This window comes from Gymnoscopelus microlampas, assembly GCF_963454915.1.
Source record: "Gymnoscopelus microlampas genome assembly, chromosome: 3".
NCBI lineage: Eukaryota > Metazoa > Chordata > Actinopteri > Myctophiformes > Myctophidae > Gymnoscopelus > Gymnoscopelus microlampas.
In genome coordinates, this window is record NC_139940.1 from 57,913,715 (window position 1) to 57,977,126 (window position 63,412).

General features: G+C 40.0%; 2 protein-coding genes across 2 annotated transcripts; one reads left to right on the forward strand and one right to left on the reverse strand.

The window, feature by feature from the left end:
- Window positions 1-8,804: 8,804 nt before the first annotated feature.
- On the reverse strand, window positions 8,805-31,936 carry LOC311041944 (polyunsaturated fatty acid lipoxygenase ALOX15B-like; the record flags this gene model as incomplete). The annotated part of the gene is made up of 14 exons (XM_084052425.1): window positions 31,781-31,936; window positions 31,496-31,691; window positions 24,556-24,637; window positions 24,150-24,272; window positions 21,920-22,014; window positions 20,599-20,765; window positions 19,646-19,789; window positions 17,161-17,364; window positions 16,328-16,414; window positions 15,926-16,095; window positions 14,845-14,966; window positions 12,720-12,820; window positions 11,583-11,753; window positions 8,805-8,984 (listed from the first exon to the last, which is right to left on the reverse strand). The coding sequence occupies exons 4-14, from the start codon at window positions 24,236-24,238 to the stop codon at window positions 8,805-8,807; spliced, it is 1,530 nt and encodes a 509-aa protein (XP_083908551.1). The 5' UTR covers window positions 24,239-24,272; window positions 24,556-24,637; window positions 31,496-31,691; window positions 31,781-31,936.
- A 7,296-nt stretch (window positions 31,937-39,232) lies between these two features.
- LOC311042357 (arachidonate 12-lipoxygenase, 12R-type-like) lies at window positions 39,233-60,331 on the forward strand. Its single transcript, XM_084053043.1, has 15 exons — window positions 39,233-39,257; window positions 43,949-44,111; window positions 44,724-44,919; window positions 45,826-45,907; window positions 46,256-46,378; window positions 46,981-47,075; window positions 48,946-49,112; window positions 50,551-50,694; window positions 52,465-52,671; window positions 52,883-52,969; window positions 54,378-54,547; window positions 55,857-55,978; window positions 57,768-57,868; window positions 58,039-58,224; window positions 58,899-60,331. The coding sequence occupies exons 2-15, from the start codon at window positions 43,956-43,958 to the stop codon at window positions 59,076-59,078; spliced, it is 2,016 nt and encodes a 671-aa protein (XP_083909169.1). The 5' UTR covers window positions 39,233-39,257; window positions 43,949-43,955; the 3' UTR covers window positions 59,079-60,331.
- Window positions 60,332-63,412: the final 3,081 nt, after the last annotated feature.

Below are 63,412 nucleotides of genomic sequence, written 5' to 3' on the forward strand. Positions count from 1 at the left end.
GGAATTAATTATGTTGCGACGTGGAAAATTTGTAGTGAGCAATGTTGCCTAATGCTCACGTAAATTCAGCGCGCACGTTGTCGCTACTGTGTTGGCGCGACGTGGTGTGTAGCTGTTGTGTTTAGTTGAAATCAGTGCTGTGGGTATGGGTTCAGCGCCGAGGCGGAAGTCATTCCTCGTTTATATAAGTAGATATATAGAAATGGTTTAAAAGTGTTTAAGCAAATATAAAGGGAAGACTGGTACAAAAAAAAAAAAACATAAATCAAAAATCAAAGGGAAAGGAACAGCGGTCCTAAGGTGCCGCTTGTTCCACATGAACCTACAATCAATGACAAAAGCACATTGGTCAGTTCATAGTATACACATGGCACGATAGCATACACACATCAACACAACATAATAAAATGCACTAATGCCATCTACAAAATGTCACAGGTACATTACAATAGGCAAACCAATAAAAGGATTACCTTACCATATAGCTCTTAAGTTTATACACGCCTCAGTGGTTTCACACAGGCAAACCTCCCTCTCAACAGGTTACATACACACACACACCGCAAAACAGGCCCCCTGTCTCCACCTGTATCCGTTAGAGCAATGACATTATACATGTAAGTTAAACACAGTGTTACACAGAAACAAACTACCACACAGATATCAACCCTTATACTCACATTTCTTCAGTTTGAATACCTACATGCAGTGTTGGGAAAGTTCACTTAAAATATGAACTAGTTCAAAGTTCAGTTCACAAATTTTAAAATGAACTAGTTCAAAGTTCAGTTCATAATTCAAAATTTTGAACTAAAGTTCATGGTTCAAAAAATGAACTAGTTTAGTTCTTTTTCGTTCTTTTTTTTCAATATATATTAGTGCTGTCAGGCGATTAAAATTTTGAATCGCGATTAATCGCATGATTTGTGTAGTTAATCGCGCGATTAATCGCATATTAATCGCATATTAATCGCATATTAATCGCATATTTTTTATTGGCTCAAACTTGAATGATGAACTGAAAAGCAGTGCATTGTATTGTATATGGAGCAGGATGCATCCAAATATATTATTTATTATTATTACTATACTTTTATTATTTATCCAATACATTATAAAACCAATGTTATTTATTTAATTTTCTTATACATTATATCTTCTCTGTTGTACATACACAAAGCACCCTATATTTATTATTTCCAGTGGTGTAAAGTAACTAAGCACATTTATTCAAGTACTGTACTTAAGCACAATTTTGAGGTACTTTTACTTTTAGAGTATTAGCAGTTTTCAGTACTTACTTAATTCTACTCTACATCTCAGAGGCAAATATTGTACTTATTTTTAATTATTTCAAAACTTGAGTTACTAGTTACTTTGTGGATTTTACAAATACATGAATCACTTCAGCCCTATTTAAGTTTTGGCTATTGGAAAATAGCCGATCTACAACCTCACAACAGGTCACGGTGCAACACAGTGAGCTTGTAGATCTGCTATTTTCATTCATCTTGGGGGCGGGCTGGGGGCTTGTCAAAGTGAGTGTATGACACTGTTAACATCAAAAGCCAGGTGCAGAAGTCCACTTTTAATGCCAAAATAAAGTCGGGTCGGACGTCCAGACTACAATATGACGTTCATTCAGAGGTTCGGGGGCCGGGGCTACCGTCCTAAAGTCGGCTGTTAGGCTACGGTGCTACGACGCATCAGCCACGTTGTTGTTGTGACATGACCCCAAACTCATTTCGCCGTTCCGCGGTGTTTACTTATTAATTCAGCCCAGCTTCAAGTTAATTTTGTCGGCAGTGAAGCCAAGGAAACAACACAGATACTTTGGAAGAGACACAAGTCAACTTCCAAATGCTTGTGGCCGGGAAATGAGCTTCGCAGAGCGGATAAGGTGTCAGCTCTTCGCCCTGGCCGAGTGGCCGTAACTGTCTGTGCTGCTCGGACTCCGCGCTGCGTAGTGCGATATGAATGTTAGACACAGCCTTGCTTTTCTCTTTTTTGACTGATGGTGCGTTCAAGACGCCTCGGAAACACAGAATAGTATGAAATACAACATGACAAACCGATGTAACCATGGAAATTTGGGACACTCTTGAACGAAGTTGAACGAAGAGAGAACGCCGTTCACAAACGCCAGAATGAACGCGTTCACGATAACGTTCATCTATCGGCTATACAGTACGTTCAGTTCACGTTCGCCCAAAATATGAACGAGTTCATGAACGATCGTTCATTGGACACGTTCAGGCACAACACTGCCTACATGTAGCTGAAGCAGCCACACCCCAAACAATGGACCGGCACAACAGTACAGTGGCACAGACCGAGTTAACAGGTCAGCACTCAAACATCCCCCTCTCAACACGCTACCGGCAGTGTTGAGGACCCACATATTACCGACCTGTTAAACCCATTCTTAAGTTTGTGTGTGTTGGTTAAATTTCATCAAATCAAGTCGCACAGAAAAAAATCACTGTATGTATTTCATATAATTTAATATTCAACGATCAATACACAACCCTGGTGTTCTGTAAATGCAACTAATTCATATATTTTGGGATCTTTCAACTACCTTTGTCATATTTTCTTGGGTCTAAACTGGGTCAGTGCAATGAATGGAGGAATCTGATTTCACCTTCCCAGAGTAAAATTTATTTGGTAATAAACCCAATAATAAATATAGCTGCAAGCAGCGATAATACGGGGCCAGGGATTGCAGAGAGAAGAAAGAAAGAAGCAATGATAAGTAATATGCACAATAAGCCATAGAAACATAGAAGACTGAACTTGAGAGAAAGAAGACCATGCAATTAACAAATGAGCATTTTAAACCCATAACCCTAACCTCAGTAAAACTATGCCTTCCCCTAACCTCAAGAAATACTATGCGTAAGCCTACTAATAGGCCGTATTGTCTAGCCCCTTATCGTTCAGTTTCGTTCCCACCAAGTGGATTTAAATAATCTCTGCTTCTTAAAAATGATGTATTGGTAGTAAGTAAGAAAAAAAAGTACCGACATCTGATTCGGCGCAGTATTTTTATAATTAGAGTTTAAAAGTCGGTACTATTTTCTTAGCAGCGCAGTAATACATTCAAAGCGGTGGTGCGGTTTTTGACACGTGATTCCCGTTACAACCAATGGAGTCGCCTCTTCCGCCTCACCACTTCCTGCAACAACGGCCATAGCAACCGTAACGTCCGAAGAAAATACATCAAAACAAAGACAATATCCTTCAAAAGCACGTCAAAAGGACTCGAAACGATGCTATATGGATCTTATGTCTGTCCAGAAAGAAGAGGTTCAGGAATTTACACGGACAAGATGGGATACATGAACAACAAGCCATGGATACACGACGGTCGTCTGTCCCGACTGAACTTCAACCAGGTGTTTGCACTTTTCCATTTATGGCCCGTACATCTACATAAACGTTCAGATTTCAAATATAAAGTGCTTACCGCATGGCCATTGATGTTACAATTCTATATGGTCCCGCAGAAATACCCGTATATTCCGTATTGTTCAATAAAGAGTATTCTTAACCAATCGGTGGCCATTTTCTCATAGATTTATAATGTATCAGAATGCAATACACCTCCCATCCGATAGGGTCGCATGGTTGAAAGGATATGGTGAAAATGGCTACCGATCGGATTAACAGGCTTTTTACTGAACAATACGGAAGATACAGGTACTTCTCTGGGCCCGTACATAATTGTAACATCCATGGCCATGGGTAAACATTTTAAATATGAAATATGAACGTTTATGTAGATGTACGGGCCGTTAATGGAGAAAGTGCAAACACCTGGACTGGTTGAATGTTTCAGGGCTACTAGAACGTGCATCAACGTTACTTATAAACATCAACATTGTGTGGATGGGTTCTTACAAGCCTCCTGAGGACGCTGGGTTTCACGCAACATTCTACCAGCGCGTTTTATTTACAAAAATACATTAATGTGATTAATGTGAGAGGAAAACGGCAGAAGGATCAACTCTCTCAAACAGAAACGTCAGCAGGTGAGCCACATTTTAACATGAGACTGAAATTATTTATTGTGTTATCAGATAAAAGCATTGAAAATAGCAGATCTACAAGCTCACAACGCGTTGTGAGCTTGTAGATCTGCTATTTTCAATAGATTTATTTGGGGGGAGACACATTTTAACATGAGACTGAAATCATTTTTTATGTTATCACATGAAAAAAATCAATTGAAAATAGCATATCTACAAGCTCTCACATTTTAACATGAGACTGAAATTATTTATTGTGACTGAAAATATCTATAAGCTCACACGTGGCGTTGTGAAAGTAAAACTACTGTACCTCAAAATTCTACTTGAGTACAGTAGCCTACTTGAGTAAATGTACTTAGTTACTTTACACCACTGAAAGTACAGGTACTAAAAAAACATACAGTACTCAAGTGAATATCCACCACTGCATCTCACCAGTGCTGATAAAGCCCATAAGCTAATTGGCAATATGGCCAAGTAAGAGATTGTAAACAAACTGTCAAATATTGATTTGTCATTTTATGATTGTATGGGTGCTATCACTGTATTTTAAACATTTGTGTGTAATTTCAGTATTAGATAGCCTGCACCTTTGCTTTGACTCTAGCCGAGAGGAAGCCTTTATGACAAAGGTCATTAAATAGCTACATACCATCTCAGAGCTGGGCTATTAGGTGCAGACTATTTGTTTTTATATTTGGCAGCCTATAGGACATACCCACATACTGGCTGTTAGAGGGTTTCAACAACTTTGGATGCCCAAAAAGGAGGCAAAAAGGTTGGCAAAGTATTGTGCTGTAATTGGCAGCAGCCATATGGCGGAGAGGGTGTTACTTATCTTATACCCATAGAGTACATCATAGATATTCAACTGGCGGCCCGCGGGCCACGTGCGGCCCGCGAGGAGCTTCCTTGTGGCCCCTGGCCATATTCCCCAAAAAAAATAAAAAAAAATAAATACATTTTCATAATTATTATTTATTTTAACTTTGAATTATGTTATCAAAGTTAAAACAGTACAAATTATTTATCCTTCATTAGTTCTTTAAAGGCCATCTTTCATTGGAACTTAACTTAGAACCTTAAATAGAACCGAATTAGACCCGAAAAAAGGTTGATTTATATTGGTCAAATAGAACCGAATTAGACCCGAATTAGACCGAATTAGACCCGAAAAATTTCGCGCGAAATTGTTTGCATGCGCGCAAATTGTGTGCGCAAAATTTGCGCGCGCGTGCATTTGCGCGCACTGTGTGGCCCCGAACTCCAAATAATTTTGCAGTTGTGGCCCCCTGCCTAATCTAGTTGAATACCCCTGGAGTACATGTTTATTGTAATGTGAAGTCATATGCCAGGATTATGTGAATGTAACCTTACTGCACCTATAATGTGTGTGTGTGTGTGTGTGTGTGTGTGTGTGTGTGTGTGTGTGTGTGTGTGTGTGTGTGTGTGTGTGTGTGTGTGTGTGTGTGTGTGTGTGTGTGTGAACCACCCTTCGCTGACCGCTACAAGATCTTCTGTGAGAGTCATCCGCCATGGCTTATAGTTGACCAAGAGGTGCTGAAAATAAACCAGCTACGAAGGGTGTTCGTAAACACAGTGAAGAAGCATGAGGATCTTGATGCTTCAAACTACAGGTAACTCAAATACTATGTGTGTCTTTGACAGTACTGGGAAACAAAACAAAAACCTTTATGCTGAAAAGTATATTATAGATGTATTCCCTCACAAAAACGTCTATGAGAGTATATTTAAACTAAATTGGCGATCATTGTTAATACGTCTTTATTGATACACGTGTGCTCATCTTTCCCTAACATTTTATGTTGCAGGCAGGATAAATTGAAGCGGAGGTTGACCCCTGATTTCCCCCAGCTGGTTTTTCACTGCCCTACCAAGTGCAACATCTCTGAACATACATACATGTCCTTCCTACTGTAGGTATTTTAGGAAAAAGGTTTGGTGATGCAGGGCTGCAAGACATACTCATTGAGTCAAGTTGGTGCCCCAAATCCATCAATGGTGTGATCAGTGGTCATCCACAGGAGATGCAGTCTGCACTTTCATATTTTGTCATATTTGTATACTATTTAGCTGCCGTTGCACTGTCAACCAACATTTCTCTGTTCATACCTGTGAGTGACACAGAAGGCCTGATCTGGGGGGTGGGTGGGAGGGTTGATGTACAAATGACACATGCTGTGACACACTGTGGTATTTTAATAAATATTTCATACCATATGTTGTAATAATTTGGAGCTTTAGTGTTTTTATTTTACTGTAGTCCATTTTTGGCATTATTCCAATCTAGAGGGCTGATTTTCAGCCATTTTGGGCCAAGGAGTGCTGCTTTTTTTCTCCTACCTTTCAGTACACAGTAGGTTGTGACATTTTCTATGTATGAAATATAAGCTTTTAGCTAAATGTGCTATGTGTATGTTTCATTGTGCTGGGCACCAATCACTTCAGTAGAAGCGTTTTCTTTCTACATTTCATGATCAAAATTCAAACATGAGTACACTAAGGCACCAATACTTGTTTCAGATGTTAGGTATATGTATTTATGACATTTGAGAAAGATTTTGTGTTGCCAAAATCAGTTTTCAATATTTTACAAGCAAAAATAGCAGCAAAAGATTTTCGTTTTTTGGTTATTCACTTTAATATACATTTCTGGCTTGTGAAAAAATACTGCAGGATTTTGTGCGGAGATACTTTAACCCAAAGTCCACAAGGGTATTGTCTATGCAAAAATGCATTGAAAAAGTAGATCCAAGTCGTGGGAACGAAATTCATTTTCTAGGCACTTTTTGGTGGGTCACCACACGGCCTATAATGCCAAATCATGATCACCTCAACACATCGTCGGGGACGGGGATCAAACCAGTGACCTCCGGACTACAAGACTGCCTTTCTTCTCATTGAGCTAGAGATGTGATAGACCTGGCAGTTTCTGTTGATATGTATAACTCATGAGAGGGAATGACAGCAGGTGAGGTGGGTAGATCCAATCCATGGGAATAGGCCAGGTGGCCTGTTGCTGTTGCTCACTTTCTACAAGAACATAATTATGTCAGAAAATGGACAAACACATATTGTTAAGCATTTCATATTATATTTATCAATTGCACATGTATTCACTGATACAGTCATGTTGTGTGCAATGAAACTTTAACGATGCCTGCATCAAGAGAGGCTTGAACTGGCAACCTTGGTGTTGTGAGGCATTCGTTTAAGGGAGAAGCCATTGGACCAACAGACAAGATCTGTGAAAAAAAGAGATCACACAGATGATACAGTTTCACGCAAATAGCAAAAAAAATCCTCGGTTTAAGTGTTTTTCCGAACTGCTCAAAATTGCGGACAATCTAAGGGTGGTGCTTACTGGTCAACGTGATAGATGTGTTCCTCATTAGTCAAGGCACATGTGTAAGCAGGTTTAATGGCTGTCGGCCAAACGAGGCATGACTTTTGCCTGTTTAAAGTTTGCATTTTCAAAAAATCGCTATAGCGCCCCCCTTTGACCAATTGGAGTAAGATTGGTTTCAGTGATATTACCGCAAAGTTTCAAAGAAATGTGAGTTTGCATGTATGTGTTAGGGGCAGATGAATAATTGTCATAACACTGCAATATTCATTGGCTCATTAAAGCTTCATTTTTTCACTTAGAAAAAATCTGCTCCCTATTTTATGTTGGCATAGGTCCAAAGTTCATGTGTAAAAAGTTTTGTGCAAATTGCTCAAAAATCCCAGGATTCCATAGATTTGAACTGTTTTTCATATAATTCAAAATGGTGGGAGATCTAAAGGTCAGAGGTCAAAAGTCAGACTGTGAAAGTTGTTCAGCATGAGGAGACGCATATGTGTATTGAAGTTTCATGGCTGTAGGTCAAACAGGGCATGAGTTGTACCTGTTCAAAGTTGGCATTTTCAATTGAGTGCTATAGCGCCACCTTTTGACGAAAGATTGTGAGATTTATTTCTTGATAGTTTTTCATGACCATCTATCATATGGTCGAGTTTCGTAAAAAGCGCATGCACGGTTCAGCCAGAACTGCAAAAAGTATCCAACATTTATGACAGCACTCACCAAATAACTTTAAAAAGAAAAAAAAAGACAGAGACAGTGCCTTAGTTTCACCAATTTTTTTTTTGAAACTTACAACTTGTTTTGCTTTGATGTAATAAAAAAGAAACATGAACCTTGACATTAAAAATTACAAATTGAAAACAGCTTCAATTATGAATATCAACATCAACCTCAAAAGTTACTTTTCTTTGAAATTACAAATTAAACTGTTTTGAAATTACCATTGTTGGAAAGTAACTTAATGAAAATTGCCCTGAATTGCCCTCTATAACAAAAATAAAAATTAAAAACACCTTGAATATTTTACTTATTTCAGAAATAGTTAATCTTTTACTGAAGCGGGTCTATGCCCTTCTCAAGTTGATGATGTAATTTGTCCATGTGTTGTCTAGCCCTATGGAATGTATGTGCAAATACAAACCAACTTAATACTTCCTAAGGTTAATATGAGCATCAAATCAATATTTTAAATATGTTGTATTTGCACATACATTCCATGCCATTTCATGGAAGTTAAATTATCACTGAGGATTTTCACAGTGTAGATTGGGGTCCCACACATAAAGTATAACATATGTATCAAATGGGGGTCTGTGGCCTAATGCACATCTACCTGGGGGTCCACCCTTAGAATGAAAAAGGTTATTCCATAGTGAAGGAATTCCTCAGAATAAAGTGAATCAAACGGCCACACTATTCTCCATCAGCTGTGGGTCCATGTATGTGTAATGGACTTGCAGAGACTGGTTTCTCTTGTGGACAGCTGCACTGCGCTCTTTAAGGTCTTTTTTTAATTGGGCCATGAGCGTCAATGGAGTCTCCTCACTGAATTGCTGATCTGGATAATCGCCAAGAGGAACCTGAGGAAATAGAAACATTTATTATAATACAGGTACATAAACACATTTTCAGTCTGTGTATTCACAATAGTTACAATACATACATTTGCCCTCAGACGATTATAACTGCATTGGTGGGGTTATTTTGACTGTGATGTCATAATGTATAGCCTACGCTAGCATCCCTATCCTACAATCTGCCAAAATAGCCAATAGGAAATAGCTCACAAGTGACGCGCTGTGGGCTTGTACATCAGCTATTTTTGGTGAAGATATTCACAAACGTAACTTGCAAGGCGCACCTTTGCTCTGACCCGCACCAAACTTGGTACAAACACTGTTCAGGGGTCTGCCATGACAATAGTCACACCAGGCCCTTGAGTTCCATTACAGAAATGGCGCCCTGGCTGTCATGGTGGAGGAGTTATAGTGACCAGGATTACTACATGTTTTTGTGAGGGTATTAACTACCCGCAGGGCTTGAGTCTACAGCCATGCAATTTGACTGGAGACAGTCTCCAGCCATGTCTCCAGTCGGTCTCCAGACGTCAGGGGGGGCCCCCTTGTCTCCAGTCGCCCCCCTCATAGACCTCCATTCACTCTCCAGTCTCCAGAGGCCCCCACCTTCCTGAAAATGTCTCTTGTTTGCCTGTCCCCGCCCCCTTCACTCTCTCTGAGTTTCTCAACGGCAGCCATCTTTGTTTACATTTAGATGGACAGGAACACTCTATGCTTTTTAATTCATTATAGACCCCCACCACCAAACAATGATGGTCCCTTGGTGCTGGTTAGGACCCAATAACATTTCGATTTTATGTTTTATATGTTTTTGATGGCGTTAAGGCCTGGATTTGGACATCTCTTCCACAGCCTTTTATACACTCTTAGAGTTAGGATTTTAAAGTATAGATTGCTGTCCCAGAGGTAGAAAATGTTCAAATAGGGGTCCTTGAAATGAAAAGGTTTGAGAACCACTGTGATAGGGGATATGCATTCATATTATTGTCTCCGCCAGAGAGTATGTTTTGCACCCTGTCTGTCCGTCCGTCCGTGTGGGTGTCCGTCCGTCTGTCTGTGACCAGCTAATCTCCAGGACCGTTGGCATGATCGCAGCGAAACACATGGGCATGTTATAGCGCCACCAGGAGGCCGCTTTTTGCAAAACAATTTTTCTGACAGTACTCCTACAGATTTTGTCCAAACGTCACGTTAATCTGTACACAGTATATACAGTAGTCATTAAACAAAACGTGTCTTTCAGATTTTCACTATCATCAGTGTTTCCTTTTGTTTACACATGATTTTTTTCTATTGATATATTGCATTCATGTTCATGGGTATTTTCAGACATTTAACCACCTGTGAGGGGTTGTGAGCTTGTAGATTGGCTATTTTCAAATAGATGATGTATATAGGGTTTATAGTGGCTAGCTGATTTTTATACTATATAAAATCTGAGAATCACTATGCTATTGTATAGTGTGATTACAGCTTTACTAAAGGAAAGCTGTGTGGGTAAAGCCAGGTTATTCATATCTTTTCATACATTTTCATGCAAGTAAGGGCATGGTGTGAACATGGCAAAAAAACACTGGTAGTAGGTACTCCTGGTTTCTGCTGGGAACAGGGTTCGAGTCCCTGCAGCGCTGTGCTTACTGTTTCACCGTTGTCCTGTTATATGTTTACATAAAATGTTAGCACTCAATTCATAGACCTGAATGCACTTTTAATTATAGTACATCAAGCAGGTAGCCCTGTGATTACATCTTTATAGCACATGGTTGCATTACAGTGCAACCACAATGTGATTACGTTCTTATTCACAATGCAACGTTTTTGTACTCCAATGTCATGGTGTATTAGTCAGCACAGTGGATTAATATTTCGATCGATCTGGGATGTTAAAGTTGTGCAAAACTGTGGTAAATGAATTGCCTCTTCAGCTAGATCAAACAGCAGTCACTTATAACTGTTGAGACTCCTAGAACATTAAGACGTGTTGACATGGATAGCTTTGTGTCTAATAACATCTCTGTGTTAATGAATGGGGTATGAGCATTATGTCATACAGTGTAGATTGTAGATCGGACCATGTCGTACAGTACACGGTCTACAGACCATGTACTGTAGACCATGTCGGTCTACAGTACAACAAACTATTAAGATGTTTGTGATTACAACATGTACTGCTTGGTGTTATGTTTAAAGTAAAGTAGGCCTTGCACAAGCCCGGGATCGAACCCAGGACCTTTTGACCATGTCATGTGTAAATGACATGCAAATGGTCCAAACAGGGACACACCCTAATGCTAATCTGATCCCTCGCACATTGACTGGAGAAACCTCAGCCAATCGCTGGCCTCAAAGAATGCACTACGGTACGGCTCATCCCCACCCGCTGAGAGACACGGGGAGAACATGCAAACTCCACACAGAGTGGGCCCTTTCGCCAACCCCACCTAGGGTATGGGCACTGATGACGAGGAGGAGAAGACACGCCCCCAGCGCCCACAGCGTCCCCTTGCGGGAATCGAACCCAGGACCTTCAAGCTGTGAGGCGACCGACTGCGCCACCGTGCCCTCCGTAAGATGGCTTTTAATAAAGGAAGGGACACTTACAAAGTCACTGGGCTGTTTGCCGAGCAGCCACAGGGTGGCCATGCCATGGACCGTAGTGTGGATATCAGGAAGGGTTTGTAACATGCTGCTCTCACTTGAGCTCCCCTTAGTGGTGGGAGGAGGACATTGCAGCGTGACGGGAGCATTGGGCATCCAACCACCATAGTCAAACTATAAGAATAGAAATAGATGAAGATGTTACACATATGCATGTTTGTATGTCTGTCTGTCTGTCTGTCTGTCTGTCTGTCTGTATGTCTGTCTGTCTGTCAGCCAATAGGTACAGAGAGGGGGCGGGGCTGAAGCAATTTCAGCCTGTCCCTATTGGCCGTCTAAGTTTACCTAGTAGGTTTTGTAGGTGTTTTGATGCTGATAACCAGAGTTATGGCTGTTTAAAGCCCAGCCAATAGGAATTGTATATCGGCTATTTTCACTTCCTGTTTGGCGTCTAAGTTTGACGCTTCGCTACAGTCACACCGTTTTACGAAAACCCAAGCTTTTGATAAAATGTCATTGTTAACGTCTTTTGTGAACTCTGAGCGAATTTGAGGCGGATACGACAATCTGCCTAGGAGGAGTTTGTTAAAGTACAACCCTTCAAAATGGCGTGAAATGAACAAAAACGCCACTATAAATTCAAAACGGCCAACTTCCTGTTTGGTTTCGGTTATGGCTCCGGAGACTTTTTCATAAGTCGGGACATGATACAGGTGTGTACTGATTTTCATACATGTAGGTGAAACCGTATTGTGGGGCTTGAAGCACAAACTTTTGTAGGGGGTGCTATGGGGGGCATTAGGCCACGCCCCTTTTTCTGATGATTTAAATATGTACTTCTTCGACACAGGTGATGTGTGTGCAAAGTTGCGTAACTTTTGTAGCACGTATTGCCTCTCAAAAACGCGATTCATGATTCTCAGAGTAATAATAATCATTGCAGTTTCAATAGGGCTTCGCACTACTGTTCAGTGCTCGGGCCCTAAATTATGTAGCTTTTATGCAGAACTCAAACTTAATGTGGAGAGTCTGTCACGTCAGTCAGTGGCTCTATGACAGTCTGTCTGGTCAGTCAGTGGTTTTATAACAGTCTGTTTGGTCAGTCAGTGTTTCTATGACCGGGAATCTAAAAGGACATACCTGTCCAGAGTTGACAGCAGAATGCTGGGCAGAGCAAGTGAATATCACCATGGTGACAAACTTCACCAACTCACTCACTGAGCTGAAACAGTTGGGCACTCCTGAGTGTGGACAGAAAACATGAAAGAAAACAGTTGTTGGTCAAAGGAATCAAATCATTACATAATAATTATGGTAGAAGCATTGTGGTAACAGGAACATAATACAAACGTGCGTGCGTGCGTGCGTGCAGAACATGAAAAAATAAGGATATTTTGAAACAATAAATTCAGGGGGCTTATTTATCAACTGTCAGAGTAGGACTGCTGATCTAGAACCTTATCATTACTTTTAATGACATGTAAAACAGGTCACAGGTCAGCGCAACACTATGCAGACATCAGTCCAGGTCTAGGCTTTTATCCCAAGACTGGCCTTTATAGACAGACCTTTTATCTCAGTCATTCATTTTGATCATTCTGTTCTGCTGGTTACAGACAGAGTAGTGTGTGTGTGTGTGTGTGTGTGTGTGTGTGTGTGTGTGTGTGTGTGTGTGTGTGTGTGTGTGTGTGTGTGTGTGTGTGTGTGTGTGTGTACATCCCAGCAACCCTATGCAAATTACCCCCTGACAGAAAGTGTTTTAACTATTTTAACTGCGCATTTGTTGTTTGTGTACATTGATTTTATGATGTCATAGGTTTTCCCCCCTATGCCACTTTCCAACAGTTTGTACATCAGACCCTCATGCCAAATTGAATCGAATGCTTTTTTGAAGTCGACAAATGTTTTTGTTTATTTGGTTGTCAATTAGGGTGTTTAGAGTGTAAATGTGGTCTGTTGTGCGATATTTTGGTAGAAAGCCAATTTGTGATTTGCTCAGGACATTGCTTTCTGTGAGGAAGTTTAGAATTCTGTGGTTGAGGATCATGCAGAGGATCTTTCCGAGGTTGCTGTTTACACAGATCCCGCGGTAGTTATTTGGGTCATATTTGTCTCCACTTTTGTGGAGTGGCGTTATCAGCCCTTGATTCCATGTGCTGGGGAAGATCCCAGAGCTGAGCACGATATTTAGGAGTTTTAGTATGGCCATTTGGAATTTGAGGTTGGTGAATTTTATCATTTCATTTAGAATACCGTCTGCCCCACAGGCCTTCTTGGTTTTAAGTGTTTTTATTTTGTCTTGTAGTTGATTTGGGAATCTAGTGGATTCTGGTAGTCTTTTACGGCTGACTGACAAAGAGGCTAGAAAATCTCCATTTTGGATGGGTAGTTCGTCCTGTTTTAGCTTATTAAGTCTGTTCCAGTTTTCCCAGAAGCTGTTTGTCTGTATGGAATCTTCGATATCTTGCAGTTGGTTTCTAACATGTTGATCTCTTTTTTCTCTTACTGTATTTTTGTATTGTTTCAGTGTTTCCCCATATTGGAGACGTGTGTTGTGGTTGTCTGGGTCTCTGTGTTTTTGGTTTGATAGTTTCCTTAATTTTTTCCTGAGATTATTGCAGTCATTATCGTACCATTTGTCATTCTCAACATTTTTTCTGGCTTTCCTGTTTGATACTTTTAGGTTTGCTAGTGAGGCTGTTAGTTCAAATATATGATTGAGGCCTTCTACTGCCCTGTTTACACTTTCACTGTTTTCTTCAAAGGTTTTTTCTAGGAAATGATCCAGTTGTGATTGGACTTGTTTTTGCCTAATAGCATTTTGGAAAGCTTCTGCACTATGTTCATTCCTTCCACACGTTACGTCCTACCGGGGAAACTCCCCTCTGTCGGGTGATAAGACACAGTCTACTAACGCCTCATTGAAGGAAGCATGAACTCAGTACGGGGCTCTCCCCAGGCTGGCAGAGGGAGAGTAGCGCCCAGGAATACAAGTTTAGGCAATTGGCACTGGGTGAAATATTGGTTAACCAATCTCGGGATAAAAACACTTAGATTAAAAATGACCGGGTAAAAATGATCTTGTCAGACACAACCAGGAACATCAAAAGGGCAGTGACTAGGGCGCCAAAAACGGTGAGAGTGTTGAAGTGCAATGCTCAGGTGCTGGGAAGAGGAGCTCTGCACTGCTCATAGAAATGCATGGTAGACAGGCGCTGGCAGCTCAGAAAACTCTTTGTGTGCACTAAGGGCCCCCTAAGTGTACCTGTGCTTGCTTGGGAAAGGAATCCATGCTCAAAGATGTCCTGAATCCAATTCTGCAGCTCACTGTCTTTTTGGACCTCACCATCAGTCTTGTAATAGTAGCCGAGGATCCCCTCAACAAACCTGAACAACACAACACAACACAACACAACACAACACAACACAACACAACACAACACAACACAACACAACACAACACAACACAACACAACACAACACAACAATGACCTCAGCATCAGTCTTGTAATATCTTTTAACACAACACAAACGTACTGTTATATAGTCCCATTGCTTGATTCTGATTGGGTGAGTCCCACAGGCAAAGTAATTACTGCTGATTTTATTAGCTTGTTTACTCCGTGACATCATGTCCCATTACGGCGTCCCCCCCCACACACACACACACACACCTCACGCGTCGCGTCGGAGGATTACTGATGCATTAAGTACAATGGACCACATTGGAAAGAAGCCCCTCTTTTGTTATCCTTTAAGCATGACCTTTGACTGTACTGTTAATAATCTTGTTAATAAAGTATTCAATCAATAAAAGCTTAACCTTCAAATCAGAGGTCTTGCCTATTTGTATTTGGAGCCAATTAGAATTGCCTCCCGTTTAGTTAGATTAGAGTTAAAGGTAGGGTAAGTGATAAACTAAACAGAAAATACATTTTCAGGGTGGGTTGCCATTTTCAGCCAATCAATAGATAGTACCCATGTATCAGCCTAAATTTAGTTGTGTTCCACTTTCAATTTTGTCTGTTCATTTCTTTGTGCCATCACTTCCATATCCACTTGTTTATTCTGTATCCTGTATGAGATCTCTCTCATAATTGGTATTCCGACCTGAAAATGCATTTTCTGTTGATTAAAGAGCTGGAGAGACATGGAGACTCCTGTTACTGAACAAACACTATATATATATACTGTAGAGCTGTTTACCCTTATTTTAACAAATAAAAATCACTTATACCCTACCTTTAACATTTGACAACTTCTCACTCAGGGGGCTCTCCAGAGTGGCTTGATATTCATGGGACATAAAACATTTATAGTAAAGCAGAATCATCAGATGTTCCTACCTGTGAATGATGGCCCACAGTTTGAGCCCATCATCCCTGTAGTAGAATCCTGGCACAGAGTCCATGCCACGCTCCTTGATGTCATCAGGTATACACAGAGAGCTGTAGGTCAATGAGGACGTGGCTCTCTGCAGGATTGTCTTCATAGCGTCTCCACCTGAAGCCGTAAACTGGAAGACACATAATAGGAAAATAGGACAGCATTCGAACATTTGGCAAACTTAGCAGATCTACAAGTTCCCAACAACTTGATGATAGATCTACAATAGGCTGTAGAGGGAAGATGGGGAAAAGAGGATGGGACCAAATATAGACCCCTGGGGGACCCCTCTTAGCAAAGTATAGTAGGGTTTACCACATTAAGAACTGCAGGCCAAATCTACAAATGTCAGTGTTTCCTACCTGATTAAAAAATCCATTCTCAGAGATTAGGTATCCACGGGCCAGGCTGTTGATCTGCAGAGTGTAGCGGGTGTGAGGAATCAGGAGCTGAGGAGGAGGAGGAAAAAGAGAAATTGACAATATTGTAAATTAGTTCTTTTTTATTTCATATTTTTTATCCCTCGATTTTGTAAGCCTTTTTTCACCCGGTGCCAATTTGCTAAGTGATCCTGGGCACTACACTCCCCCCACCAGCCTAGGGAGGCCAGGGCCGAGCTCATGCCTCCTTAAATGCATGAGAGCCAACTGACCTTCTTGTCACCTGACAGGGGAGAGTTTCCCTGGTTGGACGTAGCGTGTGGAAGGAACACGTTATTCCAACCAGTTCCCTTCCCCTCCATCAGGCAACCCGGCTGACCAGGGGGAGACAGTATAGTGACCAGGATTACTACATGTTTTTGTGAGGGTATTAACTACCCTGGGAGACACGGGGAGAACATGCAAACTCCAGACAGAGTAGGCCCTTTCGCCAACCCCACCTAGGGTATGGGCTCTGGTGACGCGGAGGAGAAGACACGCCCCCAGCGCCCACAGCGTCCCCGGCGGGAATCGAACCCAGGACCGTCTAGATGTGAGGCGACAGCGCTACCGACTGCGCCACTGTGCCCCTCGAAATGAGTTCTTAAGTCATGATAACTGTATCATCTAGTTAATGTTATACCCATTATAATTGTATTGCTAATATGTGAATATGACATAAGTCAATGTGGTCATAATCTCAACTGGATTTGATAGTATTACCTGGTTGTGTCGCTGCACAAGAAAAACATTTGATTGAATTCTGATAGCTGTACCTTGTACAGAGGATGGACCATGGGGACATTCCTTAGCAGTGACAGAGCAAAGGTCTCTGCCATCAGGTGAGTGCGCAGCAGGTGAGCGTTGAGCTCGTGTTCACTGAAGTGGGCACTTCTTACATAGATCTTGGCCATCAGCCAGTCATGCTGGGAGTCAGTGGGCAAGAAGATAGGATTGTCCTCTGATGGCGTCTGCTTCAACTGTAAGGAACAACATGAGGCACTGTCAGAATTTACTACTAAATTAAATTAGATGAAATAGAGAGTATGCACAATGTCACGTTTCCAACGGGACACGCCCCCCTCATCTAGAATGAGTGGCAAAACATTGAGCAGAATCGAGCATTGGAGTTAGGAAGCGCTCGTTGGAAATCACTCAACGGTCCTGCGTACCACCTGTTTCTACATTGCACATAATGTAGGAGGCAGCAACACGTCGCGTTATTGAAAACGAGCTTTATTTTGTATTGACAGAAAGTAGCTCATAACATCTCTACGGTGGATTTTTGAGAAACATAAACTTTGCAGATAGAAAGAGGATAATTCAAGCTTTCCGTACAGCTGCAATGTTGGTGAGTATAACATCGTTTGATACAATCAGATAGGACTTTTCTGTTTGGATGTATGGGCTGTGAAGGCCAGAAGTAGTTTTTTGCCACTCAGTAAGCGTTCCCGCATAACTTCAGGGTACAATGATGTCACGAGCATGGGACCGTGGGGAACATAGAACCCGGGGAACATAGGGATGACCCCACACGAGCATAGCCTCTATTGAATTGAATTAAATTGCATTCGGCTCAAACCTTGATACACAAGCCATACTCAATTTACTGGCATCTGTGACATGCAGGGCTGCTACTTTGTGAGGAGTAAAAGCTCCTGTTTATTTTGTGATATTAATTCACATTAATTTAAACTGCTGTTTGTGAGTATCTCCACACAGAACACAAATATTATGCGGTGATGAAGTTACATAATTATTGTCAAAACAAGGTTGTTACTGTTTATTATTTTATTTTTTTTATTTAAATCTTTCTTTCTTCTTTCTTCTTCTTCTTTTTTTTTTATACCACACATACAAGCATCATCCTTCATGAATGAGGCATCACGAAATTATAGTTTGATGTTACAGTTTTTGCTGACACTTTTTTGGATTGTTTATTCGTCATACAGATACAGTCTACCATTATTTTTCAATGGAAGCCAGCGACATGAAAATTATAAAGCTACATATGACGTTTGTAGCTGCTACAAAATTACATTGACTGGATCTGTAGAGGCCGCAGCAGAGTAATTAAATAACGTTTTCTTTCCGGTGAAATATTTAACATTTTGGCCAAAAAGTATATTTTAGACTTAGAGTAGAGTTGGCTTTCAACTCCATAAAACCGTCTTTGTTTTGGTGAGTAGTGAAAGAGTATTTTTTTTAAAGTACTAAGATAAAAGTACTCAGTATGCACAATGTCCTATTTCACAATTTTCCAAATGTATATTAAATCTTTTGAAAATAGCAGATCTCCAAGCTCACAAGTTATTGCATCGCAACCATTGTGAGCTTGTAGATCTGCTATTTACAAATGGCCGAAATGTACGCACACGCACACACACACACACAAACGCTCTTCCCAAAACATGATTTACTATTCTGTCCCTATCGGTACATAACTCGGACGGCACTGAGTATAGGCTCAAGCGAACTTGAGCCATGAGAGGCACCACGAGTGAGCTAAAGCGAGCGAGTTGCCGTGCCGAACGTTGCCTCCGTCATGGTCCATATCTATACTTATCGGGGAAAAAATTATAATCCGCGGTGTTCGGTAAAAGACTGTCGTGGTGGAATTCGATCATGGAGAGTTTGGTTTGAGTGTCCAATGTTTAACAACACGCCACTGAGTCAATGGGTGGGAAAGGTGTTTTGCTCTATTAGAATTCGACACCTTGTTTCTTTGGTGTTTCGACCAAACGGGGCGTCCTGTTTCTTTGGTGTTTCGACCAGGCGGGCGTGGTTCTCACACAGCAAATGACGTAGGCGGAAGGGAAATGAAAGGGCGGGGCTTGCACCTAAACTCCTTTGAAAAACACTTGAATGCGGATCACTCAGATTGGAGTTTACACCGACCCGCGGCCAGTCGAACCAATCAGCTGCAGCTACGGGCCGGATCTTTGTGAGACCGGGTGTGACGCCATAGAGAAGCGTCTGTTCCATGTCACTATTCATCATGGCCACTACCACGAACAACAACACAACTACTATAGTTGCGCAGCTACTTTACGTCATGTAGACACGTCAATATGATTAGTTGGAGTTAGCACGCCTAGACGGTGATAGACAGACGGTTCCATCCAATCACCTGCCAAGTAGCTTAAAAAAAGGGACCGCCATTTTGCAGCTGTTGGGATACCGAGGTCCCAGATGGAAGTAGGTTGTGAGAAAAGTGTGAAGCAAGCTTCTTCCATCTGGCGGAGTCAGATTAGTTCTTACCTGAATGGCGATGGGCATCAGTTTGTGGTCAGGTGTTGAGTGCAGCAGCATCAGTGGAGCCATCAGGTGTTGCTGCTTTTCGTTGATGATGTTTGCTTCCACTCCATCCAAATCCTTGTAGTCACACAGGAAGATGTTGCCATTCTGTTGGAAACATTAACAATGTTAGTATTGCTTCACATTGCACTCATTCTGCCCTGTCACAAGTATTACATAATCACCTGATTGCCATTAGTTGAGCTAATTGCAATTATTTTTGCATAATCGTTGGAATTGTTTCCATTAAAAATAAATATGTTGAAGAATGTTCACAAATTTTCCAAAGCCAAAATCGCTGATCTACAAGCTCACGTGTCACGATACGCAGTTGTAGATCGATTTCTTCTTGCTATTTTCGTACATCTTTTGAAGTATACAATTATACCCTTTCACTGCCAAGGACGACTTTTACGACTTTTTTTCCCAAAGGCTCAGACTGCCAAAGACGACTTTTACGACTATTTTGTTTTCAGTGGCAAAAAAAGAATCACACCCAGTGTGAAGTGAGTGGTGCCTTTGACGAGTTCATTTCATTAAGCTATATATGAACAAAAGGGGTTCTCAAACTTTTTTATACTACAACCCCATATTATGAGGGATATGTTTTGCCATCCATATCCATAACAGTCAAACCGCCGGGGTCATTTGTTTATTTTTGGAACACAGTTCTTATCAGACTTATCTGGAATTCAGAATGGGCCCAGGTAGGATGTAAATTATGTCAGACTTCGGTACTCTATGTAATAGATGCAATAGTATTACACTATCCATCTTAACTCAATGCTGATACCTGGGTTGTTTGCATCTAAAAGACAACGGTGGATTCGGCCATACTCCCAAATACCTGTATTTGTGTCTCAAAGAATAAAGAATCACTTCACTATTTAAGAACAAAAAAACCCAAAACAAAGCACCTTCATTTCCTTTTTTAAGCTCCGCCCACCCTGGAGGCTCAGCATGTCATCGGTGACAGGGAAGTTGTCTGGCAGGGCTGAACAGCGGCGGATCAATATGGGGTTGACACCATTAAGGTACTGGTAGCCGAAGAAAGCATCCTCTGTCCATTGGCTCTGCACGTAGTCTGGAAGAGAGATGGAACTCTGTTTACTCTGCTTTCTGTTTAGTTTACTGTTCAGCCAAGCAGCATTCATTTTGCATTGTTTAGAACAAAGTTGACTTTTTTGTTTTCTTCACCATGTCTATGTGTCATTATCACTGTGCAAATACAACATTTTAAATGCTAAACACGTATCTATTCCATTTTACCAGCCTAACTATAAACTTAAATGAATGTAAACCATGCATAATAAATAAAATTGGTTTAACACTGAACCATCATAACTATGATTATTAGATGGCCAATAAGGACAGGCTGTAATTGCTGAAGCCCCACCCCCTCTGTATTCCTATTCCTATTGGTTGGGCTTTAAACAGCCATAATCCAGTTCCCAGCTAAATGCCCCAAATTTGATAGGTGCTCTTAGACGGCCAAGGTCTAGGACAGGTTGTAATTGCTGATGCCCCGACCCCCTCTGTGTTCCTGGGGTTTAAACAACCATAACTCCAGTTCCCATTATGCTAAATACCGAAACTTGGTGGGTGGTCCTTCCAATTTCCTCAAAAATGACCACGGAAGTGGTCATTTTTTAGTTTGCCGTCCTATTTCCGGTTTGTCGGATTGCCTAGAAACTAGAAACCCACACACTCTCTGAGGGGTGTGGAGTGCAGTGGTGTAACCCGAAAGTGGATCTGTTCACTTCCAGTTTTACCAGGAAGTGGTCGTAGACCCCTACCTCCCGAACACAAGGTCGCACAGGTATGACAGTGGACCTGGGTGCAGCAAGCGGATCGCTGCTTGGCAGCAGCGTTATAGCAGTGTTTAACACTTCAAATGGCGCAACATAGGACTAGGTATGAAGGCCATGTAGCAGCCTGAAAATCTAGTAGGGTTAAAGTGGTTAAACTGATTTTGATGCTATAACCATTTAAACCCTAGCATCCGTATCGTGGGGGAAATAGCAGATCGATAGACAAGCTCTTGTCGATCAGCTATTCAGTGAAAGCTTTCCCCAGAATAACAGAAAAGAGAAAATGCACTCGTATAGAGCCTTGAGGGACTCTACTCAACCATATGGGGTTTAAGTGGTTAACCTATTGTTAGTGACCCCCTGGAACCCCCCCAATGACCCCTGGGGGTCCCCAGACCACACTTTGAGAACCACTGGAATAGCCAACCTGCAATTTTAGTTGTTTTGACATTGGCAATGGCGTCAATGTTGTTCCAGTTGTCCTTGCGGTTGATCAGAGCTTTCAGTTCCAGCTCCGACAGACTGGGGAGTGAAACAAGCACAAAGTTTAAAATAGAGAAGAGGACTGCTTCAAAACAAAACAAAAACATAAGAGAACATTACAAATGCATTCAACATTAAACTGATAACTACTTCTGTGTCAACTGGCTAGGCCTTCAAGTGCCAAGATGTGAACTTTTCAATGGGTCCCTAGTTTGAGAGATTAACCATCACAGACAGACAGACAGACAGACAGACAGACAGACAGACAGACAGACAGACAGACAGACAGACAGACAGACAGACAGACAGACAGACAGACAGACAGACAGACAGACAGACAGACACACACACACACACACACACACACACACACACACACACACACACACACACACACACACACACACAGGCGGGATATTATGTGGTCAGATCCACATACCATTCACACATTACATTCTTCAATTCAACACTAGTGTCAAATAGCATATTTGTATAGGCTATTTTGTATACGTTATTTGCATTTACATTTATATTTAATATTTAGATGTAAATGGCATTCAGCATTTCTTTCAATATATACTTTATATTAAAGGGATATTTCACTATCAAACACGTTTGGCGAAATGTTAACATCTACTCAGGCTTTTGTGAGAACGTTTTATGGTATTTTTTGTTTTTATGGTATTTGATATTCATTTTATCAGACACCCCCCATCTTCCTATACAAACCCATACTAACTTAAAACTCCATTTTAACCATGAAAGATTCATCAAAAACACCCGTCCTTGTAGTCCAGGGCAAACTAGCGGTTCACATCAAAGTAATTGTAACAGTTTTTTTTTTCTTCGCAGACCATTTCTATGAAGTCACCAGTACAACATACTAAAAGTCCTAAGACATCCTACTGTAGTTTTGGTAATGTGTTTAATTGGTATCAATCCAAAAAGGCCAGCAATTATTGTCAAAAAAAATCATAAAATGATGATAACAAAACATACTTATTCACAGAGCATTTCTATGAAGTCACCAGAACAACAGAACAATGGCCACCAATTATTGTCAAAAAGCCATATAAAATGATGGTGAGTAACATTGTCTATTGTCTGAGATTTCAATTTACTTCCAATTACATTTTGAGGTGAAGAATTCAGATAAAATATCAAAAAAGATATGTTAGCCATTTTGTAACCAATATAACATAACTATAGGGTGTTATTACCAGATATTCTAGCAGCATTTCACATCAAAGTAATTGTAACAGAATGTTTTCACCATACAGTATTTCAATGAGGTGTCCAGAACAACATACTAAAAGTCCTAAGAAATCCTATCCTGCGGAAGTATGTTTAATTGGCATCAATCAAAGATGTCCAGCAATATTGTTAAAAAGCCATATAAAATGATATTGTGTAATGTATGGAGAAAAACATTATTTCACAATTAGGCTACTTGTATGAAAAGCTAGTTATAACTAGCCTGGGATCCAGCCTAATTCACTACGTTCAGCTGATTTGTTTTTCTCACTTCGCTTAGCAGTCTGGCCAGCCTCCTATTCGACTTTGTATTCTAATGACGTAGACTATTTTAATGATGTAGATTTTAATGAATGAAGAAAAAACTTCAATTACTTTGATGTTGAGGTCCCACATTTGCTAGTTTGCCTGGACTATTGGTTCTGGTGACTCATATTGCCCTCCTAATATGTGAGGGACCGTGTTTTTTTTCAATATTTTTTTCATTTATTTATCATTTAGTTTTTTTTATAAATGTATTTCTTTTTTAAATAATACAATAAAACTATAAATACAATGAATGAAAAAAGTCGTCGAAAAAAACATGGCCCTACAGTACATATTAGGAGGGCAGTATGAGTCACCACAACCAAGGATCGGTGTTTTCGATGAATCTATCATGGTTAAAATGGAGTTTGAAGTTACAGTTTGTGTAGGAAGGGGGCGTGTCTGATAAAAATGAATATCAAATATCAAAATACTGAATCAAGCAACTTAAAAACTGTCCGGGGTTCTCACAAAAGCCGAAGTAGATGTTAAAATGACCCCAAACATATTTGAAAGTGAAATATCCCTTTAACATGAAAAAAATCCATATACAATACTTGTAACGCAGTGTAAACAATGTCCTCTCATACAATAGTCAATAGTAAATTATTCACCTCTTAGCTGCAGTGAAGAGAAACTGTGTCTCCTTGGTGAAGGAGAAACGGACTTCTAATGGCATATGTAGAGGATCATCACATTTCATGCAGTGAGGAATGCCGTCTATATATACATGCCACCTATGGAGGGAGAGAGTCAACTGGCTTGGAACACCTTGGGTAATTTGACCAGACAAACTTGAAGCTATATATAGTCTTATATCAGTGATTCTTCATTTTTGATTTCCAAGACACCCCTGTTTGACATGTGTAGCCAGGCCATATGAACCGCTATTTGATACGTCTTTTGAATCTGTATTCATTACTCTGAGAGTGTACAGAGACCTGTAAGCGTCCATTTGGACCCCTGGAGGTCCACAGACCCAACATTGAGAACCAGTATGTCACATAACATCAGACTCACTGATAGACCTGCTTTCTCTGCTCCAGTTCTTCTTCTCTGCATTTTTTGGCCGAAGGTAGTTTGTCCTCAAAGGGTAACAAAGCTGAAAGGGGAAAAAAAGGAAATGTAGTGTTGGTAACAGGTTTAGAACTTTAACCCATTAAGACCTGAGGCCAATTCTAAAAATGTCTCCTAAATTTCTGAAAAACTTCTGTTTCAGTGGTTCTCAACCGTTTTCATGTCAAGGACCCCCCAAACGATAAGTATTTGGCTGTCGGCCCCCATCTCAAAATATTTTGTTCCAAGGACCCCATGCAGAAGCAAAGATTTGAGTTAAAAATATTCGCTATAAAAGTATAAAGATATACTGTATTGAAATACGTTTTTGACATTTTTGCACATAATCTTTTTTTTCAAAAATAACAGATCTACAAGCTCATAATGCGGCACAAAGACGTGACGTGCTATGGGCTTGCATATCTGCTATTTTTGAATAGCCAACCAATGTGCTATATATTATCATCAAAAACGGAATACCATTTTGTTAAGTGATAGTTTTGACGTAACCGGGAATTACACAATTAGTGTATTTAACATAAGTAGCATAATTTGTTCGCTGCGGTCGCTAGTCAGTTTGGACATACATTTACATTGACTGGTTCTGGAATCTGGATATCTGAGGCTGGACTTGGAACCAATTTGGATTGGATGCTAATTAGGCACCACCACACCAGAACATCAGAGAGTGGACCCAGACAGCAGACACACTACCGTGGCGTTATCTCCGGTCTCAAGGAAGTGATAAACAATCTTTTTCATAGCCTACTCGGATGTCGGTGTGTTGCTGAATACAGTGGATTAATAATGTTTTAAATCCATATGGGATGGGATGTTATAATTGTGTACAACTGCATATTGGGACATTGTTTATTAGGCAGGCTAACTGGCCAAGCCAGACAGTTAGGCTACTATTATATTCTATAATCTGTACAGTTATTTAACATGACAATACAACTATTTTGTAGTTAAAGGTCATGGTGATTTAGTAAATACATTACTCTATAAATCCATCTGAGATATGTAGTTTGTGACTGGGTAAAACTGGAGTTTTACTATTTATTTACCAGGGGGTGTATATTAATGTATTTTCCAATGCCTTGTCGTACATGTGAAGCTATGGACGTGTCATAAAACTAATGGGTGATAATGATGTTACGCTATTATATAACTGTTTAATCAGGCAGATCGTTTTATTTATAAAATAAAACCTGATGCTAAGTTGCATTACAGTAGGCCTATTGTACGTTCTACGTTTTTATTATCACATCAATGTTTGTATGATTCTCTCTGTATAATAAAGCTCTTGTTGAATAACTGGGCTGTTAACTTCTGTATTCATTTTATGCACGGATAAGTGTATTAAAGTTATGTTTTGTATGTAGCCTACTCTGTAACAGTGTGACGCTATATGGGCAGGGGTCATCACCATGGCAGCTTGTGATATATAATTGATAATCTCATCAGTACAGACAGTGCTTCAACCTCAAAAGGGCCACTTAGCGGCACAGGTGAGTGGGTGCGTATTATACCATTATGGCTAATATAGAGATTGCTGGCTTTTCAAAAGACAGTGTTACTTCAGGACAGAAGGAGATCGAGTTCACCCAGCTAAACCATTTGATTGGCAAGGTACGGTAGCTAGTGGATTCCATTAAGGTGATCAGGTATTCTCTGTTGATGAGAAAGTCCAAAACATGCACATGTAACAATGGAAAAAGACACACACTACAAGCTACACTTGATTTGTTTGACATAATAATTACATGTTATTACATGTCACGGAAACGTCAAGGATAAAATGCCAATGGAACACTGGAACAAGGAAACTTGAGAGACAAAAACATGATGTACATGATGATTGATTAATGAAGGGCATGACAGGATTCTAAAGTAATGCAATGTCACAATAGTTTAATGCGAAGGCACCTAACTTTGATCAGACGTGAGCTAACTTTTAGGTTGGAGGAGGTCCTAGGCTGTGGATGGAGGGTTACCATGGATTTTGATTGTGGAGTGTTATTGTTATTGTCATTATTGGACACTTTGAAACACTGTCTCTCAACTAACGACAACAAGCTTTACTTGTCCAGTTCTGCCCTCCTTTGCCTTGGTAGCAAATAGCTCCTTCTGAACCAGGGGTCATCAACATGTCATTTCAATGTAAAAACATATTCTAAAATACACAATTGAAACTTAAAATAATGTGTTTGAATAATTTTGGTGACTCATAAAGTGTGACATTCTCATTAATATGTTGCAGGAGATTTGTGGTATTGTATGTTGTACCCGTACATGATTGCATCATATGAGGCCAACAAGACAACAAGATTACCTGAAAATGTCAAAACATCCGTTCAATCCTTGAACTTGCACTATTAATGACTTTAGTTGATTTTTCACTATTTAAAATATAGTATTTATTCATTATTAATAATTATAGCTTGTAGATTGGCTTTTTTCTAACCGACAGTAACAATATCTAGCCTATATATGGATCTGTATTAGTGTATGAGTCAGTTTGAGCAGATTTCATTCTAATTGGCAACTATGACTGCCTATGAATTTCATGGGCCTGGGTAGGTCATCCTGGCATGGCGAAGATCTGCCCTGTTGTGCGCAGCAGCGCAACAGGTGAAGGCAATTAACTTAAAGAGTAGCTGCGCACCAAAAGGCTCAAACGATGTCAAACTGTCACATTCTATCTGCTGAAATAAACTTCCCATTTGGATCATTGTTCACACACGAAGAGAACATGGATATTGTTTGCAAAAGGATTATGTATTGTCCATCAGAGCGGTGAGATCACAGCTTCTCTCTACTTTTGTATGATCTTGATAGTGTTTGCTGTTTGCAGTTATTAATTTGTATTGCTATTGAAATTCGACGACATGTTTTTCTCTCTCTCTCTCTCTCTCTCTCTCTCTCTCTCTCTCTCTCTCTCTCTCTCTCTCTCTCTCTCTCTCTCTCTCCCCCCTCTCTCTTTCTGTGCGCTCTTCTCTTGCCGGTGGTTGTTTGGTGTTATAATAATTTATCCTACAAGCTAGTCAACGGTGATGTGAGTGACCACAGTGAAAAATGGTGCAGGAAAAGAGCAAAAACAGTAGGCATGTCATCTGTTGAGAAGGAGCACCGAGGCAAAGGACGGCAGAACTGGAAGTAAAGTTAATTTATGTCAGTTGAGAGAAAGAGTTTCAAATTGTCCAATAATAAATTCTTTCACCGAGTGTACTGGACCAAGGTCAGGTTAGCCAGGATTTATGCTGATGTTGACCCAACGTGCGATAGATGCCACCAGGCTCCAGCCAATCTTTTTCATATGTTTTGGACCTGTCCTTCCTTACACTCTTATTGGTCATCTATATTTGATACTATTTCTGATGTTTTACAGAGGCCCATAGATCCATCCCCTATTATCTCCCTTTTTGGCGTTCTCCCTGAGACCATTTCTCTGCCCAAATATCAATCAGACTTTGTTGCTTTTGTGACTTTGTTGGCGAGACGTCTTATTTTGACCCATTGGAAGAAAACATATTCACCCTCCCATTCCCGCTGGATTTGTGATATACTATACTTTTTAAAATTAGAAAAAATTAAATACACATTGCGTGGCTCTATCTCAAAATTCGATAAGGCATGGCAGCCTTTTCTATCGCACGTTGATAATCTTGCACTCGATCCCCCAACGGAACCTGAATGAGTCTGTAACCTGCATATATGGAAGTATCCAATCTGATATATGATGAACCCTTGGTGTGTGCCTGCTTATCACCTCACTGACATGTACAATTGCTTTCAATGACCTGTGCCTAACTCGATGTAGCGTTTATAGATCATGGACTGTTTTCTATATACATACATGTTTTTGGAGATTTTACGTTGTGTATTTGTTTTGTTGTCTGTTATTATTATTTTTTTTTCTTTGAATGTTGTCTGTTTTTTGTTTGTGTCCAATAATGCTAATAATAACCATAGTAACACTCCACAATCACAATCCATGTAAACCCTTGATCCACAGCCTCACCATCAGACCTCCTCCGTACCTCTGATCAAAGTTAGGCACCTTTGCACAAACGATTGTGACACTGCATTCCTTTCCATCCTGTCATGCCCTTCATTAATCACTCATGGTGTACTGTATATAATTATCTGTTTTGACTCTCAAATCATTTTTGCATCGTTCCATTCGGCACACCTTAGACTTTCTCATCAACATAGGTACCTGTTCACCTTAATGGAAACCACAACTATTAAAGTTGACATACAAAAAAAATAGTTTAGCTGGTAGAACTTAATCTCTTCCTGTCCTCAAGTATGGCCCTTTTGCTCCTGCAATGTAAGATGGAAGCATTGTCTGTACTGATAAGACCCAATTATTGAAATCCCAAACGGAATATATGGAATATACTTGGACCATGACACATTTAATGCCTGTCTCAGGACTGCCACCTGCCAGTATACAGTGGATAACTTCCCAGTCTCCACGTTTTCGAAAGTATAGCTACCAATTTAACCCTGACATCCTTGTGGGTACAGGTACATGAGTACAGGTCTCCGCCAGGTCAGGTACGTTATTGTGGCCTCCTGGTGGTGCTATAATAGGCCAATGTGAAAAGGGTGCCATTTCCTCTTAGGGCTTTCATGGCAATCGGATGCTAAATTCATGATTTGAGGCATTTTGTTCCAAAAATGTGTTTTGCTAAATTAGACCTGCTGGTGGCGCTATAACAGGCCTATGTGAAAAGGGTGGAATTTTGTCCTCGGCCTAGTGGGAATGTGCGTGTGCAATTTCACGGAAATGGCAAGCTGCGTTCATGATTTGAGGTATTATGTTCAAAACGGACCAATCCTACAAACTTTGGAAGCCAACCTTAGCCAATGAGGATGGAATCTGGAAATCGGACAGATTTGTGTTGATCACATGACTATAGAGATAGCCTACTGTGTACCGATTTGCATGACGTTTGGATAAAATCTGTAGGAGTACTATCAAAAAAAGGGTTTTGCACAAATTGGCCTCCTGGTGGCGCTATAACAGGCCCATGTGAAAACATTGGGGCAGAGGTTATGAATTGAGACAGGACCCACGGGCGGACGTACGGACGGACGGACGGACGGACAGGGTGCAAAACATACTCTCTCGCCATGGCTTTCGGCCTGGCGGAGACAATTACTGATCTACAAGCTCACGGGAACACAGAACAATGACATGTAACCGGCTAGGCCTACAGATGTGCCACTTCAAAACTTCACATGTCCTGCCATCGCCAAGACAGTACATTTTCAGGGGATTCCCAGGGCAATAAGAGGGACAAAGAAGGGCATTTAAAATGCTGAATTATTTTGATGATCACTGCTTTTATGATGCAAATTAATTTGAGCAACTGGTCAAATCACCTTTCGCCTCATAATGAGTCTGACACCTTGTTCAACACACATTCTTTTGTTCTCATGTATATGGATGTCTGTTGAAGGGAAAAACGGGGGTGTGTAGTGACAACTTCTTTTCAGGGGCAAAACAGTGCATTTTAAGGGCAGAAAAGGGAGGAAAAAAATGCATTTTCAGGCCACTTTCAGGGAAAGAACAGTAACGTGTGAAGTTTTGAAGTGGCACATCTGTATGTGATTCTGGCAATATTACCTTTTTTAAAGCACATTTTGCTATTTTCACAGAATTGAGGCAGCTATTAGCAATCATTTGTTTAGCTGTCTTGTTGTCAATTTTGTGTACATGGTACCATGTGCAATAGGCCTACTAAAAATCTCCTGCAACTCATGTAATCAGCATGTAACTTTACGAGTCACCAAAGTTATTAAACACATTTTTATATGTTTCTACATTATAATGAAGAAATATAGGCTATATCTATCAAAATAAAAAATGTGCCATGGACATAGACATGTCTTGCCACGGACATGTTTGTCCGTGTACGGACATATTGATGCAGGATGGCAAACAAACTATAATAATTTCATAGACCTGGTTGCTTATTTCTCGCCAAGGCTGGCAACACGGCTCACGTTCCAACATGCGCTCTGTGGCCGCACTGAGGCGATTTAACATGGGGCAGATGTTTCAATTCTAAGTCTAAGCTTGCTCTTCAGTAAAACCACATTTGATAGACATAAATATCACCTACATATTACTGATTAGAGAGAAGTTTATATTTTTGTAATCAGTTCATTATTTCCTGCATAATCGATGAATAAAACTGACGTGTAAAGTGAAGCATTGCATTGCAGATGCACAAATTGTCTTCTTTAAATAGACTATCATCTTATATATATACAATTGACACAAGGAATTGACACCCTCCCTTCTGCTGATTATAGTAAAATGAGTTACTATAGTAAAAGAATCACAGAGATTTGTTGACAATAATAGCCTAGTAGAGAGAGGTGCGCGCTTTGCGTCCTGTCTCCACAAAGCCATTGCAGTGTCTGTGTGCCCTTTGCGGGTGGTTTTAGAATCTGCTGTGCCCCCTCCCAAAGCCGTACCCATGTGTGTGTGCAGAATAGCAACGTTGGGGATATAGCAACAACACGCCCACGGGCACGCCTCCGCGCGCAAGTAACGGTGTCGGCATAATGGGTGACGGGTATAGCAGGTGCAGAATAACGTTTTGGGACAGCGCAGCTCCCTTATCCGTATTTAACAGGTTTAGGGTAGGGTTTAGTGTTTAGGGGCGACCACTGAATAGCGCCCTATATGCCCAAAGATCTATGTTTATATTTGTTACTGATCTATTGCTGCAACTTATAATATCAGCTGCTATTTTAACCTTATGTTTGTACAATCGATAATTCCACCCACTGTTTTTCACATTGAAACCTGTGATGTGAAAATAAAGTTCAAGTTGACGTTGAACAAATAATACCTCATTTTCACAACAACCTCACTAACCTTTGCCCTATCTGAACAGGTGTGTCTTTCTATCGGCGATCCACTGGTAGATGGGGAAGTGGTAAACGACTCCTTCTGGAGACGTGATTTCAATCTTGGAGAGGAACCAGTCATCCTTCACGAGGCCCTTCTTATCCAGCTCGATCAGCACCAGCTCACCAAGGGTCACAGGAGAATCCACTGAGAAGCTAGAGCTCTGAAAACACACATTGAGAAATATTTCCCAAAAATGACAGACTCCCCGTTGATTCTCCCTTGCTTAATTCAGACATAAGTCAGACTTACAGTGTCTCGGAGGAAGTCGAGAGGTCCCTTGAAGCTGGTGAGCTGGGTTTGCCCGCTCTCACCCTTCTTTCCCACCAGTTTGATGTAAACACTGTCCAAGGTGGACGCCAGAGAGAGGCTACCAGTGTACACTTTCACTTTGTATGCCAACATGTTCACACTGGGGAGCAGAAGGAGAGCATTAGAATTACCAATCTAATGTCACTCCATATATATCACACCACCACGGGTCTTGTCAAAGAGGAAATTGTACTGGGTGCTCAAAAACATAAATACATAATGAGGCAAAGACAGCAATTCAGAATTCCAAGTATGAGAGATTTTACTTGAGTAAAAGGAGCAAACATACACAACATATTGCAATGGAACATCCAGTTTGGCTCAGCTCATGTCAGGACAGACCCTCCCTTAAAGGAGAATTTTGGACTAAAGTTTTCTTACCTTTTCTATGATGTTATGATATCTTAGGATGAATGGTACAGTAGAAAAATGTCATAACTCCACCCCTGGTCCACCAGAGCTTAAAATGTACGCGGATAGGCCTTAGGTTAGATCACATATTTTAATAGCTTTTTTTCCTTTTTTTTTGGTGAGATCTGATGTTCATAGTGACAGAACACTATGCAACAACAAAAAAAAAAAAAAGACCTAAGTCTCGCTAGACGAGATTGAAATATATATATATATAATATATATATATATATATATATATATATATATATATATATATATATATATATATATATATATATATAAAAACCTAAGGCCTATCCGTGCACGTTTTAAGCTGTGGCGGACCAGGGGTGGAGTTATGAAATGTTCCTACTGTACCATTCATCCTAAGATATCATAACATCATAGAAAAGGTAATAAAACTTTAGTCCAAAATTCTCCTTTAAGTAGGCCTTCCACAACACACACCCACAGGGTGTGATGTATTACAAATTCTTTCAAGGCATTGATCTAGCTTCAATGGATACTTTCATAGTCATGAGCTCTTTGTTCAAGTTAGATTTGACACCTTCTTCATTAACACACGACACGAGAAGACGGTGAGAACATAGGATCACAGATAGTCTCAATACACATTGTTTGCGTTACTTAAATTCACACAAATGCTCACGTCTCTAAAATATAAACAGATTATAGAGTTCTTTTAGATTAACAATATTACATATTGCCTTGACAGTCTTCAACAGGGGGTCTGGGACTAGGGTTGCCAACATTGCCTCCCAGCAATACGGTACGGGTTGAATGCCAACCCCGCCCCCCAGACTGCCCGCCTGCCTGACCACCCGCCCGACCGATGGGGTGACAGGGGACGAACGGTGGAACAGGGTGGTTTGCAATTATTAGCGCAGTTATTTTGTCATAATTGTTTCCATGTTGGAAAATGTTCATACATTATAAAAAAATACCTTTTTTTGTACAGTAATTTCTTTGTATATTTCGGTCATATATCTTCCCTGTGCATTTTTTTTTATAACAAAGCCTAAAAGGCAAACCGAAATGTTTTTTTATTCATATGTTCTAACACAATTAAATTGTTAATTGCAATTATTGGTGTGACTCTTAATAGTCAACTTAAAATTTGTTATCGTGACAGCCCTATATAGACACACACACACACACACACACACACACACACACACACACACACACACACACACACACACACACACACACACACACACACACACACACACACACACACACACACACACAGCTCACCTGCCGCAGCCATGGGGGGGAGGAGATAGCTTATTCTTTCAGATGTTACTGTATGTTGCAGTATTTGAATCATTATAGGGGGCCTCAGCCGCACTGAGGCATCCCAGCCCAAACATTAACGTAACTAATAATTGGGCTGCGTGACCCGGAAATGACCGTAATATATATATATTTTTTGGGCCCAGCGGCCCACCGGGCATTTGCCCGGTACGCCAAATGGCCAGTCCGCCCCTGATGGTGATGCCCCCTGATTTTAGTCTTTATCTTAGTCCAACAAAACATTACGTATTTAGTTTAGTTTTAGTCAACAAAAACGGTTTACATTTTTGTCTAGTTCTAGTCAATGATAACTACTTTTATTCCATGCAAATTTAGCGTTTTGATTTGACCACACTGATCCCAGTATAGCCTGACAACACAACACCTGGTTATGATATGAACCAACCCACACTGATCCCAGTACACAGCCATCAACACCTGGTTATAGAACATGGGTCTTCAACAGGGGGTCCGGGACCCCTATGTGGTCCTTGGACCACATAGGGTCTAAGGGCCAAATGTTTGACTGAAAGTATAAGATGTTTGATTTTATACTTTGGCTATTCAAAAATAGCAGATATACAAGCTCATAGCATGTCCCTTTGTGCCTGCTATGAGCTTGTAGATCTGCTATTTTTGAAAAATCCTGAAAATGTGTGCACATCTTTGAATATTAAAACCAACATTTTTAACTCAAATCTTTAATTGCTTCTGGTCCCTGGAACTAAATAGTTTGCGATGGAGGGGGTCTGCAGCCATCTTGGGGGTCCTTGATATGAAACAGTTTGAGAACCGCTGATATAGCAACATACTTTTTTTTTTTTTCAGAAAGCTGTTAGGATTTAGAAGACACTTTTATAATTGCCGGTATTAACACGCACGCACGCACGCACGCACGCACGCACGCACGCACGCACACACACACACACACACACACACATTTCAGAAACACTGATCTGATGATCGGCAGCAGTCTTACCTTGGTTTGAACGGCTCCGAAATTTTTCCCCAGATCTCACTGATACCCTTCTGCATGATAAAGTAGATTATTATTTAGTTAACTATAAAAACAGGAACAGATTGTATGAGTGATAAAGAACTGGAAAAAGGTGCAGTGCTAATGTAACAAGGTGTAATTATCAGTTGGGTGCATGTATCTGCAAACACGCAAGTGACGTGAGTACAGTTCGCTTTTATACAGTGCTCTGGGAGGGACCAGGAACGTGTCACTCCTCCTCGCACCTTCTGATTCAACAGTGTTCCTTCTTGTTTTTCTGCGCGCTCTCTCCATTCATTAATTAATCTATTGTTATTGCTACTACTTGTATTTGCTTGTATCTCCCTCTCTCTCTCTCTCTCTCTCTCTCTCTCTCTCTCTCTCTCTCTCTCTCTCTCTCTCTCTCTCTCTCTCTCTCTCTCTCTCTACCATATATCTATCTACCCCTCTCTCTCAATTACAAGTTGAACTGAGTTACAAGGTTTCTGCCCGACAGCAATGATGCACTGTACACATGCAGTGTTACTTAAGGACAGGAGGAGATCAAGTTCTACAACTAAACTAGTGTTTTGTTTGGCAAGAAAGCTTCAATGTTTGTTGTACAAACATTGCAAGGGCATATTGCCCCTGCGTCCCTGCATCACAGGTTTACAGAAGTAAAGAAGTGGGTGAATTCAGTTTTCATGCATAGTTCCCATTAACTATGAAAAGATCGAAAATAGATCTATTCAGAAGGATCCATTTGCTACAAAAGAAAAGGAGGGCAGAATTGGAATGAAGTAAAGCTTGTTGAAAAATATTTTCACCATTGAGAGAAAGTGTTTCAAGTGTCCAAAAATAACAATATTTCACTGTAATAACACTCCACAATCATAAGCAGTGGAAACCCTTGATCCACAGCCTGCGGTCCACAATCACCATCAGACCTCCAGCTTATACATTTGCTCACCTCTGATCAAAGTTAGGAGCCCTTGCATGAACCTAGTTGTGACACTGCATTCTTTCAATCCTGTCATGCCCTTTATCCTTATCTAATCACTCATCATGTACGTACAGTATGATGGTTTTGACTCTGACCTTAATTTCTTTTTCCATTGTTCCACATATCTTACATCACAACTATGCAAGGTGTAAGACTTCCTCATCATGATAGAAGATTTCTCATCAATATATCACCGTAATGGAAAGAAACCACGATCGAAGCTACGATTGTTATGGTAGGACTGGTAGAACTTGATCTGCACCTGACCTCAAGTAACACTGTCCTCTGATAACCATATGACCTGCACCCAAATGGCCCTTTGCTCATGTAATGTGTGATGGAAGCACTAACTGTACTGATAAGAACCAATTATTGAAATCCCAAATACGGAATAGATCACATTTAATATCTGTCTTAGCCTCCTGGCAGTCTTAAGGTTTTCTTCAGAATAGGTAACCTCTTTAATTCCCGCATCCTCATTTTGGGCATGTCATTATAGGCTGAGTAAATAAATAAATAATTAGAAACATTTCTGAATTGTTTTGAAAATACCAGATCTACAATCTCTCAACATGTCATGATGAAATGTGTTGTGAGCTTGTAGATTGGCTTTTAATTAATTGGCTTATATTTCTTTGTTATTCAGTGGTTAATGCAGATACTATCATTGTAAAATATCTAGCACATTGGCATAGACAATATGGTACATTAGGAGTTCATTATGTATTTCTGGTAAAAAAAACAATATTGATCACTTATTTTGTATGTATGTGGCAAAAATAGTATATCAATGAAAATGTCCATCACAAGCTTGCATGGTGATGACCCTTGACCCGAACATATTGCTGGCTTACTAACAACATACATGCATGCACACTGATCAACGTGTTTGTGCACTACGACAGAGTAACCTAAAAAAAGTGTGCTCCACGGAGCGCAGATCCCCACCAGGCCGGGTTGCCTAGCCTTTCATCACATGACTCCGATCCAGAGATACTATGTACCAATGTGTGTGACTTTTGAACAATATTTGAAAGAAGGACTAGCAAAAAGGAAGAACACGTGAAATGGGGAAAATCTAGCCTGGCACAAATGGTCAGGGCCTATATTTGGATCATAATCCAAGGCATCCAGAGATTTTGATTGTATGACCTACGGTTCAAGAGTTATTGATGCCTTTGTCTGTTTTTATTGACTTTTCATGCCATGTAGCACTTTGAAATTTGTGTCAAATATAAAGTGCATTACAAATCAAATGTATTATTATTATTACCCTTATTATTATTATTATTATTATTATTATTATTATTATTATTATTATTATTATTATTATTATTATTACTATTATTATTATTACCCTTATTATTATTATTACCCTTATAAAACATGTATTAAGAATTATAGGCCAACACCTAAAGCAGGCTGTTATAGTGCCACCATGAGGCCGATTTGAAAGAACTGGTGCAGAGGTTCTTCCTTGGCCTACTGAGAATGTGCATACAGTTTCATGCTGATCAGTCCAACGGTGCCGGAGATTAGCTGTTTACAGACGGACATAACAATGTGTCCTTGCATAGATTGACTTTTCAAAGTTAAAAAATGGAATGAGTCTTTCCCAACAAAACATGGACGAACCTGGACCAGTGAGCCAATGAATGGGGTTTGATCAATTCCTATCATGACTAGTTAGATCTGGCCCAGAATATCACCTTATTTCAACTAACATACGTTTCCACTGAAATCTCCTAAACAGGGGATAACTAAATTGTTGTAATGGTAAAATCACTTTTAAAACCCTGGCCTGTTCTTATTCAAAGTTGGATTATTTGCCAGCTTTTGTGTGACACAATAAAATAATTTGCACAAGCTGATTTCATTGGAAGATTTTGTGGACATCATTTGTCAACTAGTATATCACAGCAGATATGGATATGGGGATGATCTTTGATCTTGATGTCATTTACAGGACGTCATCACCATGACAATCAATGTATGACACCTTTTTACGGCAGTTTGGGTGATTAAAAAGTAGTTTACAATGTCTTTCAGTGACGTTCAGGACTAGGCCAAATCATGGCCGATATGCATCACTAGGACATTGTATGGACTGCTTTTTAGTGACCTAAAACAGCCTGATATACGGCCAGTTTGCAGTTTGGGTGATTATAAAGTTGTTTAGATGACGTCCTGGAAATTACGTCAAAATCAAGACGTCATGATGACGCCATGATGACTCTATGATGGCGTTCTCCGGTGACGTTCAGTACTAGGCCAGATCACAGCCGATATGGGGATGATCTTGACGTCATCACCAGGACATCGTGTGGGCGGCTTTTCAGTGACCTATAATGGTGGCTAGAGAAAGTCCATTTCCCAGCATGCACTTGGGCACCAAGGACTGTGTATTATTGTTCATATTTTTGTAATTATTTGAATATGGGAATGAGTATAGGGGTTATGTTATGGGTCATTGTGTTTAGTGTTTTGTTTTGGTGTTATTTGGTGATTCATGTTTTTTTATGTACATTTGTAAGTAAAACCATGATTTTAAATGTCTGTGATTGTGTGAGTGTTGCCGCTGTGGGCGCTGGGGGGCGTGTTCTCTCCGTGTCATCAGTGCCCATACCCTAGGTGGGTTTGGCGAAAGGGCCTTTCTGTGTGGAGTTTGCATGTTCTCCCCGTGTGCCCTAGGGGTAGGTACCCTCACACAAAACATGCAGGAACTGGTTGGACAACCCGATCTCACACAACACGGTTAAATAGCACGGATTGACATTCCGTACATAGACGACTAGAAAACCCGAAAACCCGTACATAGCCGCCTCGTATCCCTTGTATTGATTTTTGTACTTTTTGGACCATGTCGGAGGTGCGCAGTCTCAAGCGAACTGGAGCACCACTGAGCGAGCTAAATCGAGTGAGTTGCTGTGCCGAACGTTGCGACATTCACTTGAACCTACTCAGTGCCGTCCGAGTTATGTACCGATAGGCACAGAATGGTAAATCATGTTGTGGGGGACTGCTCTGCTTCCGGTTAACCCATGTTATTTCACCATGGGATTCGCGGCTCCTATGCACAGCTTTTCTGGTTTTCTAGTAGTCTATTTACGGAATTGTCAATCTATGCTATTTCACCGTGTTCTGTGAGACCAGGCTGGGTTAGAACAACGTGTTCCTTCCACCTGCTACGTCCTACCGGGGAAACTCCCCCCTGTCAGGTGATTACTCTCCTCATGCATTGAAGGAAGCGTGAGCTCAGTTAGGGGCTCTCCCCAGGCTGGAAGAAGGAGATTAGCACCCAGGATTACAGTTTAGGCAAATGGCACTGGGTGAAAAAATGGGTTACAAAATCGTGGGATAAAAAACAAAACATTTAAAAGAAAAGGGCATGCCGCATTACAATTGTGTACAAAAGTGTTTTGACATTGGCATGGCAGGCATACTTAATTAGCCTCAGTATATATGGGGCTGAAGTGGTTAATGTATGTTTTGTAATAATAATCTAAATCTACAAAGTAACTAGTAAGTTCAGTTTTCCAGTAAAGTAAAAATTCCTCAAAACTGCACTCAAGTACAGTACTTGAGTAAATGTACTTAGTTACTTTCCAACACTGGCTGCCAGGAGGAGTGACACGTCCCTGGCCCCTCCCAGAGCTCTGTATAAAAGTGAACAGATGGAAGGGTGTCAGTAAGATCTGGAAAAACCTTTCTGAGTCGTTCAAACCAAGGTAAGACTGCTGCCGCTCATCAGATCAGTGTTTCTGAAATGTGTGTGTGTGTGTGTGTGTGTGTGTGTGTGTGTGTGTGTGTGTGTGTGTGTGTGTGTGTGTGTGTGTGTGTGTGTGTGTGTGTGTGTGTGTGTGTGTGTGTGTGTTAAGACTGCCAATTCTAAAATTGTCTTGTAAATCCTAACAGTTTTCTGGAAAAAAAAAAAAAAAAAAACGTATATTGCTATATTGGTGCTCAAACCTTTTCACGTCAAGAACCCCCAAAATGGCTGTATCCCCCTCCATCTCACAATATTTTGTTCCAGGGACCACCAGAAGCAAAGATTTGAGTTAAAAACGCTGTAAAAAAATATATATTGAAAGATGTGCACACATTTTCACAATCTTTTCAAAAATAGCAGATCTACAAGCTCATAGCACGGCACACAGTGACATGCTATGAGCTTGTATATCTGCTATTTTTGAATAGCCAAAGTATAACATAATGGTTAAAGTGGTTAAAATCTAAAATGACACAGGATTGAATGGGTTAATGATAAAACAATGACACCATTATGTGAACCTACCGGTCTATAAAGTGTTAAACCAAATTAAAACAATAAACTTGACAAGCACAACTGTTACTGATTAGAAAGCAATAATAATTTGTCACATTATTTGCACATTATATTGACATCAAAACTCTTGTTTGTAATGTTATATTTGTCAAAAGGTCGGTTATCATGCAGACGACAAAGTTTGAGAATCACTGCAGTATATTAATAAGTAATCTCAAATCGTGTCTAAACACTCTAATATCTAATATGTTCAATAGTGACCTATCCACAGTCAATTGGGATGCCGTCATAAATGAACATGTAACCCAAGCTGCATATAACATCTTCCATGTTATCTATTTCAAAGTTTTTTTTTGAAGAGGCCTTCCCATTACAAAGAAAAACAAAGAAAGTTGGGAAACAGAATAACGCCTGGTTAACGACCGGCCTCAAACGATCAATCATAAAAAAACATAAACTCTATCGTGATTACCTCACAAATCCTTCTCCTTTAATTCTTAAGTGATATACAATCTATAGAAATAAATTAAATCACCTGCTGAGGTCAGCAAAACGTAAGTGTTATGATGATAAATTCTCCGAATCACAGAATGAATTTGCAGACTGAATTTAAAATGGCAGACAAAATTACTTCTAATCCCTCCAAAATAGCTAATGAATTTAATATTTTTTTCGTTAATATTGGTCCTTCTCTAGTGGACAGAATACCAAATACCCCGCTGTCTATCTCTGGTATAAAATGTCCCTCTCATCCCTTTGTATTTGATCCTATCACGGAGAATGAGTTTACTGAAATTATTAATAAACTTAAATCATGTGCATCTGGCCAGGATGAACTCAAATCACGTATTCTGAAGAAATGCCTTCCATATATCTCCAAACCACACCTTCATATTTGAAATCGCTCTCTTGCGACGGGTGTATTTCCTGAACAATTTAAATTGGCCAAAGTAATCCCTCTTTTTAAAGCAGATGACCCGGCATCATTTTCCAATTATAGACCCATATCCATTCTCCCATGCTTTTCCAAAGTACTAGAAAGACATATTTTAACGATAACAATATGCTTTATACCCACCAGTATGGTTTCAGAGAAAAATATTCTACTGCAATGGCTCACCCAATTAATCGATAATGTCTCCTTAGCTCGTGACAACAAAGAAATGACACTTGGCGTATTTGGTCAATCACAACATTTTATTACATAAACTCTCACTTTATGGCTTAAATGCGATAGCCTTGTCTTGGTTTCAGAGCTACTTATCAGCAAGACATCAATTTGTAATGTGGAATAACATCTCTTCTGATTGCAAGTTGATTTCCTGTGGAGTCCCCCAAGGATCAATACTTGGACCCCTATTGTTCCTCATTTATATAAATGATTTATATTTAACTTCTCCAAATATGTTTTTTATTCTATTCGCGATTCGGATGACTCCAATATTTTTTTTATCCGGTAAAGATGAACAGAAATTAATAGTGAAAATGAACCAAGAGTTCAGAAAGGTAGACACCTGGTTCAAGGCTAACAAATTATCCTTGAATGTAAAGAAAAGTGCATACATGATGTTTATGCCTCATAATCATCCAGTATTAAGTACTCTTCCCAATATACAAATAGATAATAATATCCTAGATAGAGTTACTGTTACTACATTTCTAGGAGTAATTATAGATGAAAAACTCACCTGGAAAAAGTATAGCACTCATTTCTAATAAAATAGGTAAGGATATTGGAGTCATCAGAAGAATACGCCACTCCTTTGTTTCAGTCTTTTAGAATTCTTCCCATCTTTGATTTAAATAATCTTCAAATATGCATTTTCTTGTTTCAATCTATTCACAAATTACTCCCAATCTGTTTTCAAAATAGATTTCAGTTTAATAATGAAATTCATAGCCATAACACTAGGTCAGCTGGTGATCTTCATTCCACTTTTTTCAGAACATCAACTGCCCAATTTTCCATAAAATTTAGAGGACCCCACTTCTGGAATTGTTTGCCACCTCATATTAGAGACTGTACTAGCCTCAGCTCTTTCAAGAGACACACACACACAGCTATTATTATCCAACTTAAGTAGCACCTCTTAACCACTCTGCTGTAGGGTGTGTGTGTGTGTGTGTGTGTGTGTGTGTGTGTGTGCGTGCGTGCGTGCGTGCGTGCGTGCGTGCGTGCGTGCGTGCGTGCGTGCGTGCGTGCGTGCGTGCGTGCGTGCGTGCGTGTATAATATACAGGTATGTGTATGTATACATATATATATATATATATATATATATATATATATATATATATATATATATATATATATATATATGTATAGTCATATTCCCATTTATTAAGGATATTTTGACATTTCTATATATTTGTTCTATTGTTATTATTATTGTTGTTTTAGATATATTCTAGTATATATCTATATATTCTAAGCTTTGAAGATAGCTTTTAGGAAGGCCACTCGACAAGCCCAGCTGGGTTTTTTTTGGCCTCTCCGGCATGTAATTTTTTATGATTTCCTTTTCATATAAATGTTTGGTTTTTCCATTTTTGTTTTGTTTTTTATCAAATGTATTTTTTTAATGTGCAAATAAACTAAACTAAACTAAAACTAAAATATCGTCACCTTGCTAAACTAATGGCCTAAGTAATTTTTTGAGGAAAATTATATTTTTGCCAAAATAGGCCTTTTGTTTGGCCTAAGTCACATGTTTATAAATAATACATAATTTGTCACATGCAAATTATTTACTTTTTTTTTTTTTTTGGGCCTATAAGTCAGATTTAATCCTATTTAAATCTCTTATGTTACATAACTGACAGACAGTGTTATTTCTATTTAAATAGTCATAATTTGTTATAAACATTTTGGGTGAAATGATTAAGAAATATCATATAGTTTTGTTTTGGATCAGTTTTTTTATTTTTCCTGAAAAACTTTAAAAAGTTTAGCAAGGCGACAATATCCGATCTATTCAGCCACTTTGAATACTTACATTTATTTTATTTTCGACTGCACACCAATCTCATGTATTAGTTATCACAAAAATACAGTTCATGATAAAACAATGTAATGAAATCTGTTTCTCTGTCTTGATTGCATTAGAATTACAGAGATATGGCTGTGACCTATAGGTTGTAATGCGATTTTGGAATTGGTGTTTGTGCCCCCCATTCAGCAGCAGCACTATCATCAGTATTGTGCAATTTGTTTTAGTTTTGTTTGTTTACTGATTATCTTTGCTAATAATATGTTTTACTATTTTAAGACAAATGTGGGATCCCCCTGTAGTTCTTTCTGAGGACACCCTCCTAGGGGTCCCGGATAGGGTTGCCAACAGTCCCGTATTAGCCGGGACGCCCCGTATTTTGACCAAAAGAGACTTCACTTATCCCGGGTAAAGGGAAGATGCAGAGTTTCCGGCAGTCCATTTCAGTCTCTGCGCCCCCGCACCGCTGAGCCAAAATTGTCTCGTGAAAATGATGCAATGTTGCAATGCACGCGCATGGCTCAGGAATGTTTTTAATAAATACAAATAGCTGCTCACATTACAGTAAAGGCATCTATTATATTTATTTTTGTCATTTCCAATATCTCTGCTGTCCAGCAGGAACCAGCATAACTCCCAAATGTTATTTTTTCAGGAAATGAAAACCAAAAAAAATGGAGTTAGGAGGTTTTGTTCATCATTGATAAGAACAGCTGAATGGACCTCCAAGTTCACAATGAGGTTGGAGGTCAAAAGGGGGTGGAGCCTGGAGTCAGCTAAACCAGCTAACTCCACCCCCCTTTGCTGGAGTTAGCTGGTTTAGCAGAAAGTTTGAGGATCCAATGGAGTTAGCACTTTTTAAAACTTTTCATTGGTTCAATATTTGTTTTACCAACACACAGACGTAAAGGGTGTTCAATAGCACTGATTTATGGAAAAAAAATGCAAAAGCGGAAAAATGGAGTTAGCTGGTTCCTGCCGGACAGCAACAATATATTATGTAGCCTTTAGGATCGTTCGACCCGTCCCGTATTGCTGGGAGGCAATGTTGGCGACCCTAGTCCTGGACCCCCTGTTGAAGACCCGTGGTGGTTTGATATAATTGGATTGACATTACATTGGTAATTCTCTCCTTCTGCTCCCCAGTGTGAACATGGCCACGAAATACAAAGTGAAAGTGCACACTGCAAATATCTCCATGGCGTCCACCATGAACAGTGTTTACATCAAACTGGTGGGAAGGGAGGGTGAGAGCGGGCGCACCCAGCTCACCAGCATCAAGGGACCTCTCGACTTCCTCCAAGGCACTGTAAGTCTGACTTATGTCTGAATGAAACAAGGGAGAATCAACTGCCTTTTTTGAGAAACATTTCTCAATGTGTTTTCCAGTGGTGTAAAGCAACTAAGTGCATTTACTGGAGTACTGTACTTAAGTACAATTTTGAGATATTTATACTTTAGTGGATTATTGCCAACTTTCAATACTTTTACTTCTACTCCACTACATCTACATCTCTGAGGAAAATATTGTACTTTTACTCCACTACAATTATTAGACAACTTTAGTTAATAGTTACTTTGCAGATATCCATTATTGTATTATAAAACATACATTAACCACTTTAGCTCTATTTTATACCTAGACTATTTGAACATAGCCGATCTACAAGCTCACAACGCGTCACATCACGTCACGTCACATAGCTTGTAGATTATTTTTGCCTATTTTCAAACATTTTAGTACTTTTACTTTTGGTACTTGAAGTATATTTTGAAGCCAATACCTTTGTACTTTTACTCAAGTAACATTTTGAACACAGGCCTTTTACTCGTAACAGAGTACTGTATTTCTACATTGAGGTATTGATACTTTTACTCAAGTAAAACATGTGAGTACTTTTTCCAACACTGGTGTTTTCAGACCTCTACCTTCTCAGTGAAATGTCCTGTGACCCTTGGTGAGCTGGTGCTGATAGAGCTGGATAAGAAGGGCGTCATGGGGAAGGACTGGTTCCCCTCCAAGATTGAAATCACGTCTCCAGAAGGAGACGTTTACCACTTCCCCATCTACCAGTGGCTCACCGATGGAAAGACACACCTGTTCAGAGAGGGCAAAGGTTAGTGAGTGACTGTTCTGAAAATCACATCACAGGTTTAAATGTGTAAAACAGCCGGTGAAATTATTGGTGGCACAAACTACATCATTTATAGTTTTCAGGAAAGGGAGGAATAATAGAAATAGAAGACAGAACAAGAAAACCGGTCAAATATTCCTAATATGAGTGCAATGAGGCAGTTAAAATAGCAGCTAATAGTATACATGCAGCTGATATATATGTGACAGATATTTTACCAGGAAACCCGAAACTCTGCCCGAAAAAGACTTAGCAAACGGTAGGCACACTTAAAATGTCTTAGACATGTTGTTTCTAGTTTTTATTTAGCTTCAACAAAATTAAATAACCCATTCAAACCGGGAAAGCATCTGTGTCCTCTTAGATTTTTGTATATATAGCACATTGGTTGGCTATTCAAAAATAGCAAATATACAAGCTCATAGCAGGTCACTTTTAACCTGACTCTGCCAGACGGGGGCGGTATTGAGTAACCAGGTTCCTCAAATAAGCTGTGAAACAAATATGTGAAGCAAGCTTCTTGGATCTGGCAGCGTCAGGTTAGGTCACTTTGTGCCACGCCATGAGCTTGTAGATCTGTTATTTTTTTAAACAAGATGATGTACAAAAGTGTGTGCAAGTCTTTCAATATATCTACTGTATATACTTTTCTTCTGGGGGTCCTTGGAACAAAATGTTTTGAGATGGGGGCCGGTGGCCAAATACATATCATTTTGGGGGTCCTTGACATGAAAAAGGTTGAGAACCACTGACATAGCAACCTAAGTTTTTCATAAAACTGCATTTGGGAGACTCGGCCTCAGGTCTTAATGGGTTAAGGTTATAAACCTGTTACCAACACTAAATATCAGATTTTAATCTCCTCTTAACTTTTACATTTTCTTTCAGCTTTGAGATGCTTTGAGGACGAACTACCTTTGGCCAAAAAATGCAGAGAAGAAGAACTGAAGAAGAGAGAGCAGAACTATCAGTGAGTCAGTGAGATGTTATGTGACATACTTGTTCTCAACGTTGGGTCTGTGGACCCCCAGGGGTCCAAATGGATGCTTGCAGGTCTGTAACTCTGAGAGTGTACAAATGGAACCAAACGGACCCTTACAGGTCCATAACTCTTAAGAGTGTACAATTTGTACACTCTCAGAGTTAAATGAACACAGATTAAAAATACATCAAATCCTGAATGTCAAACTGGGGTGTCCTGGAAATGAAAAAAGGTTGAGAATCACTCATATAAGACTATATACAAGCTTCAAGTTTGTCTGGTCAAATTACCCAAGTTCTTCCAAGCCAGTTGACTGTGTTCTGTCTCCCTCCATAGGTGGGATATATATATGGAAGGCATTCCTCACTGCATGAAGAGTGATAATCCTCTAGATATGCCTTTAGAAGTCCGTTTCTCCTTCACCAAGAGCACACAGTTTCTCTTCACTGCAGCTAAGAGGTGAATCGTTTACTATTGACTATGAGGGGACATTGTTAACGTTTCATGTTTTGGGTCATCTTAAAACCTACTTCGGCTTATTCAGTATTTAGATATTTGATATTCATTTCATCAGACCCTTCCTATACAAACTCCATTTTAACCATGATTCATCGAAAACACCCATCATTGGTTCTGGTGACTCATACTGCCCTCCTAATACGTGAGGGGACGTGTTTTTTCGAATACTTTTATAATTGTAATTCTTTTATTTTTACATTTTCCCCAAAAAAAGTATAACAAATAAATGAAAAAAGTAATTGAAAAACGTGAGGGCAGTATGAGTCATCAGAATCAAGGACGGGTGTTTACGATGAATCTACGATGGTTAAAATGGAGTTTGAAGTTTCAATGGGTGCCTGCGTGCGTACGTGCGTGCGTGCGTGCGTGCGTGCGTGCGTGCGTGCGTGCGTGCGTGCGTGCCGCGTGTGCACACATATATTTGGCCATGGTTAATCTCACAAGACAGGGACCCATTGAAAACTTGTTTTTCCTTTATTTTTTATTTTAGTTTTGAAGCAGTCCTCCTCTATTTTAAACGTTGTGCTTGTTTCACTCCCCAGTCTGTCGGAGCTGAAACTGAAAGGTCATATCGGCTCCAAGGACAACTGGAACAACATCGACGCCATTGCCAAAGTCAAAACAACTGATATTTCAGGTTGGCTATTCCAGTGGTTCTCAAAGTGTGGTCTGAGAACCCCCAGGGGTCCTTGAGGAGGTTCCAGGGGGTCACTAGCAATAGGTTAACCACTTAAACCCCATATGGTTGAGCAGAGTCCCTCGGGGCTCTATATCAATGTATTTACTGTTTCCTGGTATTCTGGGGAAAGATTTCACTGAATAGCTGATCGACAAGAGCTTGTCGATCTGCTATTTTCTGCGAAAGCTTTCCCCATAATATGGATGCTATAGGTTTAAGTGGCTGATATAGTATCAAAATCAGTAATCAGTATTCAGTAACCACTTTAACCTTACTAGATTTTCAAACCTAGTCCTATGTTGTGCTGATATCAGCAATGATCACCAATTTTGGCCTTTTGAAGTGTTAAACACTGCTACAACACTGCTGCCGAGCAGCGATGCACTTGCTGCACTCAGGTCCACTGTCATACCTGTGCAACCTTGTGTTTGGGAGGTAGGGACCACTTCCTGGTAAGAAAGGAAGTGAACAGATCCACTTCCGGGTTGCACCATTGATCTCGACACCCCTCAGAGAGTGTGTGGGTGAAGTTTCAAGACACAGAAATAGCAAGGGAAAACCGGAGGTGGTCATTTTCGATTAAATTGGAAGTCTGGAGTAGTTTGGAGTATTTAGCATAATTGGAACTGTAGTTATGGCTCTTTAAAGCCCAGCCAATTGGACCACAGAGGGGGTGGGGCTTAAGCAATTACAGCCTGTCCCTATTGGCCGTCTAAGAGCACCTACCAAGTTTGGGGCGTTAAGCATGCTGGGAGCTGGAGTTATGGCTGTTTAAACCCCAGCCAATAGGAACACTGAGGGGGCGGAGCAATGGTGACCCAGGTGCCACAGGACGGGGTGAGGGAAGCGAGAGATCTTGCCATGGGAGAGCGCCCCCTAGTGCGCGGACACAGAAGACATTTCTTGATACACTCGGGCCCAGGGCCGACCGATCTTTCCGTCGGGCTAGCTTTGGAGTCAGGGCTAGCGTAGGCTTACCGAGCTACAGTGTGAGCTAGCTGTCTGTCGAGTTAGCTTCCTTTGTAGCTAGCAGGACGCAACACGGGGAGTCAGGGCTAGCCTAGGGTGAGTCAGGGCTAGCCTAGGTCTTAACCGAGCTGCAGTGTGAGCTAGCCGTTCGTCGAGCCAGCTTTGGTAGCCAGCGGGGCGTAACACTTGGAGTAAAGACTATCTTGGGGCTAACCGAGTTACAGTGTGAGCTTGCCAAACAGCTATTGCACGTTTAGTCACCTGTTAGCTTTCCGTGCTAACTAGGCTAAGCATGTCTGTAAAAGCCAACGGTTAGTGATCGAAGCTAACTGGTAATAGTAATCCCCACTGGAAGCAAGCTTTGAGGCTGCTGGCTCGGGAGTATTGCGGGAAAAGACTGTGTACTTACGGTAGGAAGTCAGAATAACCAAATTGTTAGTGTCTCGCAGTCCAGAACTCCGTCCTGGCCTGGTGAAACCATAAGCTAATAATTTTTCGGCAAAACTGAGGAAATTAGTTCTGCGTTCTCAGATGAGAAGAGGAAACGAAGGAACGAGTATTGATCCGGCCCCGGACTACATAGGCGGAGGGCGGGACCTCTTGTCAAAGTTACATTTATTAATAATGGAGATAGCATGTACTGAATGATCATAATCATAGTTGTGATGGTTCAGTGTATGACAGAGCTTGTGTGACTGGTTAGATAATTGATCAGTGTAAAACCAATTAAATGTATTATGCAAAGACATGGTGAAGAAAACTAAAAAGTCAACTTTGTTCTAAACAATACAAAATGGATGCTGCTTGGCTGAACAGTAACGTAAACAGAAGGCAGAGTTAACAGGCATCTGTCTTCCAGACTACGTGCAGAGCCAATGGAAAGAGGATGCTTTCTTCGGCTACCAGTACCTTAATGGTGTCAACCCCATGCTGATCCGCTGCTGTTCAGCCCTGCCAGACAACTTCCCTGTCACCAATGACATGCTGAGCCTCCATGGTGGGCGGAGCTTAGAAACGGAAATGAAGGTGCTTTATTTATTTCTTTATTTTTTAAATAGTGAAGTGATACTTTATTCTTTGAGACACAAATACAGGTATTTGGGGGTGTGGCCAAATCCACCGTTATCTTTTAGGTGCAAACAACCCAGGTAGCAGAGTTAGTAAGATGGATCGTATACAGGGATATATCGTTTTAACCTAGTGTAATAATATGGTTACGTAGTAGTGTAGGGACCTGCTACCACCACGTCTAATGAAAAATTAAGACAGGATGTCCAACTATTTGTTTTTCAAACTCCCAAATCCATGTAAGAAGTACCTTTGTTTGCACCTCCAACTCATGCACATACTGTGTGACCTCACTGCCTGTGGTTAATACATGACTGTAATTTATTATGACAGTCATGGATTAACTTCAACATAGTGTTTGCACGTTCTCCCTTTTTGGGCCGTACATCTGAACATAAACATTCAGATTTCAAATATAAATTGCTCCTCAGAAGTACCCGTATTATCTGTATTGTTCAATAAAAAGCATTTTAATCCGATCGGAGGCCATTTTCTCCATATTTCCCCATATGCTTTCAACTACGCAACCCTATCTGTTGGGAGGTGTATTTCACTCTGATACATTATAACTGTAGGATAAAATGGCCACCAATCGGATTAAAATGCTTTTTATTGAACAATACGGAAGATGAGGGTACTTCTGAAGGCCTGTACATAACATCCGTGGCTAAGGAGTAAGCACTTTATATTTGAAATCTGAACGTTTACGTAGATGTACAGGCCAAAAAGGGAGAAAGTGCAAATATGCACTATGTTGAAGTTCATCCATGACGGTCATGACAGATGACCGTCTTGGATCCATGGTTCCATCCATCCATGGATGGATCCATGATCGATCCATATATTCTGCTATATCATGGATACTGTCACAACATCCCTTAGTACTGTTTAATGCACAGTGTCAGCTGCCGTCTGTCACCATCATGAAATTATAGTTGGCGATTAAATGTCAAACAAATCATGTTGAAAAATACATCAATTTTTGCCTTACAGAGAAAAATGGGGAAGAACATATGACAAATAAGATGACTGTCAATGACCAGTACCAATAATCAAAATAAATAATATATACTATGGCTAAAACAGGCCATATCCTTAATAATTTTAAACTTTAAAAAATGCAGGAAAATAGCAAGAAATTGACTATCTAAGCTCAAAACGCTGCGTATTGCAACACGTGAGCATGGAGATGAGGTAGTTAGGCTATTTCTGGAAGAGTAATTTGTGTACATTCTTCAACATATTTGAATTTCTTTTTAATGGAAACACTTCCAACGATTATGCAAAAAGAATTGCAATTAGCTCAACTAATTGCAATCAGGTGATTATTTAATACTTGTGACAGGGCTATATGAGATATGTGAAGCAATAATAACATTGTTAATGTTTCCAACAGAATGGCAACATCTTCCTGTGTGACTATAAGCGTTTGGATGGAGTGGAAGCAAACATCATCAACGATAAGCAGCAACACCTGATGGCTCCACTGGTGCTGCTGCACTCAACGCCTGACCACAAACTGATGCCCATCGCCATTCAGGTGAGAACAAGCTTCCAGACTGAAACATTCAACCAAAAGACTCCATTCACAGCAGCCGTTCTGGAAAGAAATTGGGCCTCTTCTTTACTTCCTTAATAATTAGTTGGTGTTACCAATGATACTAATGAAGGCTCTGTTCCAGTGTAGCACAGTGGTTCTATTTCCCCCCCTTTTTTTTCAAGGACCCCCATAACTCTGAGACCCTTACGGGTCTATTTGGTTCCATTTGTACATTCTCAGAGTTACCATGAGGGTCTACCATGAGGGTCCCTGGACCCCAATTCGCAAAAATGCGCATTTTAGAGATACATTGTTCCCAACATGTTGGAATTGGAAGTCTTATGCTTAAGGTTGTACGCCACTGAGCTAACTGGTATTGTAGGGTTTGGGGAGTTATTTAAGGCGTTCCGCTCATGTGAGAGGCAGTCTGTGCGTCACAGAAGGGGTTGTTGCCAAGTTACAGCGATTGGGTGGGAAAGCGTTGTTTGCCTGTGAGACTAATGCTGTGTTTACACTGCCAGATACAAAAGATACAAAGATAAAATATTTGTAGCTTTGTATCTTTGTAGCAGCTACAAACGTCGGATATAGCTTTGAATCTTCATGTCGCTGCAGCTTCCATTGAAAAATAACGGTAGATTGTTCTGTATGACGAATAAACAATCTAAAAAGTGTCAGCAAAAACTGTCACATCAAACTATTAATTTGGGGATGCCTCATTCATCCAGGGTGATGCTTGTATTTGTGGTAAAAAAAAATAGAAAAAGAATCAAAGAAAAACAGTAACAACCTTGTTTTGACAATAATTATGTAACTTCATCACCAAATGTTATTGTCTCCGCCAGGCCGTAAGGCATGGCGAGAGAGTATGTTTTACCCTCCGTCCGTGTGTCCGTCCGTGTGTCCGTCCGTCCGTGTGTCCGTGTGTTACCACCAAATCTCCGGCACCGTTGGCCCGGTCGCTGCGAAACTGTGCACACACACTCCCTGGATGCCAATTCAGAACCTCTGCCTCAAATTTTTCACATGGGCCTGTTATAGCGCCACCAGGAGGCCGATTTGTGCAAAACCCATTTTTTCACATTATTCCTACAGTTTTTAACCAAACGTCATGCAAATCGGTACACAGTATCTCTATAGTCATGTGATCAACCCTGATCTGTCCGATTTCCCATATTCCATCCTTATTGGTTAAGGTTGCCATCCAAAGTTTGCAGGATTGGTCCGTTTTGAACAAACTGCCTCAAACCATGAACGCAGCGTGCGATTTCCGTGAAATTTCACACGCACATTCCCACTAGGCCGAGGAAGAAATGCCACCCTTTTCACATTGGCCTGTTATAGCGCCACCAGCAGGTCTAATTTAGCAAAACACATTTTTGGAACAAAATGCTTCAAATCATGAATGCAGTGTCCGATTGCCGTGAACGACCTAAGAATAAATGGCACCTTTTTCACATTGGCCTATTATAGCGCCACCAGGAGGCCACAATAACGTATCTGACCTGGCGGAGACCTGTGCTCCGAGGAGCACTTTATCTAGTTTGTGTTCTGAGTTACTCACAAACAGCAGTTTAAATTGATGTGAATTGATAACACCAAATAAACAGGAGCTTTACTCCTCACATACACAAAGTAGCAGCCCTACATGTCACAGATGCCAGGACAATGATATGGCTTGTGTATCAAGGATTTGAGCCAAATATAATTTAATTAATCTAATTTAATTTAGTAGTAAATTGTGACAGTGCCTCATGTTGTTCCTTACAGTTGAAGCAGACGCCATCAGAAGAGTACAACCCTATCTTCTTGCCTACTGGCTCCCAGCATGACTGGCTGATGGCCAAGATCTATGTAAGAAGTGCCGATTTCAGTGAACACCAGCTCAACGCTCACCTGCTGCGAACTCACCTGATGGCAGAGACCTTTGCTCTGTCACTGCTAAGGAATGTCCCCATGGTCCATCCTCTGTACAAGGTACAGCTATCAGAATTCAATCAAATGTTTTTCTTGTGCAGCGACACAACCAGGTAATACTATCAAATCCAGTTGAGATTATGATCACATTGACTTATGTCATATTCACATAGCAATACAATTAAAATGGGTATAACATTGACTAGAGGATACCATCTTTTAAGAACTAATTTCCAATACTGTCAATCTCTTTTTTTTTCCTCCTCCTCAGCTCCTGATTCCTCACACCCGCTACACTCTGCAGATCAACAACCTGGCCCGTGGATTCCTGATCTCTGAGAATGGATTTTTTAATCAGGTAGGAAACACTGATTAACAGTTTGTCAAATACAAAAAAAAATACATTCAATCTCTTTCACTCTTAACCAATAGAGCACCAACATCTCTTTCCCCCTGGGTCACTGCGTTATTTTTTCTCTTGAAAATCTCATAGGGTAATCCTAGATCGCGTCATATAACAACTGTGTTCCGTTTACTCGTGGATATGAAGGATCAACGGACGGTGAAAGGGAAACAGAGGGGGGTTTTCTCTGCGGCTGCATGTGGGGGCCTGGGCCCTGGTCACGCCATAGCAGCTCATGAGGATCCCGCCCCCTGTATGAATTGCTTCATCCTACCAGCTGAGGCTAGGAAGTGCCTGTTGTTTAGAGGCAAAAAAACTGCCGTTTCCACTCCAGCCCAACAGACTAAACGTCCCAGGGTGGCAGAGCTGGTGTCTATCGCGCCACCTCTTTACCTACCCTGCCTGGTGTAGACAGGTCTGTAGAGATGGATTTTTTTTATTTCCAAGTTTCTTCTGTGAGAAGACTACTTACGAGTGTTGGCAGCATAATTTATCCACTGCAGTGTGCAGTTTGGAGAGCTGGCATTGAGTCGCCCCTCTCGGGGTTGCTGTCGCGGCTCGTTTGTAGGTAAAACAAACAAAATCCTTCTGAATCAGACACAGTCGTCTGACGCACTGACACTATCTCAGGTTTGTCTTAGACGACAAAACCTTCGAGCACTGTGTCCTCCCATTTGGCATTAATCTGGGGATCTGTTAGGTGACACGGCGGGGCACGCGGTCCCAAACAAGGGCAACACAAACATTACCCAGTTGCCGAAGGGTGCTCATAGGGTTTGTCCCTCGCACAGTAGGCCTAGCCTCGCGTAGCCAGACTATATCACTGCGTGGATATGAGTCTGGTGCTTCTATGAGGACGTTATTTTTTCCAAGGGGGCGGGATCAAAACAATGGCTCTGGACACAATTGGTTAGACCTACAACCAACTACCAATCACAGTCTCCAATATTTTAATACTGGGCCCTGATTGGTCACCCCAGACTTCTGGAGCAGGAAATGGATTCATAACGGAGCGGTGCCAGACCAAAATCGCAGAGGGAAATTTGTATTTTGCACTGGCAGATTCGTCTGGTCCCAGGCTACGGTAGGCCAGCAGTTTGGTGGAGAGTTTTGTTCTCTTCACTCAGAGAACAAAGGTTACAATGTAACCGAACGGTCTTAATGGGTTAAAGCCTACTATACTTTGCTGACAGGGGTCTCCCAGGGGGTCTATGCTTGGTCCCATCCTTTTTCCCCTCTTCCCTCTACAGCCTATCTACGAGTTGCACAACTAGATCTATCATTAAGATGTTGGGAACTTGTAGATCTGCCAAATGTTCGAATGCTGTCCTATTTTCCAATTATAAGTGTGATTTTCTTCTAGTTTGTAGCTTCAGGTGGAGAGGCTTTGAAGACAATCCTGCAGAGAGCCACGGCCTCATTGACCTACAGCTCTCTGTGTCTACCTGATGACATCAAGGAGCGTGGCATGGACTCTGTACCAGGATTCTACTACAGGGATGATGGGCTCAAACTGTGGGCCATCATTCACAGGTAGGAACATCTGATGATTTGCTAATGTTCCATGAATATTAAGCCACTCTGGAGATCTGAGTGAGAAATTGTCTGATGTTAAAGGAAGGGTATAAGTGATTTGTATTTGTTAAAATAAGGATCAAATAGCTGTACAGTATATTCAGATATAACTCATTCGGGACCGTGTATGTTCCCCGGGTTCTATGTTCCCCGCTTTCCTAACCCTAACCCTAACCCTAACCCTAACCCTCACCCTAACTGTAACCCTAACCCTAACCTTAGTGGGGGAACATGGAACCCGGGGAACATAGGGATGACCCCACTCATTCTGGATGAGGGGAGAATTCAATTTTAAAACATGAAACAGACATACCACCATGAAAGGTTTTTGCGTATCGATGACAGGTGTAAATATATGGAACAGTTTGAGTGAGGTACTAAAGCAATGTCCAAACATCAATCTTTTTAAAGCAATGTGAAAGGGTTTGGTTTTAACAAGTTACAGGGAGGAAGGGAATGGATAGCAGGATTATTTGCTGTATTTGTATGTATTGTTTATAGTATGTACTATACATAGAATGGAGGGTAGTATTGTAGTATTTTGTATTTTGTATTTAGGATATGGATGTACATGTGTATATATTTAAATATATAGGCTATATATGTTTATATAGGATATATTTTTGATATATCATCGAAGAGTATATATATATTTTCATAAGTAGTATAATGTAAGGCACAGAATTCAGCGAGTAAGTAATTATTTAACTCAAAGGTATAAAAGGGGTGGGAGTTTATACATTTTTTACTTCTTCTCACTCCTTTTCGGATATGTTTTGATTACTTTACGTTTTCCTTTTGTTTCTTTTTTGCTATCTTTTAATCTGATATTCATCTCATTGTTGTGATTTCGACAGTGCAAAAAAAAAAAGATATTCAGTTTTTTTTTTTACATATTTGAAATAAACAAAGTAATACATAATACATACAATACAATACAATACTTGAAGCAGAACATATTAGGCTGAAGCTCAGTAGCATCAACGGGTATACAGAGACAGGAGGGGTGGGGGGCAGAGGATGCTGATTGCCCCCCCTCCCCCCTCAAACTGTTTACTGTACACATTTTTAGTTTTTATTATTTTTAAACGGTTTATATGATGTTCTGCATAGTAGTGTATATCTGCCTGTCATTTAATGTCACTAAGGACGGCAACTTCCTATTTCCACTTCCATCCTATTTAGTTGACCTTTTTGTGTTGTGTTGTGTTGTGTTGTGTTGTGTTGTGTTGTGTTGTGTTGTGTTGTGTTGTGTTGTGTTGTGCAGGTTTGTTGAGGGGATCCTCGGCTACTATTACAAGACTGATGGTGAGGTCCAACAAGACAGTGAGCTGCAGAAGTGGATCCAGGACATCTTTGAGCATGGATTCCTTTCCCAAGCAAGCACAGGTACGCTTAGGGGCCGTGCACACAAAGCGTTTTCTGTCTGCCTTGCATTTCTATGGGCGGTGCAGCCTTCCATTTAATGAATAAAAATAGCTGCCCATATTACATTATACAGTAAACGCATCTGCTATTATATTTATTTTTGTCATTTCCAATATATTACAGCCTATTGGATTATTTCCCCATTCTCCATAATTGAGGGGCCATAGTGGAGGTGTAAGCAGCATTTAACTTCAAGTCATGATACAAAGGTCCCCTTAAGTAAACAAATTGAGTACTTTTTTACACTACTGATTATTTCTCTCTCTCTCACACACACGCACACACTCACACTCACTCTCACACCACAGAAATGTTGTAAATGAGCAATTAATTCGATAAAAATATTAACGCTGTTAATTCGGTCATGCGTCAATAACGCGTCAACCTTCACAGCACTAATATATATATATATATATATTAGTGCTGTCAGTATATATAGTCACACATTACTGTGTGTATTACGCTACTGTCACCTTGCGTGATCTTTTATTCAAAATCATGCCAAGCTGTTTGTAGATGTCTCATCATCTTTCAACACTATTCAACCCCACCTGTTTGTGGATGAACTACTTTGGTGTTGACTCTAGTTGTGTTGATTGGATCCTCTCCAATCAAAGACATTGAGGCTGAATGGGAGCATGTTGAATTGAATTGAATATTTGATTAGGCAGAAATGTAAAAACAGCACAAGTACAGTTAATAACATTTTGTCTAAAAGGTCCGTCCAAAAAAAGTCCTTGTGGGCTTGTTTCCATTGAGGTCCTTGGTATTTAAGTTATTTTCATTCAAATGAAATTTGATTGAATTTGCACTAATAATGACTTTGGTGGATTTTTCACTATTTAAAATATAGTATTTCTTAATTATTAATAATTATAGCTTGTAGATTGGCTATTTTCACAGTTTTACATTGTTTTTATATATATATATATATATATTTTTTTTTTAATGAACAGTTGCTCCACCCAACAGCGACATTATATAGCATATATATGGTTCTATATCAGTAGATGAGTCAGTTTTAGCAGATTTCATTCTAATTGGCTACTATGACTGCCTATGAATTTCATGGGCCTGGGTAAGTCAACCTGGTCTGGCGGAGATCTGCCCTGGTGAAGGCAATTAACTTAAATGAGGAGCTGCGCACCAAAAATAGCTCAAACAATGTCAATCTGTCACATTCTAGCTGCTGAAATAAACTTCCCATTTGGATCCTGTTCTATTCCTTCCCATTGACAAAGGAATAGAACATGGATATTGTTTGCAAAAGTATTATTTATGTATTGTCCATCAGAGCGGTGAAAGCTTCTCTCTACATTTGTATGATATTGATAGTCTAAACTTTGAATTTGTTTTCAGTAATCAATTTATTTTAGGGATTTTGGCTGTATGTTGTCGGATGTATCAATCTATATTTTGCTGTTGATCAAACGTCGGGGCACATCGGCCCATACGGAATACTCACGGCCAAAGAGCAACGCCGTGGCCGCCATAAAATTCCTGCCTTGGAACACACATTTCTGAACGTTTTAACGTTTTTAATAGTGTTTATTATTTTTCTGGTTTGGATATATGTAGGGATAACTTCACATAATGATACTTTTAGATACACATAATCTTTTTGAATAACTATTTCATGTCAACAGTCTATGCAAAAGTATTGTTTTCATTTGTATTATGTTCCACGATGCTTCTACCATAATTATTCTGTAATTACTTGATTCCTTTCATGTTTTCTGTCCACACTCAGGAGTGCCCAACTGTTTCAGCTCAGTGTGTGAGTTGGTGAAGTTTGTCACCATGGTGATATTCACTTGCTCCGCCCAGCATTCTGCCGTCAACTCTGGACAGGTGTGTCCTTTTAGATTCCCCGTCATAGAAACACTGACTGACCAGATTTATATATATATATATATATATATATATATATATATATATATATATATATATATATATATATATATATATATATATATATATATATATATGTGTAACATCTCAATCTATTTCTATTATCATAGTTTGACTATGGTGGTTGGATGCCCAACGCTCCCGTCACGCTGCAATGTCCTCCTCCCACCACCACCACTAGGGGGAGCATGAGAGCAGCATGTGAGAGCAGCATGTTACAAACCCTTCCTGATATCGGCACTACGGTCCAGGGCATGGCCACCCTTTGGCTGCTCAGCAAACAGTCCAGTGACTTTGTAAGTGTCCCTTCCTTTATTAAAAGCCACCTTATACATAGTTACATGTCGGTGTTTCGGTTCAGACATATCAGATCTACAAGCCCACAACGCATCACACTGCGACACATTGTGAGCTTGTAGCACTGATATGTTTGGTGTGTGTCGGTGTCATACAACCACGCATAAATGACGCCTGAAACTACAGTACCTTATCTTTGAGTTCGATTCCTGTAATGGAACTCAAGGGCCTGGTGTGACTATTGACATGGCAGACCCCTGAACAGTGTTTTGACCAAGTTTGGTGCGGGTCAGAGCAAAGGTGCGCCTTGCAAGTTACGTTTGTGACGTCCACTTACCTTCGACCCATTAGGACATTTCATTATAGGGTTAACCACTTAAAACCTCCTGTTGTCACTCTACATTAAATATCTTCAACAAATAGCTGAAGCCCACATCACGTCGCTTGTGAGCTATTTTGCTATCGGCTATTTTGGAAGATTGTTGGCCCCAGAATAGGGATGCTAGCGTAGGCTATATATTATGATATCACGGTCAAAATAACCCCGCCAATGCAGCTCTAATTCTGACTTCTGAGGTGAAATGTATGTATTGTAACTGTTGTGAATATAGGCTACACAGACTGAAAATGTGTTCATGTACCTGTATAATAATATAAGTTTCTATTTCCTCAGGTTCCTCTTGGCCATTGCCCAGAAGAGCATTTCAGTGAGGAGACTCCATGCACGCTCATTGGCCATTTCAAAGATAAGCTTGCAGAGTTCAGTGCAGCTGTAAAGGCTAGAAACCAGACTCTGGATGTCCCATACAAATACATGGACCCAGAGCTGCTAGAGAATAGTGTTGCCATTTGACATGGGTTTGATTCACTTTATTCTCAGTCCCAAGTCGTTCACTATAGAATAACCTCATTCCAAGGATGACCCCCCCATGTATATGTGCATTAGGCCACAGACCCCCATTTGATACATATGTTTCCCTTTCTTTATGTGTAGGACCCCGATCTACACTGTGAAATCCTCAGTGATAATTTAACTTCTATTTGTGCTCTCTTGGAATTACAGACCTGTAATGGTCAATTTGGACCCCTGGTTAAATAGAGTCTTCAGCTGTATTGATCCAGTATCCCCCCTCTCCTCCCAACATGTGGCAGTGCAGGTCCCACACACAAACACACACACACACACACACACACACACACACACACACACACACACACACACACACACACACACACACACACACACACACACACACACACACACACACACACACACACACACACACACACACACACACACGTCACACAGATAACTTATGTTCATATATTGTAGATGCCTTTTTTTGTCAATACAAATGCCAATCCATCAATCCATTTTTGAATAGAGTTGATGTTACTCATACAGGGACTGCATACAAAGACACATAGGATATCAAGTTCTTAGGTTAGCCTATGGATATTTGTCACACCCGTTTTGAGAACAAGAAAATGTGTTGTTTCGTTTCCCCCCCCAAACTTTATTACAGTTATTTTGACCCTTTTCATTATATTATCAAATAAAAGTTAATCAGATCATTTTGAATAATTATTCAAACTAACTCAAGCCTTTGGAGTAAAGGTGCAGTTTGTGAACATAATGTTCATGTGTTTGTGTATGTTCATATGTATGGGTTTTCATTAAAGAAATGAATTGCTCCTAAATCTATTCATTTATTCCATAAAGTGGCAATGAAAATGTCTTTGTCAGTTGACTGTTTCAAAAGTAGATACATTTCTGACAAATTAAAATGTCAAGTGGAAAGAACAGTGAGACTTAATGTTCTGGCATCACAATAAACAAAACATTGAAACAACTAGTTGCTGTTAGCTGAAATCAAGTTCCACTTGAGCACATGGCCTAAAATTTGTTAAGTGTACTTAAGTTACTTTCCAACACTGGTCATTTCAAAACAGTTTAATTTGTCGTTTCAAGGAAAAGTAACTGTTGATGTTGATATTCATAGTTAAGCTGTTTTTAATTTTTAATTTCAAGGTTCAGGTTTCTTTATTATTACATCAAAGCAAAACAAGTTGTAAGTTTACAAAAAATAAATTGGTGAAACTGAGGCACTGTCTCTGTCCTTTTTTTTTCTTTTTAAAGTTATTAGGTGAGTGCTGTCATAAATGTTTGGATATTTTGTTTTTAGAACTATATTGGGTTTAGTACCAAATAAGTTATACTCTGGGAAGGACCACTGGACCCTTGGATCTTCCTACTCTTCCACTGAGACATTTAGACCCTGGTCAGGTAGGACACCTACTGGCTGACAAGTGGTACTGCCTGAAGCAGTAAGCAGTTTGTCTCCACTCCTTGGGGTGTTGTGTATATTTGCACATCATAGTGGAATTTGTCCTCTGCATTTTATCCATCCCATAACCACTAGGAGCAGTGAAGTGTCTTACTCAGAGACACTTCGACACATTGCTCAGGGCTGAGGCCTGGAATCAGACTTGGGACGTTTGGCTTCCCGGGCTCTCTAACCATTCAGCTATGGCCGCCCCAAAAATATCTTGCATTAGTGGTAGCTACACATTTGGTGTCTCATGAGGGAAAGTTAACCTAGGTTCGGATCCCTGTTAGGACATATAAGTTACAGATTTCAGCTTTTAAAATACCCAAGTCATTGGAGCCCAATTTGCTTCCTCACATCTCCCAGTTACAAGCTGGTTTCTAAATAATACTGTTGTTTTAAATTATATTGTATAGGCCTAATATATGGAATACTAATATGTACTTTTAGCTTATTGTATTTCATATTTTATAATACTAATACTAAATAATTCATGAAATACATGACAAATGTGTATGTGCTTAATATGATGTCCTGCTGAATACAACACAGTTAATTTTCCAGTTCAATAACAGTTGTTTAGCATATATATATATATATATATATATATATATATATATATATATATATATATATATATAAATATATATATACATATATATATATATACATATATATATACATATATATATATATATATATATATATATATATATATATACATATACATATATATATATATATATATATATATATATATATATATATATATATATATATATATATATATATATATATATATATATATATATATATATATATATATATATATATATATATATCAACACTTATCTGTTGACATGGGATGCATTGTTTTGGTCACACATAGCTTATTGTAGAAAACAGTGCCCTCTGGAGTCACGAAAATCGATAGATGACCAATCTCAGTGTAGCAGCAGGGCTTTTATTATTAGCCGTTTTGTACGTTGGAAAGAAGAAAACAAGGCATCCGCAACCCTGGTGGTAAACATTGTATGTAAATGCATAGAAAATTATGCATTACACCTATAACACAATACAAACACAATGGTCTTTCACCTGCATTAGGCTACTACATCACCCTTACTGTAACATGGTTGGAACAAGCTCTATTCATAATCATAATCACAAGGAAATGCAATGCAATGCTTCAGCCATACACCAGATGTATTGTGTATGTATGTATGTTTTGCAGTTTGACATTGGCAGTTGTTTGCAAAATGTGAAAAAAAAGTTAATAATAAAAGTATGCTTTGGAAAAGGGTATGAAATAATTTAGGATGTGATTTGAACCTCCAAAATGTACCCTTCAACTTGTTTTTACATCCACAGATTTTATAGCAATTGTTCAAATGAGGCCTTAAATGTGAAATGTTCTACAAGCATATTCAAATCGGATACAGGATAGGTGGGCACTAGGGACATCTGGGCACCTCGATGTACAATTGCCTATTTTCTCCAAAATGTTAAAAAATAAAATATTTGAAAAATTGTATTAAGTCATGTAAAGTAGCCTATACATGATGTGAACATGCACGGTACATCATAATCAGACTTAATTTTATGCTTCAACTTCTTGTTTTTGCCCTAAAATGACTGGATATATAGGTTTTGTAGCAATTTGTAAGCAATTGTAGAAATCTTAGACCTTAATTGGTGAATGTTTAAGTATGTTCTAATCATGTATACTTTACTTTTGTATGTGTATGTAGGCCTATATATTTTTACATTTTGGAAAAACATGCCAATTTAACGCCACCCACTCTTCCTTGGTGCCCATGCACCTATCCTGTTACCTAGTCAAGTCAAGTCAAGTCAAGTCAAGTTTATTTATATAGCACATTTAAAAACAACAGCAGCTGACCCAAAGTGCTTTCCAAACAAAGAACAAATAGACCTTAGTCTATTTACAAAAACAGAGTAAAATCCATATAGAGACAAAGTGCACCTTCAAATGATGTACATTTTACCTTATTTCTCACCATTTTCGAAAGCTACAGGGTTCTCATGTGCCCACTCTTATGGTTACCCAGTACTAGTTTAATCATATTGGCATACGGTTAACAACCATTAGGTTTTAAAAATATAATATCAATATTTATTTCACATACTGTACCATGTTAGCCAGTCTGGGGTCGCTTGGCAAACAAGGAACTGTATCAGTGCTCCCATGACTTCTATGCTGCTTGCCTGCTTTTCAGTTTTCACTTTATGTTGTTTAGGCTACATCATGGATTCTACCATGGCTGACTGTACAAAATCGCCTGGTTTGTACATAATCTTCTGTCACACTTTATAGTCACCCTTATTTTTCCCCTACTTTTTCCCCACTCAGTTCTATACTTTACTTTAGTTTTTTCTTTAGACTTTCAACTTATGTTCTGAGCCGGGTAGTACAGTGGCATTGTCATGCTTGCAGGTTTGTTGTGGTTTGAACTTACAGTCTATGGGTTTGAATGGAGGGAGGGTGTGGGGGCAGAGACCATAGCTTAGCAACATTGAAAGCGCTAACTCTCATTGGTCGTGTCATGAGTAATGAGCTGCCCGCAAACAGCTGAGAGCACTTCCAGACACCCAGTCTCGCACAGCTCACTGACAGTCACACAGCAACGAGAAGGGGAGAGAGTCAGTGGGAGCAGGACAGCATTTCTCAAATAAATCGCCCTGTCATTCATATTGATTCCCGACCTCAAAATACGGAACAAAGTGTGTCCCGTATCAGTTCATTACGGGACGTGTGTCGCTTAGTTTCCAAAAACAGGACCATTCCGTATTTTACGGAACGGTTGGTAACCCTCAGGGCTCAGTGCTCCCACTT

Bases quoted from the DNA above. Each gene is read 5' to 3' on its own strand.
- LOC311042357 (XM_084053043.1), top strand. From the start codon at position 43,956: ATGGCCACGAAATACAAAGTGAAAGTGCACACTGCAAATATCTCCATG. The intron at 45,908-46,255 runs GTGAGTCAGTGA...CTCCCTCCATAG, and splicing joins AAGAGAGAGCAGAACTATCA to GTGGGATATATATATGGAAG. The intron at 47,076-48,945 runs GTTGGCTATTCC...TCTGTCTTCCAG, and splicing joins CAAAACAACTGATATTTCAG to ACTACGTGCAGAGCCAATGG.